The sequence below is a fragment of the Lepidochelys kempii genome, chromosome 1 (genome assembly GCF_965140265.1).
Source record: "Lepidochelys kempii isolate rLepKem1 chromosome 1, rLepKem1.hap2, whole genome shotgun sequence".
NCBI lineage: Eukaryota > Metazoa > Chordata > Testudines > Cheloniidae > Lepidochelys > Lepidochelys kempii.
Window position 1 is genome coordinate 346,120,486 of NC_133256.1, and position 70,974 is coordinate 346,191,459.

General features: G+C 47.5%; 3 protein-coding genes across 3 annotated transcripts in view; all 3 read right to left on the bottom strand.

The window, feature by feature from the left end:
* LOC140911131 (carboxypeptidase A1-like) overlaps positions 1-8,529 on the bottom strand; it is a 19,041-nt gene extending 10,512 nt beyond the window's left edge. Inside the window, exons 1-4 of the mRNA XM_073343561.1 lie at positions 8,517-8,529; positions 4,474-4,577; positions 1,263-1,397; positions 519-617 (exon numbers count right to left, since the gene is read on the bottom strand). Coding sequence (XP_073199662.1) covers positions 519-617; positions 1,263-1,397; positions 4,474-4,577; positions 8,517-8,529 — 351 coding nt within the window. The remainder of the gene's footprint in view (positions 1-518; positions 618-1,262; positions 1,398-4,473; positions 4,578-8,516) is intronic.
* Positions 8,530-20,587: 12,058 nt separating this feature from the next.
* On the bottom strand, positions 20,588-34,605 carry LOC140907023 (carboxypeptidase A1-like). The gene is made up of 11 exons (XM_073332124.1): positions 34,541-34,605; positions 31,255-31,336; positions 29,809-29,943; positions 29,032-29,130; positions 27,118-27,219; positions 26,268-26,369; positions 25,145-25,255; positions 24,450-24,540; positions 22,463-22,662; positions 21,339-21,423; positions 20,588-20,775 (listed from the first exon to the last, which is right to left on the bottom strand). Exons 1-11 carry the CDS (start codon positions 34,603-34,605, stop codon positions 20,588-20,590), a joined length of 1,260 nt encoding a protein of 419 aa, XP_073188225.1.
* A 4,916-nt stretch (positions 34,606-39,521) lies between these two features.
* LOC140907028 (carboxypeptidase A2-like) lies at positions 39,522-58,094 on the bottom strand. The gene is made up of 11 exons (XM_073332137.1): positions 58,030-58,094; positions 52,928-53,009; positions 50,310-50,444; positions 49,499-49,597; positions 48,002-48,103; positions 45,786-45,887; positions 44,228-44,338; positions 43,680-43,770; positions 42,524-42,723; positions 40,111-40,195; positions 39,522-39,706 (listed from the first exon to the last, which is right to left on the bottom strand). Exons 1-11 carry the CDS (start codon positions 58,092-58,094, stop codon positions 39,522-39,524), a joined length of 1,257 nt encoding a protein of 418 aa, XP_073188238.1.
* Between the last annotated feature and the right edge of the window lie 12,880 nt (positions 58,095-70,974).

The following is a 70,974-nucleotide window of genomic DNA, read 5'->3' on the forward strand; positions in this document are numbered from 1 at the left end:
ATACTGGCCAAATTTGACCAGGGCAGGACAGTACTGCTCTGGGGTCCCAGGCTGAGAAGCTGGTGATTAGAGAGCCTGCGTGTAACTCCAGCTGGCCGTGTTCCTACCTGTGTGAATGCTGATGAAAGTGCAAGTTTGGACGGCTTTGCAGCTTGTCACAGCAGTACAGTGTGAGAGGGAGCCCAGGCTGGTGGGTCAGGGGGCTCAGTGGTACCCCAGTTCCAGGTGGCACCCTGGGGGAACCCATCACAGCCAGTTTGGAGCCTTTAAAATCAGCCTCCAAAGTGTCCCAGCACCACAACACAGCAGAGAGAGCAATTCCAAAATGCCTCTTTGCCACAATGCAAATTGTGTGCCCACCCATGATCTTTGCTTTGTGTGGAGCCCTAAGTGGAGAGAGTGCATGTGGTCTATTCAATGGTGAAAGCCTGTCTCATATTCTCCTAACTTGGCCTTCCACAAACGCTCCTCTCAGACCCTGGTGGGTCACACGTCAATGGGTGAGCACCGGCTGTTACCTCATCCAGAGTGTGGTAAGAGGCATAGTTAAAAGTCTCCACAGATTGGGGCATGAAATGCTGACGGATCATCTGAGTCTGTTCCTCATCCACCAGCATCTGGAAGAGGCAGGGAGAAGCATCTGTTAGGAAAGACTAGACATGCGAAGGCATCACCAAGAGCAGAAGAAGACAGAGCACTGATTATACCGAGGAGAATGTGCCTTTCATTTCCTTGCACCTGCTTCCCCCTGTAAATGGCTGAGCTTTGACTATGAGATACAACTATTGGGCCAAACCCTTTCTCAGTTTCTATTCAGTCCAATTCTTTGCTCTCAGGATCAGATCATCCAATGAGGGTTTATCCTGCGAGCAGAGTTTCAACGGAATGAGCTCTCCAGTTTGCCTGGAAAATTTCAATTAGGCTCAGCTGAATTTAGCTCTTGATCAAATTCACTTGTTATTTTCCTGATTCACCACCAGGCCCTTAAAAACGATGGGCCAAAACCTTCTCTCACTTACATGCCCATACAACGCTATTGCCTTCTGTGGAATTGAAAGTATGGATCCAACAGAGGGCAGAACTTGGCTTTGCATTCTCAAACACAAAGGAGCCGAGCTGGTGTAACTTAGGAGGAGACTTTGGCCCGTCAGTTATCCAGATAGATAACTCATAGAGTCACAGTGAGTTTCATGCAATATCTCTGGTTTCCTGATCCAGCCCCCTCTGCAGAGCATCTAGTCCTCTGCACATCCAGCACTCACCTGTAGATCATCTATCAGGATGGAATAGCGAATTCCACTGGACTCTAGGAAGATTTTGACGGCTTGAAGGCTGGCAAAGGGAACTCGTACATCTGTAGGAACGTCTTGGCCTCCAGGTCCCCGCCAGAAATCCAGCTGTCAAAGAACATAAGAATGGCCATACTGGGTCAGACCAAAGGTCCATCAAGCCCAGTATCCTGTCTTCCGACAATAGCCAATGCCAGGTGCAGAACAGGGAATCATCAAGTGATCCATTCCCTGTCGCCCATTCCCAGCTTCTGGCAAACAGAGGCTAGGGACACCCTCCCTGCCCATCCTGACTAATAGCCATTGCGGGACCTGTCCTCCATGAACTTATCGAGTTCTTTTTTGAACAAAGACAAAACAAATAACCCTCAACAGTGTTAGAAATATTTGGACCCATCAGCCAGCCAGGGGCTTCAGGAATTGCCCCTTGTTGAATTACACTGGGGAAACTTCTCCGGATTCCATGCAGCCAAATACCCCTGCAGTGCACTGAAAGCACCCCTGGCTGGCTGACGGGTCCAAATATTTCTAATAGTTGTGTAAGGGTTTTAGCTCTGGAAAGGTAGGGGAAGGAATTGGTTCACTCTTGAGGTGAGATGGAGTTATCATAAGGGCTGAGCAAGCTTAATAGGTGCCTCCAGAGATGAAGAGAGGTATTAAGAGGTGAATGGCAAATATTATCCCTAAGTGAGAGACATTTTAGTTGCAAACTTTTGTCTCAGTTTTGATTAGGATTGGGATCTTGTGGCACTCTGTACCTCAAAGCAGCACCCTGGAACCCCCATCTCCACCCCAGCCATATCACTGTGACATATTTTATTCGAAGCACATCATGGAAGATATCGTATGAAGTCATGATCTGCTGAAACCCACCGTTCTGCATATGTCTAGCGGTTAGTGTGTATCCGGGTATGAGATTTTGCTGTATGGTTGCTACTGAAATATGTTGTCAGTTGGCTAGTGACATACAAGGGAGGCAAATCCCTTCCCGGAGCGTACTCAGGCACCAGTAGTCAGCAGGGGAGTTGTAATCAAGGGATTTACAATGCAATGACCGTTGTACAATGGGGACTGCTCAACTCTCTTACTCAGTTGCACAAGACCACACCAGGGAGATTGCTGTGACTCAGGGAAGTTTCCTGAGTGGCTCTGGGAGCATTCCCACAATCTCCAGGAGCTGGGTGTGAGGCTCCATATGCTGGTGTGCAGAGTGATAACAGCACCTGGAGGGGTTTGCTGCTTGGCACTAGCAAAGCATCCTGAGAGGCAGCCCAGGCTGGAGAGTTAAGGGGGCAGAGCAGTACCCCAGTTTCAAGTTGTACACCGGGGGTCCCGTCACAGATCTCAAACCTTTTTGGGGGGGCGTGTTTGAAATCTGAACCTAGTGATGGATTCCAATTTCTAACATGCCCCTCCCTTTATAATGGGCCACACCGGAGCCCCAGCTCCAAAAACCTCCACTCTATGGTTGCACGTGAGACATTTTTCTGGCTCTGATCCCATCTCTAGATTAAATCCATGTGGGGGTTGCACACCCTGAGGTTCACCCAGAAATTCAAAGCAGAGCTCAGCTGGAATGGACTAGTTTCCCTTTGCTTTGCACTGAAACCATCAACTGCCTCCAAGTTCACTCAAAGGCTTTTAAGTCTCAGCAACCCTTCCCATGAACCCAAGGGTCTGACGCTCCTCTCCCACCATGCAAACCACTGCAGTTAATGGACTTACATTGGTCTAAGTGAGCGCTGACTCAGGCCTGGGGCATTCTAGGCTAGCTAGTCATTAAGAGTTACTTGTATTGTGTCTTTAAGACCTAGGGCCCAGCTTGCCATGAGACCAGGTTTGGGTTTCTTAGCAAATGTGTGGCACAGATTTTATGTGCTGATTGGCCCGGCACCCCCACTCACCCCTCTGCCCACCCCCGATCTGTTTTCTTCTTCATCTCACCTCCCCTGAGAGTCATCCGCTGGCCCCGAATGCATCATGGTGGGATGTCAAATCTAGCATTAAGAGCCACGCTGGACCCTGAAGCGAGCTGAAGGGAGCTTGGCCCCACTGACAGTCCCTTCCTAACGGTTTAGCTTAGGCCAAGCCTCAAGGAGACCCTGTGTGGTGGCACGAGGCAGTGCGGGCTGGGTGAGTCAGGCTTGGGGCTAGAGACAGCCATCACGTCCAGCAGCATCAGGAAAGCATCCCCTTACTACTGGTGGTAACAGACTCCTGCTGCCTCTTGACCGTGAGGGACAGGGGGCAGAGGATGTTTTCCTACCTAGCACAGGCTCATGGAGTGTTTTTTAACTTTATCCTCTCTGCTCCGGCCTGGGAATCCTGGGGTTTCCCTCACCGCTGCAGCCCCCTCATAATGGAGAGGTGGAAGGGAGTGTGGGGAGGCAAAGGAGGAGCTGGGGGAATATGGGATCAGCCCCCAGTGGTGCATGAAAAGCAAACTAAACTCCTCTCTCTGCTTGGCACACAGCACAGGAGAGCCGGAGAGGCATAGCAGCATCTGTTGGGTTATGCCTGATACAGAGATCTCTCCAGGGCTGAACTGTAATGTTCCAAACTCTGGGCAGCTCCCAAGCAGGGGAAGCTGCTGAGGGCCATGGGGAGGCAGCTTTTAAGCCTTTTGGGAGGCAATTGTTCCATTTGGAAGTTAAAGGAACAAATAGTGATGGTCAGAGAGAGAAATACAGACACCTAAAGCACCCGAGTGCCTAAGCACCCAGTGAGCAGAACGGACCTACCATCTCATGGGCTTGCTGTTCACAGACAGATGGGGAGACAGGACAGGAGAGACAAGTGGAAGGAAAGAAACCTGACACCCATACAGGGTAAATCCCTACAAAGAGATGGAGGAGGTCTGTTCCCATGGTACAATTAACATCTTCAGTGTTGTTGGTGCACCCGTTGAAGAGTTAATGAAGCCGTATGGTACCAAAGCACCATCGCACGAGGCACAAATTGTTCCCCTTTCTTGGCAGTCTCAGCAGAGGTCAAGAGCTGGATGGCCCTGGAGATTGAAATCCTCTAGAGATGGTCCCACCTGGCCAGGGTTGAGCCATATTACTATGGGCCCATGTGGGACCAGTTCTAGGGATCATTAGCACCCTCCTGGCCTCAGGGCTGTTAATCTGGTGCCCTTATCAACAGAGGTCTTAGACACGGCTGATCTGTGCCTTCCCGTTACCTGCAGCTCCTGCAGCTCCTCCAGCTCCTTCACCTTCTCCACATCTGCTTCATTGGCAACGAAGATACGGAGCACCTGGTTCCTGGGCAGAAGGAGAGAAGTTACTGGGGATCGTGGAGGAGAGTCTGAAGGAAGTGAGGCTGGACAAAGCGATTGAACGCCGAGGGATTCACACACCCATTCGGTTGGGATGTTAGAATACGGTCAATGCAACGGACATCATTAGGTATCGTACTATTCGGCTCTCGTGTGTGACTTCCCATCCTCAGATCACAAAGCACTTTACAAAGGCAGGTAAGTGCCATGACTCCCATTTTACAGATGGGGACGCTGGACAGGAGAGGACTTGCCCAGGGTCAGAAAGGAATTCAGTGGCCAAGCCAGGACTAGCACCCAGGTATCTTGAATCTCAGCCCTATGCCTTATCATATGGACCATGCAGTAGCATTAGTCATTCATTGAGTGCCATGGGTGTGCTTGGTATTGGCCAAGCTATAGAAGGAAATAGAGTCACGCCCAAGCAGGAACAAGCTTTAGCAGTAAGACCCTACTGCCGGTAACTCCAGAGACAATAGAGTCATAGAGTTAAAGGCGAGGCGGGACCAGATCCTCTAGTTTGGGCTCTTAATACACCACCAGCAGCAAACTAAATGACACTGGGACGTTACACGGGAGTAGTCTCACAGGTAACCCATTGATGTCTGGTTGGCTACAAAGGGAGAGGCTCCCCTTGACTGCACCAGCAAGAGTTACACCCTCGCATAACAAACCCACATTCCTACGGATACCAAGAACACCCAGAGTTATAATTAATGACAACACAAGCTATTTAAGCATAAGCTTTCATGAGCTACAGCTCACTTCACTGGATGCATTTATGCATCCGATGAAGTGAGCTGTAGCTCACGAAAGCTTATGCTCAAATAAGAAAAGTCCTCCTTTTCTTTTTGCGAATACAGACTAACACAGCTGCTACTCTGAAACACAAGCTATGAACGGTTGGGACACCTCAAGCTTCATGGCTTAAGCCAACCCTTAATTATTAAGGTATGTCTACACAGCCCACAGCAGCAAGCTTCCTGGCCTGGGTCACCAGACTAGGGCTCGCATGATCACTCTAAAAACACAGCTGCTGTGCAAACAATGCTTTTTAGTTGTGACTCTGGTCGGAGCTCGGGCTCAAAAGCCCTCCCCCTTTCTAGGCGTCAGAGCCCAGGCTCCAGCCCAAGCTGCAACATCTCCACAGCTGTTTGTAGAGCAGACATGCGAGCCCCACAAGTCTGTCTCCTCAGCTGCCACGGGCTGTGTAGACACAGCTTTAGAGACCAGGATGAAACCTGGGGTGCAAGGGGCAGATTATCCCACGTCTGCAATTGTGGGGGTGCCTACACCTTCCTCTGAAGCATCTGCCACTGCCAGGGATGGGATTCTGGATTGGATGGACCTTGGGTCAGATCCGGACTGGTCCGTCCTCTGGTCCTGTAGCTATTGCTCACATCCCGGGATTAAAACGCACACCTGACAACAGGACATTCAGCCAGCCATGTGAAACCCAGTGAATGGGGACCGCGTCCCAGTGGGGAGTCCAGAGACCCCTTCTGAACGATATAGGGGCCTGACGCAGCAGCAGTGTGCCTTCTAATTTTCCCCCACACGTGTGCAGAATGTAACTCAGATCCCATCGCATCTAACATCCCATCACAGGCCACTGGGCATATTTACTGCTAATAGTAAAAGTTCAATTCATTGCCAAAATTAGGCTATCCCATCATACCATCCCCTCCATAAACTTATCAAGCTTAGTCTTGAAGCCAGATATGTCTTTTGCCCCTACTGCTTCCCTTAGAAGGCTGTTCCCGAACTTCACTCCTCTGTTGGTTAGAAACGTTCATCTAATTTCAAGTCTAAACTTCCTGATGGCCAGTTTATATCCATTTGTTCTTGTGTCCACATTGGTACTGAGCTTAAATAATTCCTCTCCCTCCCTGATATTTATCCCTCTGATATATTTATAGAAGAGCAATCCTATCACCCCTCAGCCTTCTCTTGGTTAGGCTAAACAAGCCAAGCTCCTTGAGTCTCCTTTCATAAGACAGGTTTTCCATTTCTCGGATCATCCTAGCAGCCCTTCTCTGCACCTGTTCCAGTTTGAATTCATCCTTCTTAAACATGGGAGACCAGAACTGCGCACAGTATTCCAGGTGAGGTCTAATCACTGTCTTGTATAACGGTACTAACACCTCTTTATCCCTACTGGAAATACCTCTCCTGATGCATCCCAAGACCGCATTGGCTTTTTTCACGGCCATATCACATTGACGGCTCATAGTCATCCTGTCATCAACCAATGCTCCAGGGTCCTTCTCCTCCTCTGTTATTCCAACTGATGAGTCCCCAGCTTTTAACAAAAATTCTTGTTACTAATTCCTAAATGCATGACCTTGCACTTGTCACTATTAAATTTTATCCTATTACTAGTACTCCAGTTTACAAGGTCAACCAGATCTTCCTGTATGATAGCCCGGTCCTTCTCTGTTCTTGCAATACCTCCCAGCTTTGCGTCATCCGCAGACTTTATTAGCACCCTCCTGCTTTTTGTGCCAAGGTCAGTAATAAGCCAAGTTTACATTCAGAAAAGAGGGAGCCCAAACCCAGGAAAGGGCTAGCAGCGGTGTAGAGACGTTCCCACTCTACCTGTGGTACGGATGTGGCCCCATCACCATAGTTTTCAGAGTAACAGCCGTGTTAGTCTGTATTCGCAAAAAGAAAAGGAGGACTTGTGGCACCTTAGAGACTAACCAATTTATCTGAGCATGAGCTTTCGTGTTTGAGCTGCCTCACAATGTCTAATCTGTTTCTCCTCCCAGCCCCTCTGAGGTAGAGCAGGGCTGTTATCCCCATTGTAAAGATGGGGCACTGAGGCACAGAGAGACTAACAGCCAGATTTTCAAAGGTATTTAGACACCTAGTGGGATTTTCAAAAGCGCCTAGAGGTTAGGTGCTTTGTAAACCCCACTAGATGCCTAGCTGCCCCTTTGGGTGCCTACAAATCTTTGAAACTCTGTCCCTAAGGCACTGGACCAGGGCCAGCCTTAGGGAAACTGGCACCCTGGGCAAACTTGTATTTGTAACCTGGCCCCCCTGGACTCCCCACCCTCCATCACCTCTGGGCCCTGCTGCCTCCCTCCAGTGCTTAATTTATATTGAAAGAGGTGCCAGAGCTCAGTCCCACACAAATGAAGCCCTGGCAGGGTGCTCTTATGGTGGGGGGCTGTTGGCCGGGCGCCCAGCTCTGAAGGACTTGCCACCGCCAGCAGCAGTGTGGGTGTCCTGGAACATGGTGTATTGGCACCCTTCGTTCTGCGCTGCTGCTGTGGCTCATGGGGCTGGGTGCTCGGCACGTGGCTCAAGGAGGGCTTTGCGCTGTCACACGGGGGCTGCAGCTTGCCAGAGCCCACGGCCCCCTGGCCGCTGCCGGCTCATCAGGGGCGCCACTTCAGATTTGGACGGGGGGCAACTTCAACCGTGATTCCAGGGGCTACTGAGGCACCTGAAAACTCTAGGTTTGGGGTGGGGAATTGTTTGGTTTTTTGCAGATAATTAAGGATTTAGCTGACATGAGCACTCTATCTAATTCCCATGTAAAGAAAGAAATTATATATACAAACACCAATTAAAGCCATATTTTAAGTTTATATGTAAATTTAGAAGAATCAGGAGATAATACAGCCAGATATTCCCAATCCCAAACCTTGAGGCATCCGTTCTGGAGCTTTAGCACAGATCTCAGAAACACACGTTTGATACTTTGTACACTCTCTTTAGGAGAGAGAAATAAAAATAAATGAAATCTGCTTAAAATCTGCTTACTTTCTCTACCAGACACACTCTGTGTTACTGCCATTGTCTACAATACTTTAGTCTGTTGTTTTCCACTCCACCAGAAATGTATTGACTTAATTTTAATATACATGATTAAGGGTTTTTTCTCTTTTATAAGAATGGGAATTTCATTTTCTAATTATTTTGGCATTTATGTTTACCGATCATAGTCATGTACGTCAGCAGACAGGGCTCCTGGGAGCAGCTTGGCCAGGAGCAGCTCCAAGGTGGGGGACCAGCGCAGCGGTGGCTGCAAAGAAAAGCAGTGAGGGGAGGAGGTGCACCCCCTTAGAACAGTGCCCTGGGTAGTCACCCAGCCTGCTCACCGCTAAGGCTGGGCCTGCACTGGCCTGAGGTCATACAGGAAGTCCATGGCAGGAGTAGAACCTAGGTCTTGAAGGACTAGCTCCCTATCCACTGGATCAGCCTCTCTCTCTGCTACATGCTGCAAACAAAGAGGACTCTGACAGATGGGAGCAACACTAAGGAGGGCAGTTCTCTGAGACTCCAGCAATCAGTCCTTGGTGACTGGGAAGGATGTCAGGAAGGATGAAGAAAGAAAGAGAATGAGAGTCAGCTGAAAGGAGATCACTTAGCCCCCAAGGAGGCCAGGTTTTGCCCCAGACTGGGTTGTAGAGCAATATACCTGCTGTGCAATTTTAACTGAAAACCATTTTGTTTTGTCATTTTTTGTTCTGAGTCCAAGAAAAGGAAGGAATGAGGAAGTCTCACATGAGTCTCAGATGTGTCTATGTCTCAAACTCTTAGGGTTTCAGCTGTATCCAGGCCAGTTCCAGAACAAAGAACAGAAATTGCATCCACAGAGTCCATAAAGTCGACAAGTATTGTCATTATTTGTATTATTCACCAACTGTTCAGAATACACCCTAAAACGTAGTCCCTGAGCCAACGCATCTAAGATGTGTAGTTCTGGGTAAGATGGCTCAGATATCTAAATTTGAAGTGTATAGTTATTGAGAACATGTTAATATCTATGGGTGGAGGTGCTGATGGCAATTTGCTTAATTAACGACTACAAGATTTGACCCTCCAGCTTTTCTTCACGAGGAAGAGCTGCCCAGAGCTCCTGTGCCTGTTTATTTTCCTTTCTTGCCTGCAGTGGGCCTGATATACCTCAGAAGTCTCCACTTTTTTTTTCTCCACTTTGAAATGTGGAACTTTCTTGGTGTTTTGGTTTTAAATAATCTCTTGTGAGAACTGCAACCCAATCACTGCAGTGTTGCGTTTAAGACGGTTCAGGGGAGTAATTAGCCTTTGCACAGAAGTGAAAGCAGTGCTGCCAATTCTCATGATTTTGTCATGGGGCTCATGATAATTATTGTTTTCCTTAAAGTTCCAGCTCCTGGAGTCACGTGAATATGTGGTGATTTCAGCCTTCAGTCTTAAAAAGAATTAAGTTTCTACCCCTCGTGGCTGTGGAGAAAGAGCTCCCAAATATGACCCCAGTGCCCCTACAGGCTCAAAGAGCAGAAGTCAAATAAAAATCTATTATTTTTACATAATGTCATGATTTTTAAAGCCAATCTAATGAATTTTGGTGAGCCTGATTCATGATTTTTGAATATTTGGGGTTGGCAATCTTGTGAAAGTGACCTGAAAATGTCAGTTTCACTCCTGTTTAAGATCAGTTTCTGGTCTATTATTTGTAGTGAGGTACCACCCCCTAGCGCCCCAGGCAGCTGCAGTATAAACTCCCGGGGCCTTGCCCTAGCACGATGTTTCCAGCAGTTAAATGATCTGTTCCAAGCTTGGTGAACTGCGAAAAGGTGATAGAAAGTCATCTAGAATTTTCTACAGTTGTTTCAATGGTTGTATTCAAGGGTTAGTAGCAAAGTAAGAATATACATTAACATTTTAAACCTAACCAGTGTCTCTTAAGTCAGTAGTTTTCAAACTTTTTTTCCTGGGGACCCAGTTGAAGGAAATTATTGATGCCCGTGACACAACGGAGCTGGGGATGAGGGGTTTGGAGTGTGGGAGGGGCTCATGGATGGGGCCGAGGGTTGGGGTGCAGGGGTGAGGGCTGTGGGGTGGGGTTGGGAATGAAGGTTCAGGGTGTGGGAGGGGGTTCTGGGCTGGGGAGGGTTGGAGTGTGGGAGGGGGTCAGGGATCTGGGCTGGGGGTGCAGGCTCTGGGGTGGGGCCAGGGATGAAGGGCTAGGGGTGCCGGGGGGGCTCCAGGTTGGGGGGAGCTCGGGGCAGGGGTTTGGGGTGCAGGAGGGGGTCAGGGCTCTTGGCTGGGGCTGGGAATGAGGGGGTTGGGGTGCAGGAGGGGCTCTGGGTTGGGGAGGCTCAGGGCTGGGGCAAGGGGTTGGGGTGAGGAAGAGGGTCAGGGCTCTGGGCTGGGGGTGCAGGCTCTGGGGTGGGGCCGGGGATGAGGGGTCTGGGGTGCAGGAAGGGGCTCTGGGTTTGGTGGGGCTCAGGGCTGGGGCAGGGGGTTGGGGTGCGGGAGGAGGTCAGGGCTCTGTGCTGGGGCTGGGGATGAGGGGTCTGGGGTGCAGGAAGGGGCTCTGGGTTTGGTGGGGTTCAGGGCTGGGGCAGTGGGTTGGGGTGTGGGAGGAGGTCAGGGCTCTGTGCTGGGGCTTGGGATGAGGGGTTTGGGGTACAGGAAGGGGTTCCAGGTTTGGGGGGGCTCAGGGCTGGGGCAGGGGTTTGGGGTGAAGGAGGGGGTCAGGGGCTCTGGGGTGGGGCTGGGGATGAGGGGTTTGGGGTGCAGGAGGGGCTCTGGCTTGGGGGGGACTCAGGGCTGGGGCAGGGGGTTGGGGTGTGGGAGGGGGTCAGGGCTCTTGGCTGGGGCTGGGAATGAGGGAGTTGGGGTGCAGGAAGGGGCTCTGGGTTTGGTGGGGCTCAGGGCTGGAGCATGGGGTTGGGGTGTGGGAGGGGGTCAGGGCTCTGGGCTGGGGGGTGCAGGCTCTGGGGTGGGGCTGGGGATGAGGGGTTGGGGTGCAGGAAGGGGTTCCACGTTTGGGGGGGGCTCAGGGCTGGGGCAGGGGATTGGGGCACGGACACGGATTTACCACCGGTGGCTCCCGGTCAGCAGCGCAGCCGGGGTGCACCACAGATCGTGCTGCGCCCCGGAAGCAGCCAGCAGCAGGTCTGGCTCCTAGGCAGACACCGCTCCCCTCCATCCCCCCCAGTTCCCATTGTCTGGGAGTTCAGAGCCGGTGCTTGGGGCAAGGGCAGCGCCCGGAGCCCCATGGCCCCCTGCCTAGAAGCTGGGCCCGCGGCTGGCCGCTTCCAGGGCACAGCGCGGTGTCGGAACAGGTAGACACTAGCCTGCATTAGCCGGGCAGCACCGCCGACGGGACGATTAACGTTCCAGTCAACGGGGCTGACCAGAGCAAGGCGACCCAGCACCTTACGTGCCACGACCCAGTAGTGGGTCGCGCCCCACGGATTGAAAAGCACCACCTTAAGTGACTTGACACAAGCTGTCAGAACATTTTAGTAATAGAGCTGAGTGGGTCTAATATTTATTTAATTTTCTTTCTTTATATAGGAATTAGATACAGTGTTCCAGTCAGCTAATTTCTAGCTGCAAAAAAACTAGAGTTTTCAGATGCCCATAGCCTCTGGAATCATGGTTGAAGTTGCCCCTCTCCACCAAAATCTGAAATGGTGCCTCTGCCCTTCAGACAAGCTCCCTCTCTCCTGCGCTCTGGGCTACATGGCATCATCAGGCCTGCCCTTGGAGGAGCTGAGCGTCCACAGCTCCTATTCCCTTCAGACCCCCCGCCTGCCTGGGATGCAGGGGTGGAGACTTTGACCCTGCGGCACCAACCCCAGCTCCCTCATCCCTGTTGGCCTCCCTCCTCTGGGGCTCCATGTGGAGGGGGTTTCCATCAGGGGTTGAGGGAAGGGCACCATGCTCTACGGCACCAGGCCCTCCTTAGCCAGCAGGAGTTAGTGCTGCTTGAAAGAGAGTTAGCCCCAGCACCAGAAGGGTAACTTTTCTCTGCAGGGAAGCAAAGAAATCTGCAGGGAACATGGATTCTGTGCGTGCACAGTGGCACAGAATTCCCCCAGGAGTAGGCCCAGTCAATGCCAGCCTGGTTCTCACTGCATTCCCGTTGCCAGGGAGGAGGAAGATTAGGGTTGGAAGAGACCTCAGGAGGTCATCTAGTCCACCCCCCTGCTCAAAGCAGGATCAACCCAACTAAATCATCCCAGCCAGGGCTTTGTCAAGCCGGGACTTAAAAATCTCTAAGGATGGAAATTCCACCACCTCCCTAGGGAAACCATTCCAGTGCTTCACCACCCTCCTAGTCATAGAATCATAGAATCATAGAATATCAGGGTTGGAAGGGACCTCAGGAGGTCATCTAGTCCAACCCCCTGCTCAAAGCAGGACCAAGCCCCAACTAAATCATCCCAGCCAGGGCTTTGTCAAGCCTGACCTTAAAAACTTCTAAGGAAGGAGATTCCACCACCTCCCTAGGTAACGCATTCCAGTGTTTCACCAGCCTCCTAGTGAAAAAGTTTTTCCTAATATCCAACCTAAACCTCCCCCACTGCAACTTGAGACCATTACTCCTTGTTCTGTCATCTGCTACCACTGAGAACAGTCTAGAGCCATCCTCTTTGGAACCCCCTTTCAGGTAGTTGAAAGCAGCTATCAAATCCCCCCTCATTCTTCTCTTCTGCAGGCTAAACAATCCCAGTTCCCTCAGCCTCTCCTCATAAGTCATGTGTTCCAGTCCCCTAATCATTTTTGTTGCCCTCTGCTGGACTCTCTCCAATTTTCCTACATCCTTCTTGTAGTGGGGGGCCCAAAACTGGACACAGTACTCCAGATGAGGCCTCACCAATGTCGAATAGAGGGGAACGATCACGTCCCTCGATCTGCTGGCAATGCCCCTACTTATACACCCCAAAATGCCATTGGCCTTCTTGGCAACAACGGCACACTGCTGACTCATATCCAACTTCTCGTCCACTGTAACCCCTAGGTCCTTTTCTGCAGAACGGCTGCTGAGCCATTCGGTCCCTAGTCTGTCGCGGTGCATGGGATTCTTCCGTCCTAAGTGCAGGACCCTGCACTTGTCCTTGTTGAACCTCATCAGATTTCTTTTTGCCCAATCCTCCAATTTGTCTAGGGTCCTCTGTATCCTATCCCTTCCCTCCAGCGTATCTACCACTCCTCCCAGTTTAGTGTCATCTGCAAACTTGCTGAGGGTGCAATCCACACCATCCTCCAGATCATTTATGAAGATATTGAACAAAACCGGCCCAGGACCGACCCTTGGGGCACTCCACTTGATACCGGCTGCCAACTAGACATGGAGCCATTGATCACTACCAGTTGAGCCCGAGAATCTAGCCAGCTTTCTATCTACCTTATAGTCCATTCATCCAGCCCATACTTCTTTAACTTGCTGGCAAGAATACTGTGGGAGACCATGTCAAAAGCTTTGCTAAATTCAAGGAACAACCTGTCCACTGCTTTACCCTCATCCACAGAGCCAGTGAAATAGTGTTTCCTAATATCCAACCTAGACCTCCCCGACTGCAACTTGAGACCATTGCTCCTTGTTCTGTCATCTGCCACCACTCCATCCTCCATCCTGGAGGAGCTGAGCTCCATCCTCTTTGGAACCCCCATTCAGGTAGCTGAAGGCTGCTATCAAATCCCCCCTCACTCTTCTCAGACTAAACAAGCCCATGCACACTAAACAAGCCCATGTCTATGTCTATAGACACCAAGTCGGTGTCTATGGTGTAAGCAGAGTCAGGATGTGCTCCACCCTGACATCTGGTGGTGAGGTGTGGCAAGTTGTGGAAAAGAACTTCAGGGGCCGATCTCATTTGCATAGGCACACCCACCCCGCCTAGAATGAGGCCATAGCTGCCCAAATGCTCACTTTGGCTGCTGTGGGATCCCCAGTGTCTCTGTTATTGGGGCAGGAAGAATAAATTGTTATTACCCTGATTATGGGAATCAAGGACAGTGGAACTGCACTTGGCCTTTTGTTATGATGGAGGGACTCGCCATCAACTAAGTAGCACTCGCTAGGCAAGGGACATGGGTTCCAAAACTCTGTGAATGGAGAGAGGCTGGGGACAAGTATTAATACTTGGTGGCATGGGCCCCCTGGGGAGGGCCTTACATGCTAATTGCACTTCCTCCTCTCTCCACTGTGGAATATCAGAGCTAATTTTGATTCCATTAGGAGTCTAGTTACAGGCTGCTGAGCGGAATTCACTTTGGGCTAATGGTGCCCCAGCACTGAGGCTCCCCTACTGCAAGCTGAATTCACCAAAGAGCTGAACTGACTAAGAGCTGAAATCACTGAGCGTTGTGTTAAGTGGTGGGGGAGCCTGCAGATCTATGGTGGAGCAGTTTGCGGGACGGCGAGCGGAGTGGCCGGTGGAGCAGAGCAGTTTGCGGGACGGCGAGCAGAACAGAGCGGCTGGTGGAGCAGAGTAATTTGTTGGAGGCCTAGAGCAGCCCATGGGGCAGCTGGCGGAGCGGAGCCCCATGGAGAGGTGGGGCCATCAGCTTTGGACCACGTAAGGTGCCCCTTAAAGCCCCCGCCCCAATCTCCACCCAGGTTGGGAGGTAAAACTCTGCAGATAAACTTTTGAACTCTGGAGCTGCCCTGACCAGGGACAGAGACTTTTGGGTCGTTGGACTTTTGGGACTTTGGGTGATTTTGGGTTGCTGGACTCAAGAACTAAAGGGAAAGGACATGGGTTGTGTTATGACTCCTGTCGGTGGTGTTTCCCCAACATAATGCCACATTGTTTCTCTCTGTTATTAAAAGGCTTTTTGTTACACTCAAACTATGTTGCTTGCCAGAGGGGAAGTATTGCCTCTTGGAGGCGCCCAGCGGGGGTGGTATATATTTGTCCCAGGTCACTGGGTGGGGGCTCGAGCCGGTTTTGCATTGTGTTATTGGAATGGAACCCCTAGGTACTGAACCCGGCCCTTGTTGCTGCCAACTCTGACAGGCAGAAGGGTTGCATGGGCATTTATCATAGTGGCATGTAGCCTCGTGGATAAAGTGGTGAACTGAGACTCAGGAGACTTGGTCTCTAGTCCTGGCTCTGGGCTGCTGTTTAACCTGGGGCAACTCCCTGTGCTTCACTTGCCCAATCACTAACATGGGGATAATGCTGCTGACTTCCTCTGTAGAGCCCTGTGATGATGAAAGGTGCTGCGTAAGAGCTAGGTAGGGCTGTTATTTGATGTTTCTATACTTGTAACGTCTTCCATTCCAAACATTTCTTGGGACAGAATGCTCGTCTCCTTTCATTCATATGTCGCCAGCCATTCCCTGAGATGAGGATCTACTGAAAGTATCAGTTGCCCTCAGTATAATCTAGTTCATTCATTAGTATCTGTATTAAAGGGTCTGTCCCAGGCATTTACAAGACACCCCTCACCCCAATATCTGGGCATACGGTGGTGCTTGGACTGAAGCTAGCAGGCACCCGCCTGCAATATCCCTCCACAGCACTACTCAATACATCTGATGAAGTGAGCTGTAGCTCACGAAAGCTCATGCTCAAATAAATTGGTTAGTCTCTAAGGTGCCACAAGTCCTCCTTTTCTTTTTGCGAATACAGACTAACACGGCTGTTCCTCTGAAACCTGTCAATACAGCTGTAGTTCATAAAATTACAGCAAAGTGGGGCAGGAAGGGCGCTCATGAGGACGCCTAGTCCAGCCCCCTGAGCTGAGGCAGGACCAGATACCCCTAGACCATCCCGCAGTGGCAGGAGCACTGTGAGTTGCTTCTTCATAACAGCTACTGACGAGGTTAAACGGGATTCCCTCTTAAAGCAAAAACTTGATTTTTCTCCTCACCTACTGTCCCTTCTTCTCCAGCTGCCTCCTGCGCTCCCTCTAGGGAGCTCACATGCACATTGCAGATGCTCACCCCTACTCTCTTCCATTAGCATCTGATCCATCTTTCACTTTCCACAGCTCAGGTTACAAGCAGCACAGTCTCTGCTAAAAGAAGCAAATCTCCTTCCAGCTGCAGCTCACCGAACAGGTGGGGTGGGGTTTGAAACCTCCAAGACCTGACACTACCCCTTTAACTAACTTCTCTGTCACATCAACTTGCAAGGCCGCATGTTAACTTCAAACCCATCCAAGGAGGAAGATCCCTGCAGGTTAAATGTCCATCTACCTACCCGACAAAGGTCTCCTTGCTGAAGGCAGCAGCCAGGAGAGCAGCAAACAACAACAGCCCCTTCATTTTCAGCAGAGTAGGATGCACCCTGGGAGATGGAGGCATTTTAAATACTGCTCCTGTAACCTTGTGCCGCAGCTCGGCTCTCAGGATGTGTCAACAGAGCCCTGCCTCCCCAGCCGGCCTCTTTCCCATGGCTCAGCGCCCTGCCCTGTCAGGAAAGCGCCGACACCTTCTGTTCCTGCCTAATTGATGCCTAGGGAATGTGCCACCTGGAAAAGTGGCAATATTTGTCAAAGCTGTGGTGGACCTCAGGGTGATAGGATGGAATGACAGATCCACTCCTCCCCCTCCACGCACCCCCCCTGCCCCTCGCTTTGCAACCCCAGCACTTGCTTGCAGCAGGCAGACAGGAGGAAACACGGCTGCCCCCCATTCCTGCACCATGCCGGCTCGGAGGCACAGGGTGTTCAGACAATTGGGCGGGCAGAGGGGGCCGTGTGTGGAAGGGGTTAGTCGGAGTAGCGGATGGAGGTTCCCTGTTAAACTGGAGGAGGGGAAGAACCTGTGATCTGCCCCGACCATGAAGGGGTAAAGGGGGAGTCAACACGATCCCCCTGGGGAAGAGGCGGCCTTACCATGTAATGTTCTGGCTTTGTGTATGTTGTGTTGTTTTACTCTTTACTTGAGGGCTTCACAGTGGGGCTCAGAGACTTACTACTGCTACCAGCTAAAGGAGCACTCCATTAGTCCGAGTAGCTGACTTACTAGGGACTCAACAAAGCCCAGCAGTGTGTCATTGGCCCCATACTGTTCGGGTTATAGGAGATCTGCTTTTTGCTCTTTGCTGTACAGTGACGAGGGTGAAGTCCTGGGTGGCCAGAGATCTGTCGCACACGTATGGGCCAGGCCTGGCCCTGCTCAGCTTAGTGACATGGATCTCGGGTGCTGAAGTTGCATTTTATTTGCAGCATGTGCCATGATGGTGCAAGCGCAGCTTCATATGGGATCCAGCCACTGTCACCGAGGCTGGCCCCAGGTGTTTTGCCCCCCAAACATTTTTGGCATCGCCCAAAATCCCACCCCAGTTTGGTGCTCCCCATCCCCCACACCCCAGAAAGTGATTTGGCACCCCCAGAAACTGATGGCGTAACTTCCCTGATTGCCCTCCCCTGAGGCCGGCCCTGACTTTCAATCCACGGCCACATACAGACAGGCCCTATGGGCAGCAGCTAAATTGCCTCTGCGTGGCATTCAGTAACACAAATCGCAGCCTTCAGCTTCAAACCCTGGACTAGTTCTGCCAGCTCCTTGAAAAGCCCTGGTCAGCTCTGATACTGTGTTTCTCCCAGTAGAGGGCAGCAGCTCTCGGACACAAACACACATACAGTACACACCCAGCCCATTGCAAGTTGCATGTGTACACACACACACGTCCCGTTGCAACTTGCATGTCCACACACACACACACGCACACACACACAGAGGCTTGGGGGGCCCTGTAGGGAAGTGTGTGGTCTGGGTCTGGCTCTTCAGAAGAGCCAGACTGGAGCAAAGTGGGTTGAGCTGTGACTCGCAGCCTTGGGAAGCAGCCTGCTTTGTCTCTCTCTGCATTTGGTTGTTGTGTGTTAGAGTGCTAGCCTCTTAGAAATAGTGTCACATTGCAACCTTTTGGGGAAAGTATGTATGGTTTGTTTCTAGCTTTCTATGTGGGTGCTGCAATCATAACACAGGGGTTTTTTGCACTTTCCCTTGAAGCGTCTGGTACTGGTCACTGTTTGAGACAGGGTCTGGGCTAAATGGCCCTTGGGTCTGATCAAGTCTGGCAGGTCCTGAGTTCTGTGGCTGTGATCAATGGCTTGATGTCTAGTTGGCAGCCAGTATCAAGCAGAGTGCCCCAGGGGTCGGTCCTGGGGCCGGTTTTGTTCAACGTCTTTATTAATGATCTGGAGGATGGGGTGGATTGCACCCTCAGCAAGTTCGCACATGACACTAAGCTGTGGGGGAGAGGCAGATACACTGGAAGATAGGGACAGGGTCCAGAGTGACCTAGACGGATTGGGCCAAAGAAATCTGATGAGGTTCAACAAGGACAAGTGCAGAGTCCTGCACTTAGGACGGAAGAATCCCATGCACTGCTACAGGCTGGGGACCAACTGGCTAAGCGGCAGTTCTGCAGGAAAGGACCTGGGGATTACAGTGGATGAAAAGTTGGATATGAGTCAGCAGTGTGCCCTTGTTGCCAAGAAGGCTAACGGCATATTGGGCTGCATTAGTAGGAGCACTGCCAGCAGATCGAGGGAAGTGATTATTCCCCTCTATTCAGCACTGGTGAGCCACATCTGGAGTATTGTGTCCAGTTTGGGGCTCCCCACTACAGAAAGGCTGTGGACAAATTGGAGAGAGTCCAGCGGAGGGCAACAAAAATGATTAGGGGACTGGAACACATGACTTATGAGGAGAGGCTGAGGGAACTGGGATTGTTTAGTCTGCAGAAGAGACGAGTGAGGGGGGATTTGATTGCGGCCTTCAACTACCTGAAGGGGGGGTTCCAAAGAGGATGGAGCTTGGCTGTTCTCAGTGGTAGCAGACGATAGAACAAGGAGCAATGGTCTCAAGCTGCAGTGGGGGTGGTCTAGGTTAGATCTTAGGAAACACTATTTCACTAGGAGGGTGGTGAACCACTGGAATGGGTTCCCTAGGGAGGTGGTGGAATTTCCATCCTTAGAGGTTTTTAAGGCCCAGCTTGACAAAGCCCTGGCTGGGATGATTTAGTTGGGGTTGGTCCTGCTTTGAGCAGGAGGTTGGACCAGATGACCTCCTGAGGTCTCTTCCAACCCTAATCTTCTATGATTCTATGATTCTTCTGATGACGGTCAGCTCCAGAAGGCCTTACTAGATTCAGTTAACAAAGACTTCCTGGTGCTTATTCAGTGATCACCCTGAGATCAGGGGAACACAACAGAATCTTTTGTGTCCAGACATATCCTATAGCAGAGCCCAAGTGGAAGGTGAGTGCCCAGTAGCAGATGTGTTTTGGAGTGATTCGTCTCCTCCCCTGTGAGAGGCCCACATTAGGGGAACCCCTGAGCTCTAGCCACCTACCTCCTGCATGCTTACCAGAGTTCCGGCGGGGTTGCTTCCATGGCATTACTCCATATTTACATCAGTGTAAATGAAATTAGATGCTGGTGGACACAGACAGACCTTAGGGCTCCCTTTGGCTCTCTAGCTCCCAGATTTAATAGCAGCCTGTGCTTCCTACTGTCACCACATGAGGTCTCCCTAAGTCCTGACCTGGTCTCAGCCATTATGGAAGTAGGGTCGCCAACTGTCCAGTCGCACAAACCCAAACACCCTTGCCCCACTCCCTGCTGCCCCATCCCTTCCCTGAGGCCCCGCCCCTTCTCCAAGGCCCCACCCTATGCATCCCCCCTCCCTCCGTCGCTCGCTGTCCCCCACCCTCACTCACTTTCGCCAGGCTGGGCCAGGGGGTTGGGGTACAGGCTCTGGGCTGGGGCTGAGGGGTTCGGAGTGTGGCAGGAAGCTCTGGGCTCTGCGCTGGGGTTGGGGTGCAGGAGGGGGTTCAGGGTGCAGGCTCCAGCCGGCAGGTGCTTACCTCAGGTGGCTCCTGGTTGGCGGTGCAGTGGGGCTGAGGCAGGCTCTCTGCCTGCCCTGGCCCCACACTGCTCCCGGAAGCGGCTGCCATGTCCGACCCCTTGGGGAGGGGCGGGGGCTCCTCATGCTGGCCACGCCTGCAAGCGCCACGCCCACAGCTCCCTTTAGCCACAGTTCCCAGCCAATGGGAGCTGCGGAGTCGGTGCTTGGGGCGCAAGGAGCCTGTCTTAGCCCCGCTTCACCACCAGAGTTTTAGTGCCTAAAATCTCCTGGTTTGGCTTCAGTAGCCTTTGGGAGATAGAGCCTGATTCTGGGAGACTCCCAGCTTCCTAATGGAAAAAAAGGTGTGTAAATATCTAATGCAAGGCCGAATCCTTTATTTAATGTGACACTGACCCCCATCCATTGGCTTAACCACCTGCCCCGGGCCGCTGTTGTTCATGATGTGTTAGATTAATAGGGATTGTCCCGGACGTGCTCCATGATCTTCATTAGAGCCAGCCATGTTTCTTCAGCGGTGGGGATGATCTGGCTGGCTGGCAGGAGGAAGCCGTAGCGGCCGGTGTCTCGCAGCTCAAAGGTGTAGGAGTACTTGATCCCGTTGTCGTAGCTCCAGTCGACAGTGATGCCATCAGCACGGTCTGGAAAAAACAGAACCCAGGACATAGCGTTGGAACCAAGATTGCCATGTGAACAAAGCGGGAAAATTTCAGGCTCTGCTTACACAAGGTGTAAAGGGATTGCAAGAAATCATTGCTCTGAGCCTTCAGTGCTGTGTGCAATGCTTTGCATTCATCTGCTCACAACAGACATCACAGGCCTGGCACAAATATCCACGGTACTTGCGGGTTGCAGGTCTTGGTCTTCATCTCGGGTCCCCCTGAATATGTGCAATCTACAAACATTCAGTCCCCGTGTGAACAGAAAGCCACATGCCTTGGAACTGCCCTGGTTCATCCCCGCAATGCGGGGCTTTGCAATTGGAAGTCACCCAGATGCACATGGTCCCAGCACAAATTCTGAGCCCTGGTGCTTCACGGGTACAACTATAGTGAAGGCATGTGTGGTGGGCAGACAGTTCACAATAGTGCCGTCTGAGATAATATTGCTGGGAACCGTGCATCATTAGTTATTTGGAGAGGGAAAGTGAAGAAGAACATGGGTCTTCTTCAGCCCATCCCTGCCTGAAAGACAAACCACTTACAGATGGTGTCGATCGTGCTCCCATAGGTGTATTTAGTCCCATGTAATCCAGCTAAGGCAGCCACTGCCTCTCTGGCTAGATCATTCTGCAAACAAGAGAGTAAGAGGTGAATGGCTGAGAGGTTCTTGAATTCTTCCCTCCCTTCATGGAATAGCAGCATTCACACACATTTAGTGAATGGGAATAGTCTATTTAAATCCTGGGATGGGGGGGCGGAGCTCATCAAAGCAATGAAAGGCCCCACCCCCAAGATGCGGGCGGGGCCACAGAACCCAAAATTGAACAGAATATGGGGACAAAACATGAACACACAGGGATGAACAAGCAGAGAACCCTGGACGATGCCCACTGCTCCCAGAAGCAGTCCAAGGAGTCAGTGGATTCCCCCCAGAGGAAATCTAGCCCTGAAGACCAAAGTTCTCTATCTGTCCTTAGAAGAGGTGCATCATAGACAGCTTCTCCCACCCTGCCCTGTCCAAGTGGCTCAGACCCAGCTCCACAAAGGTATTTAGGCTCCTAATTTCCATTAAATTAGGAGCCTAAAAACCTTTGTGGATCTGGGCCTGAGCGCTGAGCTGGAGCGGGGAGGGCACCCCTCTGGCAGAGAGGTAAGCTCAGCCTCCAGACCCGTTTGTTCTGTTGCCAGGCTGATGAGAGTGCAACCAGGCTGGTGCTTTTGACGACAGGGATTCCTGTCCATTAGGAAGAGGCTGAAAGTGCCAACCCGTTTCAGAATCAGTTCCCAGATGGCCATGAGTTTCACTCACCCCCAGGGTCCAGCTTTGAAGCTAGGCTCGATGGGTATGTCTGCACTGCAGCTGGGAGGTGCAATTCCCAGCTTGGGTAGACATACGAGTTCTAGCTCCGCTGAGGCCTCGCACCCTAAAAATAGCACCCCTGAGTAGATACCTAGGATCTCAGACAGGGCTGTGCTTGGGCGGTCACCACCCAGGCCACTGTGGCCACACCGCTATTTTAACATGCTAGCTTAATCAAAGTTCACACCTACACCTCCCAACTGCAGCGTAGCTGTACCTTGTATCCAGCTAATCCCCAGAACCACCAGTCCCTAGCACACAGCTGGTTTAGCCCTCTCACTATTTGCTCATGAGAGCTGTTCTCACCAGTTCCTGATGGTCAGGAGCAGGCTCTGTCTTGTAGCCATAGGGGAACAACAGCATCTGGGAATAGCTGTGGATGGAGAGCAAGGCTTTCACATTGCCATGGCTCAGGACAAAGTCCACAATGGATTTCACTTCACTCTCAGAGTGAGGGTAAGGTCCGTGGTACGTTTCTACACAGGGATTGCTACTGGAACCAGGGCCTGTGATGAAATACATGTGGTGGCAAATGAAAAGACAGCAGATTTGTGAAAAGCGTGCATTTGCATGGGTGAGTAAAACATTTGTTTTTCTAAGGGGAAAAAAGCCCAAAGTAACTGAAGATTATTTCCTCAGTAATAAATGGGACAAGTCTCAGGTTTCTAATTGATATTTGCAAACACTCCGGAATCTGAGTCACTTCATCAGACAATGTTCCAGCATTTTAACAAGACTGTGCAGTGATGATTCACCTCTAATGTAACTCCACTAAACTCCCTTCATTAAACAGTAATTAATAAGATTATGTGAGTCCTGCAAAATAAAGCAATATTGCATTAGTCACCAACAGTGGCAGAATTGTGTGTTATTGTAGTACTAAGGTAGTGATCTAGGTCAGTGGTTCTCAAAGCCGGTCCGCCGCTTGTTCAGGGAAAGCCCCTGGCCCGCCGGGCCGCTTTGTTTACCTGCCGCGTCCGCAGGTTCAGCCGATCGCGGCTCCCACTGGCCGCAGTTCGCTGCTCCAGGCCAATGGGGGCTGCGGGAAGGGCGGCCAGCACGTCCCTTGGCCTGCTCCGCTTCCTGCAGCCCCCATTGGCCAGCAGCGGTGAACCGCGGCCAGTGGCAGCCGCGATCGGCCGAACCAGCGGACGCGGCAGGTAAACAAACTGGTCCGGCGTGCCAGGGGCTTTCCCTGAATAAGTGGCGGACCGGCTTTGAGAACCACTGATCTAGGTAACTCATATGTAGCATATACTAGTACGTGGTTTTAAGAACAAATTGAGTAGAGAATCCATATTCTAGGGTTGCCAGGTGTCTGGGTTTCTACCAGAAAGTTCGGTTGAAAGGGGACCTGTGCAGTGTCCGGTCAGTACTGCTGACTGGACACCAAAAATCCGGTTACCGCAGTAACCTGCCTCCACCGCCAGGAGGGCAGGAAGAGTACCTGCAGCTGGAGGAGCTCAGCTAATGGAGAGAAGCTTAATCTGAGGAACTGGCTCCCAGCTCCGGCAGAGGGATAGGTACAGGTGCTGCCAAGGGGAGAGATCCTGACAGCGCACAGTGTTTGAGGAGCAGGACTGGCAGCCAGGCTCGCTGCCCATAATGGCGCAGTGGGGCTTCTCAGCCTCCCAGAGCCCCAGCTCTTTCCGGCCCCTTGCTCTGGGGACTGACACCCCCCTCCACTCCTCTGTACCCCAATTAGGCGGGCAGGCTCCTTGTCAGCTCCTCCCAGCCAGGTCTGCAGGTGGCAGGTGAGTCCCGGAGAAGTGGAGAGAAAGAGAGTGACGGGGGAGTGACCGGAGGGGCCTGCAGTGTCCAGTTTTGAAAAATTGGAAAGTTGGCAACACTAATGATCAGAGGTGCCATCTTTCTGAGTTGCTGGGGGGCAGAGGAGCTGATCGGGGGGGCTGCCGGTGGGAGCTGAGCACCCACTATTATTTTTCCATGGGTGCGTCAGCCCCCCAGCACCCACAGAGTCGGTGCCTATGTAATAATGACTTCCTGTCAGACAGACAGCTGAGCAGATGATTCCATTTCCTGGACACAGCAGAACTTGCTACTCCAGTGTAACAGAGAATAATAAATACATATTTCATGTCTCTAATATAAGGAGCCTTGTGAGCTCTACTGATAATCCCAAAGCACGTCCTGTACCGAGTGCAGGGGACTGGACTGCAGGACCTCTCGAGGTCCCTTCCAGTCCTATGATTCTCTGACTCTATGTTTTCACAGTAAAAAGACAGACATTAGGAATGAATAACTATCTGACATGTCCATGGCCATTCTGTACCTCCGAAGCCAGCATCCCAGTTCCTGTTGGGGTCCACGCCACGGCAGGAAGATCCTGCATTGATGGACCGGGTCTTCCGCCACATGCGGTTCTAAGAGCAAGCACAAGGGGGAACCATGTGGTTTGATTAATGGAAAGATGCTAACAGTTGGGTCTCAAGTCATTTGCATCATTGCTCAGTTATTACACCACAGAGGCAGAAGGGTGTAAAGTTTGCAGTTGAACCAATGTGATGCGGTTTGGACTGTAAAAGTCGTTACCGCACTTGGGGACTCTAGCCAGTATGCCTCAGAGAGGCTGCAGCCAGAGCTTTTTCTGGAGCAGCCCCAAATATTTTGGTCCTGACATCCCAAATGAACCTGGGATCACCCCTTGTTTAAAGCAGGGGTGGGCAAAACATAGCCCACAGACCTAATTCGGCTCAGTTGCTCTTCTGCACAGCTTTCACCTCAACAGGCAGAAACCAAAGAGAAGGCTTGATGCGGTGGGAAGGAGATACACAGGGCTTGCAGATGGGTCATTGGCTCAGCGCAGTACCACAAAGATGCCCACCCCGCCCAAAAAAACCACGATGCCCCAAGAAGGGCCTGAGATGGCTGGTCCCTGAAGGCAGCCCTGCGTGTACTCATCATGCAGCCAAGCAGTGAGAACTCCTCTTCTCTCCGCTCTTTCCTCCTTCCCCCAGAGGCACTTACTGTGCTGTGTGTATAGGCAAACCCATCGGGATTGGTGACTATCTCAAAGAAGATGTCTACGGTGTCCAGGATGGCAGTCAGTGAGGCATCCTTGCCATATTCAGTGGCTATCTACATGGAGAGAAGGTCTGAATTACCCTGAATTCTCATTTTTCACAGGGTGAGGTCCTAACAACTAACTGGAGCTGATCTATTAAGGGTAACAGTGCAAAACAGAGTGATTATATGAGATTAGGCATAACATTAGGAGAATGGCAGAATCGTTGTCTGGAACTGTTGTCTGGAAGCTGAAGCCAGACATAAGAACATAAGAATGGCCCTACTGAGTCAGACAAAAGGTCCATCTAACCCAATACCCTTCCAACAGGTGCCCCAGAGGGAATGAACAGAACAGGTAATCGCCAAGTGATCCATCCCCTGTCGCTCATTCCCAGCTTCTGACAAATTCACATTAGAAATTAGTCCCACATTTTTAACAGTGATGGGGACTAACCATTGGGACTAGCTACCAAGGGAAGTGGTGGATTCTCCATCTCTTGATATCTTCAGATCAAGACTGGTTGCCTTTGTGGAAGAGATGATTTATCTAAACGCAAGTTATGCTTTAGTCCAGCACAAGCTTTTGGACTCAATACAGGGGCAACTTGGTGCAATTTAACAGCCTGTGATATACAGAAGGCCAGATGAGCTGATCTAATGGTCTCTTCTGGCATTATTCTCTATTAATCTATGAATCAGCTGGTGGGTCTCAGTCCAGTTTCTAGTGGACAAAGGTCCACATCGCCAAATCACCAGCAGGTGCTAATTTACCCATTTGTCTGCCATCTCTGCAAAGAGATCAAGTGGGATATGGAGAGTGAACGAGATTGCAGGTCAGTTATGTCCTCTCACCGCTAGAGATTGGTCCCATCCAGCGCTGTAATTGTGAAAAGTTTATTAATCTGCCCTGTTCTCAGTGACCCTCAGACTGAACCTGCCATATCTCAGCTCATTGGGCATTAAATATATTTAGTATTACTAAATCCCACCGGGTATAAATAATCCTGCCACAGTGCCAGAGGGCTGTTCTACATGACCTCTTGAGGTCCCTTTCAGCCCTACATGTCTATGGTTCTATGATTACCTTGTTGGCAGTCCACACTCCGGTCGCCTGGGTGATCCACTCTCGAGAGTGAATGCCAGTATCAATCCAGATTGCAGGACGGTTAACTCCTCCTGTGCTGAACTGCAGGAGAAGTCAGCAAACAGAACATGCCTATATTAACTGCAGTCTAGGCATCGGCTGGTACGTGCACTTATGCACATGTTTTACTGACAGAGTCAGGTGTTTGCTCTGATAGTGTAAATGCCTATAATTTAATATCTGGCTGGCGAGATTTTATGGAACCAGGTATCAGATAATCCCTCCCTCTCTGGATCGCTGGTGCAGTTTCTTCTGAGCTCGACTGAATTAATTTCTCAGTAAAAGTCAGCTGTAATTTTAGTAACTCTTCCCTAGTCTCTTGATGATTATAAAACCCAGAGATTCTTTTATCAATTCAGGGTCTTAAATCACATCTGACACATATCTGACATATCCGCCAAAGTGATTTTAAGAAAAAGGGCTTCAGCAGCCTGTTATGTCTCTCCATTGCTCCTCATTACATACCATCCATTGCTGCTCCCCCTCCCCCTAGTAAAGCTTTAGCCTGTGGACAGACTGCTCCAGAATCTATGTAATGTTAACTCTCTGCCTTTGCTAGAAATTCTTAAATTGTGCTAGTGAGCTATCTGAGTGAGGGAAAGGATGGATGTACCATCCACTGTGTGGTATGAATACATTTCCCTGCAGCTGTTGGTGCCAATGCCGCAGAGCACTAAAGTTCATGCTTAACTTGAAGCATGTGTGTAGGTTCTGTTGATTCCCATGGGATTACTCGTTCTGAGGCGCTTTGTTGTCATACTGAATGATTAACATTACGTGCACTACCTACCTTTAGCACATAAAGAGGTCGCTTTTCATAGCTCTGCCCGATCTGAATTTTGCTAACCAGGTCTGGATTTTCAGCCACAAGATTGTCCATCCAGCTGTAGATCTAAAAGGAAGAGTTGTCAGCGCATGCACGTTAAACTGGCCTTGTGGGTTTCTGTGACAGAATACATCCCTGCATTCACACCTTACACACCCTTGTAATCATCTTTGTATACGGTATGCCTTGTAAGATATAGTTGGAAAACTCGTAATTTGCTGGCCAGTATCGTCCTGATAAAATACATGTGGCAACATTGTGTGTGAAGTTATAAGATTTCCCTGTATGATGTTCAAAACTCACAGAGCATCAAACTGGTCAAACAGGCCTATCTTGACCAAATGAGTGTATGTTTGCCTTAATTTGCATTTAAACAGTAAACAGAATCATCACGTAGGAAGGAAAAACAAAGGAAGCTCAAACAAGTGGGAAAAAACAGCAGGGAACATCCTTCCACACAGACTTATTGTTTCCTAGTGCCAGCTGAAAATGTTTTTCAAGTGGGGGACTGAAACTATAAAAGGAGAGACAAACACCCTAACACACACACCCTCTCTGCCCGTCGCATTCTCTGCCCTTGAGAAGACAAAAGGAAACAGCCTTTGGACTTTGGGGTGGGGACCCTGACCTGATGAGTTTGGACACTAACCTTGCTGGAAGCATGTGGCGAGAATTTTTGCTTGAATCTAATATAATTTGTTAAGTTAGGCACTAGCTAGCATTTTATCTTTATTTTTCTTGTAACCATTTCTGCCTGTTACACCTCATTACTTGTACTCACTTAAAATCTATCTCTTTGTAGTTAATAAATCTTTGTAGTTTTACTGTTTTATCTAATGCAATATGTTTAAGATGAAGTGTCTGGGTAACTCCATTTAAGACAATACACTGGCATACTATGCCTTTAAAGGAATAATGGGCTTAAAATTTTCTACTGTCCAGGAGCGGGCTGGGACACACAGGACATACATTTATGGGCAAAAATCTGGGACTGGGGGTATGTCGGGGTCATCCTGCAGTATAACCCAGGCTGGTGAGGGCCAGAGTATGGCTGGCAAGCTGCAGTTACACATAGACACTCAGGGGTTGACTTGCATGTTGGAAGGCTGTTTGTGAGCAGCCCAGGTGAGAGCTACTTCAGCAAGGCATTGTAAGGCATGCAAGGCTGCAGGGCAGGGGTGACACAGCCCCACACTGCATTGAATTGTACCCCAGTATGTCACAGTTTTCATCCTTTGTTCTCAGGTAACACGGGGTTCTCAGCCCCTGTGTGGTGAGCAGCAGTTGCCTACAGACATTGAGCCCCTGGTATTTTACACATCAAGGGTCTTCCACTAGACTAGATTTGCTTTGCCTCTTATTCCTGGATGCCAGAAGGCCCCCTACACCATGGAATTAATTCCCCTGGGTCCTCCCACACAACAACAATGGGAGCCAGTTTGAAGGATTCCAGGAGGCCTCTGTGGACCACTGTATGACAATTGTTGAGAACACCTGATATCACACAAAGTTCCATCATCCACCATGAAGCCGGTGCTCTGATTACATCTGAACTTTGGATCCACAAATGAGGTGAAATGGGTCTCTCAGCAGAGAAGGTAACTGCTGGGAGAATAATTAGCTAGCTACAAAGGCAGAAAGGAATGATTGTTGGGTCTCCTGGCTGGAAGTTTTGCTTCCAGTCTGGGGAGAAGGGACCTAGAAGAAAAAGATCTCTTCAGCATAACCCTCTCTGAGAGGATCTCCCAACCACATTCTCCACTAAATGCCTACAGCATGATTCCGTATTTAGAGCCACAGAACCGGCCACAATATGGCCTTACCATCCGAGCACATTCCCCAAAGGAAACGAAGAGAACACACTGCAAAGGAAAGTACCTCTTCAATGGTGTGGTAGGAAGAGAAGTTGAAGCTGTTGCTGCTTCTCTCGAACTTCCTGGACACCATCATGGCCTCTTTTTCCTCATCCAGTAATTCCTTTGGAAAAAAAAACCACACAACCATATACAGGGAAGAGGGGAGCATTTGTATATTTTTTCACATGGAACGTATTATGGCCCCACATATACAAACACCAGAGGGAACTGAACCTGAGCCCTTTAGTATTAGAGGCACAAGCCCCTAGCAGTTAAGCTCAGGGATCACCTCCTTCAGGCCTATCTAGTAAGCTGTTATAGTCAGTGAGGTCAACCACTAGTGGGCGTTATCACATTCACTAAACTAGTACATGTATATACAAAGAACATCTTTAAACATTCAGTTTAAAACTCAGTGTTCAATTGCCCCTCAGATCAAATCTCCTCTCTACAAAAAGGTGTTAAAGAATTTAATGCTCATGAAAAGTGCTGGAGAATGAAGGCCTTCACATATCAACAGAGCAAGAACAGCAAGGGCAGCAGCTTCCCTCCCAATATCCTGGGGATGTACTCTAGACCCTGGACCTGGAGGGGCTAGTTTCAGGGATGAGATGGTAGTTCCATCTCATTCACTCCCTTGTCCTCTTTGCTGAACCTCCCCCAAAAACTCATCATCCAACTCATCATTTTTCTTATTCTGTCTGTCTTTCCTCACCTAACTCACATCCAGTTCAGACCACATCCAGGGTGGTGATGTTCCTTTCTTGCACATGGCCATATACGCTGCAGGAGTCCTTACCTGCACATCATCTACTGTGATTGTATACGGAATGGTGTTAGACTCCAGCAAGACTTTGACTGCTTGGAGGCTATGGAAGGGGACTCTCACATCCACTGGGAGACTAGGCTTGGTGGGGCTAAGCCAATAGTCAATCTGATTTAGAAAAGAGAAGTAAGGTTAGCATCATCCAAGGCTCTGTATTGCTCTACCTAGAGCTCTCCAGACACTGCAGAACAAGTGAATTTGGTTAACACAATCAGTGATGTTAGTTAATAATATTATAATAATATCTTGTATTTATATAGTGCCTTTTATCCTTAAGGATCCCCAAGTGGGGTGTATGTGTGTGTCTGTGTGTGTGTGTGTATACCACTTGGGGATCCTTAAGGATAAAAGGCACTATATAAATATATATATACACACACAAATATATATATATACACAAGAATGACTTCAGCTGCCACTGAAATGCAGCCACCTCTAAGGTGGAACATGGCAGCTGTTTAACAGAACACAGCAACACTACCAGAGCTGGGTGAATTATTCATTGCAAATAATTTATTCATTTACTTTAGCCCTTTTTTTCCAATTGCAAATTGCTCATGAACAGATCAAGATTTTTACAAATTTGTTCCTCATTCACTATTATTCGATGGATGTTTTATATAAGCATATCTTGGCCTATGAGTCACTTCTCAGTCATTTGCTGTGAAGGTTGCTTTGAATAGTCACTATTTGTGACTTGAGTTGTTTTAAATGGACATACAGGCCACTCGGTGTTGTTTCTGTTCCCCGATTGGATTAATTTAACTCTTCAAATCAGGTTTTCAGTGCAAATGCTCATAATTCCAAATTTAAAATCTGCTTTGTATGAATATTCTGCAATATTTGCTCACACATTGCTGCTCCAGCCCGTAAACTTGTCTGCTAGAATAGTCTGAGGAAGTCAACATGAAAAAGGGTCAACACAGAAGAAGCAAATTGATTCTGAGATTCAAAATCATTTGGGCAGCATTAGTCCAGCTCTAAACACTGCGCAACTGAGATTTTAAAGTGCTGAAGAATAAATAATACCTCAGTTAGGAGGGGGAATTCGAGACTGCGGAATTGAATTACCTGGTAAAATGCTGGTATGTGTTCCCCAGCTCTTGAGAAAAGTGACAACAGGTCTTTAGTAACCACAAGTGGCCAGGATCTCCTCTTTAAATCTGTTAAGACAGCACTTGCTACATCATGTTGCCCTTAAGTGCATGCTCAGGCATTGGATCGGGACATTGATAGAGGGGGCAAGGCTGCTGTCGACAGAATCACCAACTTCCTGCAGTGCTCTGGCTTTTCTAGGGATGCCTCTTAGTCAAGCATGAGCAAGTTCTGACCCTCCTACCACCTGACAGTAGAGGAGATCACAGCCCAAGGCCCTGTGGCTTTAGCTCAGTTACAGAGAGTGTCTACCTCAGTTCTTACCTGAAGGTCTTCCAGCTCTTCTAGGTCCCTGAGTAATACAATCTGCTCTTCATTGCTGGCCCTGATGCGGAGAACCTGATCTCTGGAGAAGACAAAGCCACAAGAACAGACAGAAGGTATTTGCGACTGATGACAACAAGCCAGCAACAGATCAGATGGGCTAATAGCCAGGATATCAGAGTGGTGTGCTGAAGTTTACAGTGGAATTTGATGTGAGGAGGTCTGGAGGTTTAGGAGTTAAGGCATGTACAGAAGTTTTAAAATGTTACAAGCCGATTAGAGGTCTGGCATGGGGACCAAGAGGGCTGTGATGGGAGAGAAAACAGTTGCTGGGGACACCTGCTGTATTAATGTAGATGGAATAAATGGGCCAAAGGTGTTAAGATAACCTCGTCACTGTCCAACATTAACAGTGTTAAACAAAGTTTGGAGTTTGGTATACAGAGACAGCAATTCTGGGCCCCAGGGCCGTTCCTGGAGGGGCTGGGCCCGGGTGGAAGTGACGAATCCATCACTTCTGGGACCGACCGTGCTGGCCAATCGCGCTGGCCCAGAAGGCCCCACAAAGCGCAGGGCCCAGAGCAGTCCCATGCACCTAGGAGCCTTGCGGCCTGCCTGGGCCCTTTTAAATTGGCCGGGCCCCTGGGCAATTGCCCCCTTTCTTCCCCTCCCCCCTGTCTGTGGGCCTGTTACTGGGCAATAGGGGTGAAAGTAACTTAAAGGGTGTAGGGTGGCCGGGCTCCTGGACAAGGGGGTGGGGCGGCTCTGGGCCCACCAAAGAGGCGTGGCCTCTGTCAGAAGGGGTGGGGCTGCGGGCAGACCCCCCCAGCCAGTCCTTCAGCACTGCCTGGCCCGTGCCATCCGGGGCTCCGGCCTCTACCGTGCCAGCGGCCGGAGCCTTAGGCCCTTTAAATCGCTGCCAGAGCCACAGGCCCTTTAAATCACCAGGCCCCGGGGCAGCTGCCCCTTTTGCACCCCTGTCAGAGGCCCTGTTGGTTTAAGGTCAGCTGTGTACCGGCCCATACCAGTGGCCACTTTCTTACTGGTACGCCATACCAGCCTGTACCAGCTTACTTTCACCTCTGCGGTGGGCAAACACATAATTAAAAATCCTTTTCACTGTAATAAAGATACAGAATAAATATAATAAAGATACAGAAAAGATAAAGATACAGAAAAGAAGGAAAAAGAGTTAAAGCCTTCGACATGTAAAGTATTAAGTAAGGCTTTCATTTTAACAACATCCCTTGTTCCCTTTCCAGTTAGCTGGAGAGCATTTTTAGAAAGAAAAGTCCCCTTGTTTGACCGTCTCTCAGATGGTATCAAAGATGGTGATAACTGTCCTTTTGGGGAAAGAAGAAGTTAGTGGAGATGGGCTGCAGTTGAGATATTGTTGCTCTTGTTAAAGTCCAGTCCCGTTTCATCCCAGGTGGTGTTTGGAATTCAACTAGTAGAGGTGGTGATGTCATCTGGGTCCTCTCTCTGGCCCCGGCCGGTCAGGACGTCCCTCAGGATTAGGATGACGAAGGCCCAGGGTCCCAGAGGTGGAAGCCATGATGGTGAAGCTCGCTCCAATAGCCAATTCTTCTCTCTAAGTCTTTCTTTAAGGCCCCACAAAGGGTGTGGTGTCCATCCCCTTCATTTTGTCCACCAACGAGGCCTAGTTTCCAACACAACAATTTTGGTCCGTTGGGATCTGGTTCTACACTTTTCTTGTTTACCAAGCAAGATCTTCACACAGTCCTTGAGTTATATCAGGAGTCCTGTTGGTTTGGACTAATTCAGTCTGTCTCCCTTCTATACCTTTTCCCATCAACATTCTTTGTTACCCGTTATTGTGACATCTTATGAACTTACATTCAGTTTTTACAGTCGAACTCACAGTTTGGCTAAATTTCTAAGAAAAGTGATCACAACATACCCTCATGGCCCAGGACTGATACAGTTCAAATGGACATTGAAATCCTTGCTTTTGTCATGAGACCTTCCCAGAAAGCTAGAAAGTATCTATCAGGAGGCTGACATCTACTAGGACTTGGACAACAAGGTTAATCACAAATCAGCCATCGTAACTTTGCTTGCCTAGAATATTTTGGGAGTTATTTCAGATTAATTTTAAAGGGCACGTAGAAAAAACCAGGCTGATTCAAAACAGCCAATGAGATCTCATGACACACAGATGTCATGATAAATTAAATCATGTCTTCTTAATAATCTCCCAGGGGAAAGTGGTGGAAACCTCATTGTTCCAGATATTTAAAACTGGACTTTGTGAAACACTGGAGATTACACTGAAGGGAATAATTATGCTTCTGCCAGGAGATGGACTAGATTATCTAAGGGTGTTTTCCATACATCTTTTTCATTTCTAATTTCTATTATCCTAAAAGAAGATATTAGTTCCAAATCGTTCTTAGAGGATCTCAGTTCCAAATTAAATCTGAATGACATGGCCAGGAAAAAGGTATTTTAGAAAACACCTTGCCCACTCCAGCATTGCATGTGCAAAACACATAAGAAGAGCCTTTGAGTATATAAACTTTTATTTACCTGAAAAAGCAAACCTAGGTATTGCCATCAGAAGAACCATTAGAAGGGTCCTTCAGGCTTCAGAGGCCATGTGGACAGATCTTTGTTTCTTCAGTTTCCCAGAAGTCTCTATTCAGTCCTTACTCAGAGAATGCTCCCACTGAAGTCCTGAGGTAGGTCTGCCATACTAGGCCAGAAAAATTAGAGGTGGAAAAAACCTAATGGGTCATCTAATCTATTGGCTATTCCATCTGTAGCAAGTACAAAATTGTTCCCTACATTCAGAGTCAGAAACATTGTTTGATAATCCTCCACCCAAAGCCTTTTACTAGCTCAAAACCATCAGAGGGAGGTGTGGGGGAAGCTCATGTCATTGTCCTTTTTTAGTGCTGGGGCAAGCTGACCAATATATATCCCTGGAGATTTCAATTGTCTGTTTACCTCAAGGAAAAATACAGCACAGGCCAGGGGAGTGCAAACATCCATACATCGTTCTGCCAGTGTGCTTCAGACAGGATCTGGAGGTTCCACTTCTATGGGGAGAGGATAGTGGGTTCTCCATGGTGCCTTCAGATCTTGGCTTTTTTGATGAGACCGACAGGGCAGTGTGGACACCTGCCCACTAGGAAATGGAGTGAGACCACAAAGACCACCAAGTAGTGATCAGGAAATAAACACTTCCTACACAGGCTGGTTCAGGCATATGGGTAAATGCTTCCAAGCTCATAACCAGTCCCCTGAGTCCCTCTGTACTCACCCCACAAAGAGCTTTTGGCTGAAGGCAGCAGCCAAAAGAACACCAAAAACCAGAAGCCCCTTCATGATCAGCAATGAGAGATTGTCACTCAGCCCCACTTCCTATATATTGTGGTTTTCCAGCTATACTTTCTCAAGGACCCTTCCTTTCAGGGGCTGTTATTCATGTCCATTCTGAGCACAGAGGCAGAGATAATGCTGCAAATAAATTAATCAAAACCATTTCCCAGGGACAGATATGTTTGTTTGTTTGTTTGGAGAAGAAAATAAAGCGTGTGATTTGCACACCTGAGCCAACAAACATTTTCCTTAGACTTTGTGACAAGCTCTCCTAAAACGAGCTTTGCATGATGTCACTGTTGCATGTTCTCTAACCAATAATCGCCAGGGGTATTTGCAATGGTATTTTTGAGATAGCACCTCAGGGAATGGGCTGACCTTGCACTCTTTCCCCTAATTCCCATCAGTAGGGGCAGGGCTGCAGGCTGATTGCCACAGACAGTGCTTCATCCTCAAGAACAGAAGTCTGGTGACTTGAAATTGATGTGATAACAAATCCCTCGTCACCTGAGACTTCACGGCTGGCATTGTGCTGCGCGCACCCACCTAGAAGTTCATCATTGTCACTGTGGCCACTTGGACCTCCATGGCCAGGGCAGGGATAGAACTCACTTCAAGACTATCCTGCTCCAAAAAGCTTGGGTTGCTCCTACCCAAGCTACGGAAGGCCCATTGTTGACAGTAGAAGGTTTGTGACGCACAGCTGGACAGTGCTGATTACGTTCTCAGAGCAGTGTTTCTCAACAACCGGTCTGTGGACGGGCGCCAGTCCCCGAGATCTCCCCGAAGGCAGCAAGCCGGGCCTTGGTCAGCGCTTAATTTGTAATGAAAGAGATGCTGGGGCTCCAGCACTTTGTTTACATTCAGAACTGACACAGCAGGCCCAGAAGTGCCAGGCCTAGTGATGTCAGCGCTCAGCCCTGGCACAAATTAAGTACTGTCCCTGGTATCAAAAAGGCTGCGAAACACTTCCCACGAGGGCGGTGGCCCACTCACGCTCACCAGCCCTTTACACTACTTGTTCGCAAGAGTTCGTTGGAAGGTTTAAAAGTGAAGCTCTGTTGTGACAAGTGACAGTGTAAAAACGGCACCTTCTTATCACTTGTAGTGCTGCAGCACCTGGGCGCCCTAGACGTGGACAAGACCCTCACTGCGCTAGGTGCTGTACAAGCACAGAATACACAAGTGGGAGAGGGACAGGTACACCTTAAGAACGCAACCAGGCTTGGAGATTGCAGTACTAGCCAAGCAGAGAGATGAGCCTAATGTAGCCACGGCTCGATGGGCAAAAAATCCTTTACCAATCCAGTAGTGAATCCCTTTATCTAGCTATGTGTCTAGCGATCTGTCTATCTAATGTGCCACCTGATTAATGTCCAGGCACTGGTCTTATGTCCCTTAAGTCTGAATAAATATTACATTCTTCCACAAAATATGAATTTGTCTTCCAGTCCAACATGGGAAGGGAGTGAGTAACCCACCAGCTGCTGGGAATGCAAGAGGACACACAGATAAGCCTGTTACATGTTGATTGACAAATTGTTACCCCAGAGGAAGAAAACACTAATCTCTGGTCCTTATGTGGCTTGGATCCATGACCATGAGCTGCCCTCAGATTGTTCTCAAGCTAGGATAAATCGGCTTGCTGAGTAATTAAACAGGGCCACCACCAAGCAGCTGCTCCAAATGAGTCTGAGGTGGGAGCAGAGCGATCAGTGTGTCAGTCATATGGCTTAGTTATACAACTGGTGTCCAGCACAAATTCAGCTCTTGTGAAAAGGGTTGCAACTCCACTGAAGTCAATGTGGTTGCATGAGCCAAGATTTGGCCCTACATTTTCAGTCCTCCCATTCAGGTTGAAGGGGACGCTGTCATAGAATAAACACATTTCCTTACCTGCACTACTAATAACACCTGAGACCAATAAAACTGAACAAATGTTTAAAAGCTAACTTACTTTTTATCGTTTATGCGCTTTGTTTAGTTGTTACATTTCACTCAAAAACCGATGGCTAGGTCTCCCTCTCAGACTCTCATGCACTAGCATGATGCTCCCATGTAGATAGACACTTACAGTGCCACTAAGGCGATCAGCAAGTGGAAGACACTGGAACCTCAACACAAAATGCCACCTGAGTTGAAGGAGAAACTCCATCAGTGGTGAAGTAGGAAGCTCTTATTCTTGACGTGTGTTAGCCACTCATGCGTCTCACACCCCCCCCCCAGTTCAGTGTATTGCACAGGAGTATATATTTATTTTAAAAGAAAACTACTTCAGCTGGGTTTTATTTTAAATTTCATTGAAACATCGCTACTGGCCTTAGGTTTTGTAAAAGCTTGATTTAATATAATCTAAATGCTAAGTCGCATTCGGGGAATGTGGCATTTTATACCCAGTTCTCACCAGAGAGGATAAATTTAGGGCATAAGGCCATAAACTGAAGATTTCTCATTTGTCTTTCTGATAGGACATAAATCCACCCTCCAACCACATGAAATAGTTAAAGGGCCTTTTGTGTGTTCCATAAGAGAACAAATGTTAGCAGCAGTGTCTCGTCGTATCCCTCTAGAGGATATTTACATTCCGGCCTCTTGCAATTTCGGCTGGAGAAGAGTTTGTTTTCCCACCTCAGCTGTTCTGCAGTGTCATTGGAGCTGAGAAATGTGTCTGTTGCTTCAACCCCCAAACAGCCGTATTTCTTCTTTATATGCACTCTGTAAAGTCTCTTGGGGCCCATGTCTTCTAGGTAAGGGGTTATAGAAATATAAGGGATGGTTATGCAAAAAGGTTTGGTTTAACTCTAAATGTCTGTAATCACATGGAGGGATCCACAAGTCTGGGAGCTTGTATAAGTGTTTATTTTTTCAGTAGTGAGTACGGTGGTTTCTGTGTACAGATCTGGGCTGCATTCTGGCCCTTTTAAAATTCTGTAGAGATTTGGGGATTTTTGTTTTCTTTGCTGCGTTTATGATCACAGAAGGCTGGGAGAGCTAGCGCCATATTCCTGTCATGATTATAGATGCGAAGGGCTAGATTCTAGGCTGTGCTTCTCGAAAGGTGTTGCTCATGGAGAGGGTGTATATATACCACCTTTGTGCCCTCCGGATTCTGAGCTGCTGACGAGACTAGATTGTAAGTGAAAGCAAACGTCTCTGCTTCTGTACAGCAGCTTCCCCAGGGCTGCCTATGGTCTGCACAGCAATCCGGAATCCCCAGTAGCACTCCCCCTCTCATCCCTGACACCATCCCCTTGTGCCCCTAACCTGCCCCTGCCCTGGGGTTTATGAGGGGGAGTAGCATTGGGCAATGTAGGTCAGGCATACACTGAGCCCTCTACACATGCTTCTGTGCCCAGGGAATTCTTCCCCAGACCCTTGTGCCTTTGTATGGCCCCTAGACACTGCCAGACTGTCTGTCATGCTCCACCTTAGATGCAGCTGCATTTCACCGATGGATAAGTGATATTACCCAGACCACATTTTCAAACCTGGGTGCCTAAAGTTAGGCCCCTAAATTTAAATGTAGGCCCCTGAATAAGTTGAAGTCAATTGTAAGTGCACATCAGCACTGAAAATCAAGCTGTGTTTATAATTGGGACCCCAAATATAGAAGATACTTTTGAAAATGTGGCCTTTAATCTTTCCGAGCCTCAATTTCCCAAGTGTAACAAGGGTGTTGTGAGCATTGATTAGCTGGTTGCAAAGAATAAGTGCTAATCACTGCTGTCATTCAGTTCAAATATAAGGCCCTTGTCAGACCCGTCTGGGATACGAGCCGCGGTGCTTGTCGCTGTCCCATAGACAGGATACCAGCAGGAGAGATGGTGCCAGGTCTGTGGAATCGCAGTTCTGAACGCAGGTGAAGGAAGTTTGTTTTATTTTCATTGCAAAAGAAGAAACTTTGAGGAAACCTAAGAAGGGTCAGGTGAAAAGTAAAAACCGGATTGTTAACACGGATAGGGAGGCAGTTTAATACTGGTGCTGGGGACTGAGCAATTGGGGGACATGAGCTAAAAATTCAGCTGCTGGGAGTAACTGATAGAGGCTTGGATTGAAGTTGTTTCATGCAGAGACAGATTTGCTGGAACCCGGACCAGGATGCTGTGTCACATGTACAGCCCATAGGACTTATGTTTCCTCCACTCCAAGGCAAATAATTCCCGTCTTCTCTGAACCCACAAGCAGCCTCCTCCTGCCACATTGTAATTGTTCCACCACATTCCTATCGCCACCCCAGTGCAGGTCCCCCCACTGGCCTCTTCGCCTATCTGGTAAGTGGCCTGTATTTTTGCCTGACTGGGCACAATTACCAATAATAATGGCAGTCAAATTTTCCACCCTAGTCTGATGGAACCCTGGGGTAGATTTCACCTTCCTCCACAGCATGGGGCATGGGTCACTTGCAGGGTTAAACTAGTGTAAATGGTGGATTCTCTGTAACTTTAAGTCTTTAAACCATGATTTGAGGACTTCAGTAACTCAGCCAGAGGTTAGGGGTCTGTTACAAGAGTGGGTGGGTGAGGTTCTGTGGCCTGTGATGTGCAGGAGGTCAGAAAAGATGATCCTGATGGTCCCTTCTGACCTTGAAGTCTACAAGTCTACTCTTGCTTTACTCACAGGCTGCTACCTGTGTTTCTTTCTGAAGACCCACAAAAGGGTCTGTTACAGAATATTGGCCTGGTCCTAACATTTTGACGCTGTGTAAGAATTCCACAGATGGAAAAGCAAAGGCAGGGACAAGAGATGTACAGCAAGGAATCTTTACAGACAGACGCATCACTAAGTAGTTTGAACATACACAGGGCTTTTCATCGGCTGAATATACTACTACATTAGTACAAAGGAATCAGATTTGGGGTTTGTTTTCTAAATGACTGTTGGCTTCGTCCTTTTTATACTGTTGATTTGCCTCCCCACTTCTGTTAGTGATTGTCTCGCACATGCTCCATGATCTTCAGCAGACCGAGCCAGGTCTCTTCTGCAGTAGGGATGATTTGACTGGCTGGCAGAAGGAAGCCGTAGCGACCTGTGTCTCGCAACTCAAAGGCAAAGGAGTATTTGATGCCATAATCATAGGACCAGTCAATGCTTCCTCCACTGGCTTGGTCTGAAAGAGAGAGAAAGAGAAACCACACTGGGTGAGATGGAGACTGTACTGAGCTGGCTTGTGTCCAGGTGCACCAGTGCTGGCTAGTGGATGGAGTCCACTGGAGATGAGCATGCTTGGTACCTTTCAGGGTCAGGTCCTATATGAGGAAGTAAAGGGGCTTATTAGGGCTGGGTGTGCACTACTCAGACTGCACTGAATTTCTGGGAGTGGGCTCTATAAAGGTAACACTGGTGTGGGTCAGACATTAGGTCAGCCTGTGGGGGATCAGTTGGCAATTAGTGAGGGATCCCATTGACCCATCATTGACCCCTTCTAGTGGGATGAAGTCCCCACCTTGAGGAGGGAGGAGTGGACCCTTCCCCCACTACAACCGATCAAACTCAGAACTGCTCAATACTTACAGATAGTTGAGCAAATGGGCCCCACTTTATATGTCGTGTCATACAGTGAAGCCAGAGCACTGGCAGCAGCTTTCCCCACGGCGTTCTAGAGGGATCATGGAAGAACCAGGAAGAAGTCAGATTAGGAAGATTAAACATTCAAACTAAAACAGGGGAGAGTTTCTACCCCAAACCTCATTTAAAAAAATATCCAAATTGGTTTAGAGCCAACCCTCACCCACCAAAAATTAGTTGTACTGAATCTATTAATGTCTGAATTGCTGTATAGCTAGACACTAGCTACAGCATCCACCAAGTGTACAATATTTTGGGAGGTATCCTGGCTGGCAGTGGCCCATACTATGTGCTTTAGAGGAAAGTGCAAGAAAGTCCCATGGATAATTATAGTATAATCTCCCCATTGGGAAAGTTTCTTCCAAATTCCCATGAGTTAGTGGTTGGTGTATGGTTTGATGCATATGTGGTGTGTAGTTCTTAAAAATATTAATATTCGTATTATGTTATCCTATCCAATGTAACTGTGGATGTTCTCATACTTAAAGAGAACCAGGAAGTTGGGACTAGATCCAATGTGTGTGAGTATACTGTGTTGGGAACAGGGTGGTGAGACACCACCTGTTTACACAAGTAGGGATTTCTACTTTAAAGATACTGTCTTCTTCTTTTTTGCATTAATCCCATCAAATGGAGTCCACTCTATGAGTCCTCTCCCTCCAAAATGATCAATTCAATGTCTTATCTTTGTCACAGCACCTGCTAACAAGTCTTCATTTATAACATCCCATCACTTCTTTGGTTTCCCTCTCTGTCTTTCTTCTTCAGTCTTGATCTTGATCTTTCTTACCCAGATTGCTGTCAGGACTGTGTGCTTTACATAGAATCATAGAATATCAGGGTTGGAAGGGACCTCAGGAGGTCATCTAGTCCAACCCCCTGCTCAAAGCAGGACCGATCCCCAATTAAATCATCCCAGCCAGGGCTTTGTCAAGCCTGACCTTAAAAACTTCTAAGGAAGGAGATTCCACTACCTCCCTAGGTAACGCAATCCAGTGTGTCACCACCCTCCTAGTGAAAAAGTTTTTCCTAATATTCAACCTAAATCTCCCCCACTGCAACTTGAGACCATTACTCCTTGTCCTGTCATCCGCTACCACTGAGAATAGTCTAGATCCATCCTCTTTGGAACCCCCTTTCAGGTAGTTGAAAGCAGCTATCAAATCTCCCCTCATTCTTCTCTTCTGTAGACTAAACAATCCCAGTTCCCTCAGCCTCTCCTCATAAGTCATGTGTTCCAGTCCCCTAATCATTTTTGTTGCCCTTCTCTGGACTCTCTCCAATTTTTCCACATCCTTCTTGTAGTGTGGAGCCCAAAACTGGACACAGTACTCCAGATGAGGCCTCACCAATGTCAAATAGAGGGGAATGATCACGTCCCTTGATCTGCTGGCAATGCCCCTACTTATACATCCCAAAATGCCATTGGCCTTCTTGGCTACAAGGGCACACTGTTGACTCATATCCAGCTTCTCGTCCACGGTAACCCCTAGGTCCTTTTCTGCAGAACTGCTGCTGAGCCATTCGGTCCCTAGTCCGTAGCGGTGCATTGGATTCTTCCGTCCTAAGTGTAGGACTCTGCACTTGTCCTTGTTGAACCTCATCAGATTTCTTTTGGCCCAATCCTCCAATTTGTCTAGGTCCCTCTGTATACTATCCCTACCCTCCAGCGTATCTACCTCTCCTCCCAGTTTAGTGTCGTCTGCAAACTTGCTGAGGGTGCAATCCACACCATCTTCCAGATCATTAATGAAGATATTGAACAATACCGACCCCAGGGCCGATGACCAAATCATCTGAGCCCTCACTCCCTCATAGCAAGGCATGGGCTCAAAATAAGCAGAGGAAAACCAGAGTATATGGCACTGAATTTCAATCAGGTGAACACTGTAGAATTATCCTTGAAACTAGATGGTCAGACAATATCAACAATACAAAGTTTCAAGTATCTCGGTTCCAGTCCATCCAGTTTTAACATATGGCACAGAGTGTTGGGCAACAAAGATGAAACATGAGCAAATGATCTGTTCCACAGAACTACTAATGTTGAGATGGACGAGTGGTGTAAGCAAGAAAAACCACCTGAAGAATATGTAGGTTAGAGACATGTTCAAAGTAACAACCATAAGCAAAACAATGAGGGAGGGAAGATAGTGTATGGGGCAGATTCTCATTTCAGTCACACTTGAGGAGCCAAATTGATTTTAATGAAGTTGCTCCAGTACATGTGAGGGGAGAATTTAGCCCATGGTTATTGTCTTAAAAATGTCATTTTAATACGTGGCTAACACTCAAAATATGAAACGCAACTCAGTCAGGACAGAGAAAGGCTTAGGGTTAAGAAGCTGCTGTATCTCACCAGCTCTTTGTAGTCAGCAGGCTTGGTGCACTTATACCCAAAGGGGAACAACAGAAGCTGAGAGTAGCTGTGAAGGGTGAGGAATGCCTTGATCTTCCCATGGCTCTTGATAAAGTTTACAACATTTTTTACTTCCACTTCTGAGTTGGCGCTGGGTCCATGGTAAGAATCAGAGCAGGGGTTGGTACTGGCTCCAGGGCCTGTTGGTGCAAGTGAGGATCAAAGGCAAATCTGTAAAACTATAACTCAAGGGAATTCAAGATTGACACAAAGATGAAGTTGCCTAATACTGTACAGTGAAAAGTCTAGCAAGAGGTCTTTTCTCAGGGACAAGGCCTGACATACTGATAGATGATAGAAAAGTATTTAGAGAGAGTGAAAATTAGACAAAGGCATATTGCTACTACTGATAGATAACTCATGCCTTCTTTTGCTCCCTGGCAATCTATCAAGAAATTACTCTGATGAAATACGATTACTATCAGCTTTTACCATTTTATTTCTGAATCTCTTATGATATGGGCTTCTGCATCCATTGGGCCAGATTCTGATCTCAGTAACACCATTGTAAACCTGGAGTACTTCCACTGGCTTCAGTAGAGTTACCCTGGATTTACACTAGTATAATAGAGATCAAATCTGATCCATTAACTTTTGAATATACAACAGGTGAGCTGATAGACATTTTTCTTCTAAGCTGATGCAGAAATGTAAGTCAATAATAACAGGGGGAAGCTGAAAATAGTTGATCTCATCCATCTTATTTTATAAAAAAACCCAAAACCACATAGAAATCCTTCCAGGCCTCCAGGTAAATAATGTATTTACCTGACAGTCTAGAGGCCAATAGTAGAGAGAGTGATATGACAGCCTCAGCAGAGTGCATGCTGGGAGGGATGTCACATTGATGAAGGAGACATTGACCCAAGCAGAGCTAGACCATAATGAAACCTAAGCAAAAAATCCTTTGAATGAGTAAATGTGTTAGATGCCCTGTTTAGCCTGACATACTCTAGGCATTCAGCTCTATAATGGTAGAGATGCCTATATTTTGCATGTCACTTTTAAAAACTCCTAGATTGTCCCCCTGTGACTAGGTACATGGAAGGGAAACAGCTTTGGTAGTGACAACTGTAGCTGAAAACTCTTCTTCTACCTCCAAAGCCTGCATCCCAGTTCCTGTTTGGATCAACTCCAAAGCACAGGCTCCCAGAATTCTTAGAACGTGTCTTCCGCCACATACGATTCTGAAATAAAGAACCATAATGGGCTCAAAAGGAGCAAAGCTTGGTGATTTCATTAAAGCATCCAGTCAGAAATAGCTACCATTCATCTATAAGGGAAGCTCAGCCTAGATTATCACAATTGTCCTTTCTGACCGTGGAATCTATGAATCTATAAGTGCAAGAGAGAAGCCTAACATGACTTCTGCTAGACTGGCAAGGGGGATGGACAAAGGGAAGCTGTGGAAGCACTGGTGAATACCCAGAAGGGAACAATGATGGATTAGATGGCTCAGTAGGTCTCTGTGGTGACCCTACCCTACTGTGATTTACCTTTACAAGGCTAAATATGGATCTGCTGAACATGTTTTTCTAAAACAAAACTTTCAATTTTTTGATGGCATGGCAGATCACTGCCCAGCTTCCAGAAGTGCCTGATTCGGTTTGGAAATGGGGGTGTAATCACACCATGGTTACTCACTTTGGTATGAGTGAATGCATATCCATCAGGGTTTGTAACAACCAGCAGGAAAATGTCCATTCTGTTTAACAGGGAGGTGACAGATGTATTGTTCCCATACTCAGACGCAATCTAAGCAGAGACAAAATACATTCTAACATGCTTATCACAGTCGCTTCTTCCCGAAATGTTCATACTGTAATCGTTATGTAGTGGGATTGGGTTAAGCAGGGTTGGAGTGTACAGTACAGCTGCATTTCTCTGGTGGCTTAGTCATTTTCAGCAGAATTTATGCTCACATTTTAAAATAATTTAATTTTTTGGCCCTTCTGTTGGCAAAGATAATCTTCCCAGTGCAACTCTTTCTCTCTGAGACCGCAGACTGAAACAATTGCTCTGAGGGGTGTGAACCACCCTTATTCATTTCAGTGGAACGTGAGCCCTGAAACTTGATGACAAATAAGAGACACTTTAAAAGTTACTGTCTTGTTGGTACGTCATCTGTGGTATTGGTGTGACTGTCTCTAAACAATATGTAATTGTACAGATGTAGGGTAGTGGTGAAAGTGCAGCATTGGGAGTCATGACTCCTGGACACTCTTCTCAGCTCTGTCAGTGATTCACTGTGAGACCTTGGGCAAGTCATTTAACCTCTCTGTGCCTCAGTTTTCCATTAGTTATGAGGCTAGTAAGACTGACATACCGCAAAGAGGAGCTATGAGACTGAAATAAATGGCTGTAAAGCCATCTGAGATCTTTAGATAAAAAGTGCTACAGACAAGTAAAGCATTATTTACTGCATAAAAATCAATACAGTTGATTCTGGGTTATGTTAGATCATTATAGAATACTTGCCATGCTAATACTGCACCAAATTCTGGTTGGGTACAGTACAAGTTCAAAGTAGAAAGGAAATAAAAATGTATCTACAAAAGAACATCTAGGGCCTGACTCTCTTCTGCCTTGCATGCTGTGTAACCATTTATTCCTCTGCAAAATGAGAGCAAAATGGGTGTAAAACACTAAGTCAGAATGGAGAATCAAGCCCTTGATCTGTGTAAAACATACTACAGATTTATGAATAAGCTGTTTTCTCACAGTAGGTGTTGTTTTTTCTCTCAGAGGCAATAATGAATTAATGTCTCCATGTAGTGATAGGAGTCAGTGTGTTGCTGGAAGTGCAGATGAGACATAAAACTGAATTACTGACATTTGCTGTTGAAGATCCCATGTGACTTTTCGCAAGAGTAGGGCTATTAAATTTGATGTCCTGACCAAATTGCTTTTTTCTGACCTAAAATTCCCCTTACAGTTTCAATTGTATACAGCATTTTTCACTACCTGTTTTAAATTTCTGTGCAGTGTTAAGCAACTGCCATGTTCCACCCCAGAAGCAGGTGTATTTCATGGGTGGGTGAAGCAATCCCTATAAACCTTGGTTGGTAAAGGATATGCAGCAGACCATTCTGGTATCTTTTCATGAAAGGTGCTGTATATGGGCAATGTATTCTTTTAAATGTTTTATCAATCAATAATAGTCAGTAGCCATCCCAGGAGAAAAGAAAGTCAATCCACTAACCTTTTTAGCTGTCCACAGTGCAGTTGCCTGGGTGATCCATTCTCGGGAGTGGATACCGGCATCGAGCCAAATGGCAGGACGGTTGGTTCCTCCAGTGCTGAACTGCAAAATGAAACATAAACTTTAAAAACCCTCACTAGCGCGAGTCCTCTCATTTCCTATCCCACTCGTTTTTCCATCTGAAATATCGAAAATGATTGAAAAGCAACGGAGTTGCATGGCATAAAACTGGTGTAATAGAGTGGAGAATCAGACCCTGTGATGGGATATTTGCCTTAATGCTGCTGGTAATCTTGCCAGATTTACCAGTTCATTGACTTAATATTGTCATTTGCAGTTTTTGCCACAGCTTCACCAAGGGCAAGTCATGCCGGACTAATCTAATTGCCTTCTGTGATGAGATAACTGGCTCTCTGGATAAGGGGAAAGCAGTGGATGTGGTGTTCCTTGACTTTAGCAAAGCTTTTGACACAGTCTCCCACAGTATTCTTGCCAGCAAGTTAAAGAGGTATGGGCTGGATGAATGGACTATAAGGTGGATAGAAAGCTGGCTAGATTGTCAGGCTCAGCGGGTAGTGATCAATGGCTCCATGTCTAGTTGGCAGCCAGTATCAAGTGGAGTGCCCCAAGGGTCGGTCCTGGGGCCGGTTTTGTTCAATATCTTCATAAATGATCTGGAGGATGGTGTGGATTGCACCCTCAGCAAGTTTGCAGACGACACTAAACTGGGAGGAGAGGTAGATATGCTGGAGGGTAGGGATAGGATACAGAGGGCCCTAGACAAATTAGAGGATTGGGCCAAAGGAAATCTGATGAGGTTCAACAAGGACAAGTGCAGAGACCTGCACTTAGGACGGAAGAATCCAGTGCACTGCTACAGATTAGGGATCGAATGGCTCAGCAGCAGTTCTGCAGAAAAGGACCTAGGGGTTACAGTGGACGAGAAGTTGGATATGAGTCAACAGTGTGCCATTGTTGCCAAGAAGGCTAATGGCATTTTGGGATGTATATGTAGGGGCATTGCCAGCAGATCGAGGGACGTGATTGTTCCCCTCTATTTGACATTGGTGAGGCTTCATCTGGAGTACTGTGTCCAGTTTTGGGCCCCACACTACAGGAAGGATGTAGAAAAATTGGAAAACGTCCAGCAGAGGGCAACAAAAATGATTAGGGGACTGGAACACATGACTTATGAGGAGAGGCTGAGGGAACTGGGATTGTTTAGTCTGCGGAAGAGAAGAATGAGGGGAGATTTGATAGCTGCTTTCAACTACCTGAAAGGGGGTGCCAAAGAGGATTGATCTAGACTGTTCTCCGTGGTACCAGATGACAGAACAAGGAGTAATGGTCTCAAGTTGCTGTGGGGGAGGTTTAGGTTGGATATTAGGAAAAACTTTTTCACTAGGGTGGTGGAACCTCCTTCCTTAGAAGTTTTTAAGGTCAGGCTTGACAAAGCCCTGGCTGGAATGATTTAGTTGGGGATTGGTCCTGCTTTGAGCAGGGGGTTGGACTAGATGACCTCCTGAGGTCCCTTCCAACCCTGATAGTCTATGATTCTAGGATTCTGCTCCCTGTTCTCCTCTATTTCTGATGAGGAAGCCGCTGTGTACACACATAATATCTTCACCAGCCCCATATGGGCCCCTTATTCATATCTGTTGTTAAGGCAGCCAGGATCCAACAAAAATTAAGGGTATGTATCATTATTCTAAATGAGCATCTTTGGCACAGTGTCACCTAAGAGCTAAGTAAGCGACTCAATCTCACGCATGACAATGGCTTTCCTATTTGGACCAACATAAATTGAACAAAGCCAATATTTGGAATGAGTTGGGTTTTTTCCTATTTTTGCAAACCAAGGTTCCAGTTTTTCAAGGATACTGAAGACCCTGAGGCATAAACACAAAGTTCTGATTATTTGCAGTGATTAAAGATCCCATAATACTTTTTTGCAAGAGTCAGGGTGTTGGCCCAGGGTCCTGGCCAAATTCACATGTGGATAATTCCATAAAGCTGCCTTCTGCAGTATCTTCTTGGCAAAGTTATTTTTAAAAAGTGTTACTCGGTTCTGCTGAACAGCTGTTGCATTAATGACTAGCGGTGGCTGCAGTTTAGTGGTGGGTGGACTGATTTCTCTCTCTAGATGCTTTGGGATGTTTTGGATGGACAGGTGTTAGAGAAATGTAAAGTTGTTGTTATATGCACAGGAACAATACCTTGAGAATGTACATGGGCCGCTTTTCATAAGACTCTCCAATCTTTTGCTTGCTCACAAGGCTGGGGTAGTCAGCTGCAAGATCATCCAGTGCTGCATAAATCTAAAATTTAAAATAATGACAGAGTTTATATTCTATCAAATATTTTTATGCTAATCCTTGCGTTGATGTGAGAGCTTTCTCCTTTGTAGTGCTTGCTACCTGCAGCCTGCCTGTATTTCTCCGCTTCACTTTCCATTTACTTTCCACCCTCACAAAACACCTCTCTTCTCTCTTGCCTGTACAGCTTCATTTTTCTCTCTTTCAGCTATTATCTAGTAGCTCTGATGTGGAATTATCTAATTCTGAAAAGCATTTTGGGGTGCAGTTTATAAAAAAGATCCTACACAAAAGCAATTTGGACCACATATTTCTGAGAAGGGGATCCCCTCATTCTTTACCCCCTTACTTCCCAATTGTTGCCCTCAAAAGCTCTGCATCACAGCAGACCTTTCTTGGCTGAGAAGGGCTAGAATTGGCTTCCTCTAAAGCCCCCCAACATTGCTCTGTGTGTAGGCCAGAGAAGGGGGTTCCCTGGAGGGTATTGTTTGATGCCATTCTCCCAAAGGAGGGACCTGAGCTCTCTCTCCTTGGTATGGGCTAACACTCTATCTCCAGACTGATCATTAGAGCAACATGGAAGGTGGTCTGTCGTCTCTGACACTGAACTCACACACTGCCAGTCACAACCAATGTCACATGGAAGAAAGTTGTATAAAATCAGTTTTCTGGTGCACTTAGTAGGCCTGTCTCTGATCTCAGTCATTCCAAGGTAAATCTGCAGTTACTCCACAGAAGTCAATAGAGTTACACTGGTAAAAAAAACAAACCCAGCATGAGATCCAAATCAGACACATTTTATTTTGATGAGACAATACACCTAGCATTTTTATTATCTAAAATAAGTGTGACATTCAATAGCTGTTCATCAAGACACAGGAGGCCACATAATGCAGCAAGATAGGACCTGCAACACATGAATAAATCATTGCTCCATCTAGTTTGGTACCCTGGTTCCTGTAGCAACAAAAGAGACCATGCATGCAACTAAACCTAGCCTAACAATATGGGAGCCCAGCACTGGGATGGAGATGCTGCAGGCCTGGATTAAAGTGAATTGATAGAGCTATGTTTGGGCCCCAGACTGGAATAACAGGGAAATGAGAAATATTGGCAGAGCTGTATGGAGAGGTTTGTTGAGCACTTGCTTGTAATATTCCTACCTTTTAGCAACTGAGAGTAATCCCTCAATGTGATGAGTCCAAAATAAGCTCATTATAAAACACAGCAGACCTACTTGTAATGGTGTGAGATATTAAAACCACTGTGGAGAATGCAGAAAGGAAGACAAGAAGGAATTCAACATACTTACAAAGAATGTTTGAGTGGCGGTGACATGCAAAAGCAGGACAGAATTAAATAATCTCTCCCCCAAAGAGCTGAACTTGAAATACTTACAGATTCTAAGGGGTGATAAGCTCCATAGTTGAAATTACTGGTGCCACGTTCCCTTTGTTGATTGTTAACCATCTCTTGCTTTTCTTCCTCTATTATGACCTAAACCAAGCAATTCAAATCTGTGAGGAAGGCCAACTTCTTCGGCAGGATTTTAATCAAGTGTCAGAATTGGGAAATGAAGTTGCAGCACTCCCCACAAGCTCTGCCCTGGTGTCAGACTCCAGACACAACTGCAGAACAGCTGGATGTTTCACTAAACTCATAGGCAGTGAAATAGGTAACACTGTTGGCATTTAAATGGTCAACATTAAGTTTCATTAAGCTGAATGGGGATAGTGTCAGAATTCCTGAAAAAGGAGCAAGGTTGGTACTGCAAAGAGTTAACCGTGATTTAGCTGGTGTGTTGGAAATACTGCTTTTCAAGAGTCTTGCAGTTCAGTGCCAAACAGAGATGTTTTTCTCACACTGTGATGTAGGGTTCTAGTAACTTGAGGGAAGCCAACATCATTCTTGGAAAATGTTGTCAGACTCTTAATAGCTAAATACATGGTCTACAAAGAATAGTAGAAGGATGCCTATCCATGTGGAAAGAGGAACTTAAAACAGACCCTGCATCACTGATCTGGTACCCTGTTGTGAGATCTGTAGTTGGTTTTCACAAGATTTAGGGAAATCTGCATTGGTACAGGTAGGCTTATGAGACGCAAGAATCTTTAGCACTGTGTATTGCTTCTACTACAAATAACATCAATGAGCATAAATGCAGGGATTAGGGAAATAAATCACGCATCAGTGAAGTACTTTTGTCTACCTGCAGGTCTTTCAGCAGAATAGAGTACTCGATGTGGTGGGACTCCAGGAAGACTTTGACTGCTTGGAGACTGGGAAAGGGGACTCGAATATCCACAGGAAGTGCTGGATTTGAGGGGCGTAGCCAGAAATCAAGCTGAAGAGAAGACAAACAATACAGATCAAGGAATCATTTCAGAAAAATGGACTTTAGGGAACATCTCTCAAGAAGCCCCGAAAATGTCTGACTCCCCCAAGTTGGGATAACGCCTTTGGTTTTGCACCACTTCACACTTTAGCATATTCCATTATCTGAGACTCTCGAATCACTATATAAACAATCATTACTGGGCTTCACAACACCCTTGCAACATATCAGTATGACTGTCCTCACTTCCCAAATAGGGAAATGAGGCCCTGGGAAAGACAAAAGCTGGCATTTTCATTGACTTCAATAGCACTTCAGCAGCATAAGTGAAAGGAGATTTTGTACCATATCTATTATGACTCTTGTATTTTCCCCTCACCAGCTATAGTTCCAAGAAATGCTCAATATGTAGATGATTATCTGATACTATATACGTTGCTTTTGCTTCTTTTATAGTGTTGCACATTTTATCTTGCATGTATATAAATACAAATAAATAAAATAGATTAATTTTAAGAGAAGTTCTCATCAGTGGTCATAAAATCTATACTGCCTAGTGTTTTACATCATGCTTATCTTCCTCATAACACAATACATACATTAATTAATTACCATACTGTCAATAGAAGACCAGTATATACATATGATCATCCCTGTTTTAAAAGGAGGAAACTGAAACACAGAGGTTTAAAGTAGGGTGACCAGATAGCAAGTGTGAAAAATCAGGACTGGGGATGGGGGGTAATAGGCGCCTATATAAGAAAAAGCCCCAAATATCAGGACTGTCCCTATAAAATCAGGACATCTGGTCACCCTAGTTTAAAGTGACTTTGTCAAGGTTCCTTCCCCACTCTGAACTCTAGGGTACAGATGGGGGGACCTGCATGAAAGATCCCCTAAGCTTATTCTTACTAGCTTAGGTTAAAAACTTCCCCAAGGTACAAACTTTGCCTTGTCCTTGAACCCTATGCTGCCACCACCAAGTGTTTTAAACAAAGAACAGGGAAAGAGACCACTTGGAGACGTCTTTCCCCAAAATATCCCCCCAAGCCCTACACCTCCTTTCCTGGGGAAGGCTTGATAATAATCCTCACCAATTGGTACAGGTGAACACAGACCCAAACCCTTGGTTTTAAGAACAATGAAAAATCTATCAGGTTCTTAAAAGAATAATTTTATTTAAAGAAAAGGTAAAAGAATCGCCTCTGTAAAATCAGGATGGTAAATACTTTACAGGGTAATCAGATTCAAAACATAGAGACTCCATCTAGTCAAAACCTTAAGTTACAAAAAGACACAAAAACAGGAATATACATTGGTAAGAATAAGCTTAGGGGGGTCTTTCATGTGGGTCCCCACATCTGTACCCTAGAGTGCAGGAGTTGTAAGGCTTGCATTCCTGATCTGTTCCCAGCAAAAGCATCACACAGACAGGCCAAACCCTTTGTTCCCCCCCCCCCCCGCCTCCAGATTTGAAAGAATCTTGTCCCCTCATTCGCCATTTTGGGTCAGGTGCCAGCGGGGTTATCTTAGCTTCTTAACCCTTTACAAGTGAAAGGATTTTGCCTCTGGCCAGGAGGGATTTTATAGCACTGTATACAGAAAGGTAGTTACCCTTCCCTTTATATTTATGACAGACTTTCGTTAGGTCAGGCGCAATTAGGTACAGGATTCAAACTCAGGAGTTCCTGTTTCCAGGATGGGGCTAAGACTACTAGATCATGCCTCTTATATTGAGCATGAACCAGCAACGTGACACCGTTGTGAAAAAAACTAAATATCATGCTGGGATAAATTAACAGAAGTATCATATGTAACAATTGGAGGTTATTGTTCCACTCTGCTTGGCATTGGTGAGGTCTCAGCTAGAGTACTGTGTTCAGTTTTGGGCCCCACACTTTAAGAAAGATGTGGACAAATTGAAGAGAGTCCAGAGGGGAGTGACAAAAAAACAATAAAACCTCACCTATGAAGAAAGGTAAAAAAACCCTGGGCTTTTATTTAGTCTGGAGAAAAGAAGACCCGGGGGGGGGGGCTGATAACAGTCTTTAAATATGTTAAGAGCTGTTGCAAAGAGGACGGTGATTAATTATTCTCCATGTCCATGGAAGGTAGGATAGGAAGTAATCAGATTAATTTGCGGGAAGGGAGATTTAGGTTAGATATTAGGAAAAACTTTCTAACTATAAGAGTAATTAACACTGGACCAAGGACAGTTGTGAAATCCTGATCATTGGAACTTTTGAAGAATAAGTTAGACAAACATTTGTCAGGGATGTTGGTCCTGCCTCAGTGCAGAGAGCAGGACTAGACCTCCCAAGGTCCTCTCCAGCCCTACATTTTTATTATTCTATACTATTATTATTTATTTATGGCAGCTCCCACGTTGTGATAAGCAATTTCCAAACAAAAAAAGGGAGGCACAATCCCTGCCCTGAAGAACTCACAGTCTGAAAGATTAACAAATGCCTGTAGAAAGTGTAATGACACACCTGAAGATGCTCCAGTGTTTCTAACAGCTGTAGTTTGTTAATCTCTTCTTCACTGTTTGCCTTCACCCTAAGAACCTGGTCACTACAAAAAATGAAATAAATCTTATAAAATGGGCTTATGGAAAATAGATCTTGTCAGATTAACTTGCTATTATTTTTTGATGAGATTACAAACGTGGCTGATAATGGTAATATTGTGTTGATGTTAGATTTCTGTAAGGCATTTGACTTGGCACTGCATGATATTTTGATTAAAAAACTAGCATGATACAAAATCACCATGGCACATATTAAATGGATTAAAAACTGGCTAGCTAATAGGTTTCAAAGTGTAAATGTAAATGGGAAATCAACATTGAGTTGGTGTGTTTCTAATGGGGTCCAGCAGGGATCAGTTCTTGGCTCTATGTTGACCTGGAAGAAAATATTTGTTACTGATAAAGTTTGCAGATGACACAAAGATGTGGGGAGTGGTAAGGTATGAAAAGTATAGGTCACTGATACAAAGCAATCTGTTATGCTTGGTGAGCTGAGGGCAATCAAACAATATATGTTGTGTTACAACCAAATGTAGGTCAGATGACTAAGAACAAAAGAATGCAGGCCATACTTACAGGATGTGGGACTCTATCCTGGGAAGCAGTGACTCCATAATTGATTTGGGGGCCATGATCAGCTAAACATGAGCTCTCAGTGTGATGCTAAAAGGGCTGTGGGTCTTGAATATATAAACAGGGAAATACTGAGTGGGAATAGGGAGGTTATATTACCTCTGTGTTTGGCACTGGAACGACCACTACTGGATACTGTGTCCAATTCTGGCGTTCACAATTCAAGAAGGAGTTTGAAAAATTGGAGAGGCTTCAGAGACGAATCATGAGAATGATTAAGGAGTTGGAAAACATACCTTATAGTGAGAGACTCAAGGAGCTTAATCTACTTATCTTATCAAATAAAAGATCAAGGGGGATTTGATCACAGTTTATAAGAACCGACGTGGAGAAGAGACAGTTGATAACAGAGGGCTCTTCAGTCTAGTATACAAGTCTAGTTTAGTATACAAAGGTATAACAAGATTGTATTGCTGGAAGTTGAAGCTAGACAAATTCAGACTAGAAACAAGGTGTAATTGTTTCACAGTGAGAGTAATTAACCATTGGAGCAATTTACTAAGGGTTGTGGTAGATTCTTCATCAATGGACATTTTTGAATCAAGACTGGACCTTTTCCTAAAATATATGCTGTACTACAATCACAGCTATTGGATTTGAAGCATGAATTAATTCAGGGAAGTCCAATGGCCTGTGTTATGCAGGAGGAGAGACTAGATTATCACAGTGGTCCCTTCTGGCCTTGGAATCCATGAATCTATTAAATCAGCTCTACAGTTTGATGTTATATATAATGCACTTCTCCATTCTTGTCTCCAGCTTCAAAAGACAGGCATCCCAAAGGCCAATAAACTCATGAAAACTCAGTGCTGACAAGGTTCCAGGATGGACCAAAAGAGAGTCATTTTGCATTTATTTTATTCTATCTATCTTTTATTCTATCTTGAAAACTCATGGCGATTGGGGGAAGTCCCGGACGACTGGAAAAAGGCTAATGTAGTGCCCATCTTTAAAAAAGGGAAGAAGGAGGATCCTGGGAACTACAGGCCAGTCAGCCTCACCTCAGTCCCTGGAAAAATCATGGAGCAGGTCCTCAAGGAATCAATTCTGAAGCACTTCGAGGAGAGGCAAGTGATCGGGAACAGTCAGCATGGATTCACCAAGGGCAAGTCATGCCTGACTAATCTAATTGCCTTCTGTGACGAGATAACGGGCTCTGTGGATGAAGGGAAAGCAGTGGATGTGTTGTTCCTTGACTATAGCAAAGCTTTTGATGCGGTCTCCCACAGTATTCTTGCCAGCAAGTTAAAGAAGTATGGGCTGGATGAATGGACTATAAGGTGGATAGAAAGCTGGCTAGATTGTCGGGCTCAACGGGTAGTGATCAATGGCTCCATGTCTAGTTGGCAGCCGGTATCAAGTGGAGTGCCCCAAGGGTCAGTCCTGGGGCTGCTTTTGTTCAATATCATAGAATCATAGAATCATAGAATATCAGGGTTGGAAGGGACCCCAGAAGGTCATCTAGTCCAACCCCCTGCTCGAAGCAGGACCAATTCCCAGTTAAATCATCCCAGCCAGGGCTTTGTCAAGTCTGACCTTAAAAACCTCTAAGGAATTGAGATTCTACCACCTCCCTAGGTAACACATTCCAGTGTTTCACCACCCTCTTAGTGAAAAAGTTTTTCCTAATATCCAATCTAAACCTCCCCCACTGCAACTTGAGACCATTACTCCTCGTTCTGTCATCTGCTACCATTGAGAACAGTCTAGAGCCATCCTCTTTGGAACCCCCTTTCAGGTAGTTGAAAGCAGCTATCAAATCCCCCCTCATATCTTCGTAAATGATCTGAAGGATGGTGTGGATTGCACCCTCAGCAAGTTTGCAGATGACACTAAACTGGGAGGAGAGGTAGATATGCTGGAGGGTAGGGATAGGATACAGAGGGCCCTAGACAAATTGGAGGATTGGGCCAAAAGAAACCTGATGAGGTTCAACAAGGACAAGTGCAGAGTCCTGCACTTAGGACGGAAGAATCCAATGCACCGCTACAGACGAGGGACTGAATGGCTCGGCAGCAGTTCTGCAGAAAAGGTCCTAGGGGTTACAGTGGACGAGAAGCTGGATATGAGTCAACAGTGTGCCCTTGTTGCCAAGAAGGCCAATGGCATTTTGGGATGTATATGTAGGGGCATTGCCAGCAGATCGAGGGACGTGATCGTTCCCCTCTATTCGACATTGGTGAGGCCTCATCTGGAGTACTGTGTCCAGTTTTGGGCCCCACACTACAAGAAGGATGTGGAAAAATTGGAAAGAGTCCAGCGGAGGGCAACAAAAATGATTAGGGGACTGGAACACATGACTTATGAGGAGAGGCTGAGGAAACTGGGATTGTTTAGTCTGCTGAAGAGAAGAATGAGGGGGGATTTGATAGCTGCTTTCAACTACCTGAAAGGGGGTTCCAAAGAGGATGGATCTAGACTATTCTCAGTGGTAGCAGATGACAGAACAAGGAGTAATGGTCTCAAGTTGCAGTGGGGGAGGTTTAGGTTGGATATTAGGAAAAACTTTTTCACTAGGAGGGTGGTGAAACACTGGAATGTGTTACCTAGGGAGGTGGTAGAATCTCCTTCCTTAGAGGTTTTTAAGGTCAGGCTTGACAAAGCCCTGGCTGGGATGATTTAATTGGGGATCGGTCCTGCTTTGAGCAGGGGGTTGGACTAGATGACCTTCTGAGGTCCCTTCCAACCCTGATATTCTATGATTCTATGATCTTTCTTTCTCACCCTTCTCCTGTTTGTATGTAATCTGCCTTCTTAGATTGTAAGCTTTTCTGGGGCAGGGACTGAATCTTTGAATGTGTTTTGTAACACCTAGAACAATGGAGCTCTGACTGGAGCCACTAGAAGCTACTGTAATATAAATATTAAATCATAATAATAATCATAGAGCCCAGAACATGTCCCTGTGTAGCTCTGCTGTTACACCTTGGAGCTCTGCATCTCTGGGGGTGCAAACCTGCCAGCTGACTTGTGCTCTTATTTTAGCTAGTAATTACTTTTTTTCTATTGTCCATTGGCTTCCACTCACACAGTAGAAACTTACACAGAACAGATACAGCAGGGAAAACAGCAGTGCAAGTTTCCCTTGCTAATATACTTCATTTTAAATCTGGTGGGACCACCCTTAACGTGAGAGAGAAGTATCCAGGCTCCTAGCAATCCTTGGCCACTCCACTTAGACTGTCAAGAAAGTTGCAAATTAAGTGCTAAGTAAACAGGCTTTTGTGATGTATGGATGTTTGTTCACTGGGATCTGGTGTCTATTTCCCACATTCTAGCAGACATCCATCAGATTTTGTATTATATTTTAGTCAAGTTCTTATACACTTAATGAGATTAAAAGGCTTAAAGCACATATTTTAATGCAATGTGTGAATAAACCTGTGTAACCTCATGCTGTAAGATATTATAATACAAATTACTTAGTAAGGTTCTGAAAGAGATTAGACATTTATACCCAAAGAGAGAGAGAGAGAGAGAGAGGAATCTGCAGGGACACTACCTCGGATAAAAATGAACAGAGGCTATCAATCTTTATGCTTGAGGAACACAGTTGAAGCTGAGCTGTGCAAAACTTTGGGACTGAAAGGAACAACTCTTGCCCAGGATTGGGGTTAAACTCAGATTATTTTGCAAGATTCATGAACGTTTTGAGCTACTCTTGGTCCACTTTTGAGTGAACTTGGGGCCAGATAATGGTTCTGAATCAAAACCGTGTGAAACTGGGCAGTTTCAACTCAGTTTCATTTTTCATTTTTGGGCTTCCTTAAAATTCAAAGCAAACCTCAAGGGACTGTAAACAAGAAATCAGAACCCTGAATCTCAGCACCCCTGTGCTCTGGGCAAGTTTGGATCTGGAACCTGATTCTAATTTTCCTTATGGGACCCTATTTCTATAATGAGCCAAACCAAATTCGTGGGTCCAAACATTCTCAAACTTTGTGGTGAGATTCAGATCCACTTCCAGATCCGTACCTTTGAGGCTGATCCCTAGCTCTATAATAAGCTGAAGCAAAATCCCAGGTAAACCTGAACTTTGGGGAAATTTAAATCAATCCCTACCCCAGACTCTGTAGCATGAACCCAACTCTCTTGTGAACTCAGATCAATCAAAAGAAATTGTTTCCTCAGACCCCTGAGAACCAAACTGCTGTGCCTTCTACAGCTCTAGATGTACTACATAATTAAGTGCATTATACGGACTTTAGTCCTTCCTCTGGATCACTGACTGTCAAAACAGCATCATGATCCCTCTCAATAAAAGATCTGAGATGCACAGAAAAAGCCAAGATGATATTTTGTGAAAACTAATTAGCTAATGAAAAGCAAAGTATGTGCACCCAACCTTTTCAATTAAGGTACTCAAAGATGAAAAAGTTTTAGAATAACATGGCCTTTGAATCAGAGATCTTCTGTTAAAATATAACTCACCCAGCAAATGTTTCTAGGCACCAGGCAGCCCCAGTGAGGGTGCTGAAGAACAAAATCAGCCTCATGTTTGAAGGGTTAGCCAGAGACAGAAGACCAATGATCTAGCAAGCAAGGCCATATTTATATAAAGGGCCTGATATGTCCTCCCTCTTCAACTAAAGTGGAATCTGAATCCCATATGATTGAATTCCCACATATGTCAAAACTTTCAAGGTAGCTGGGCAGACAAGGATGTAATTTCTCCTCTCAGGGTACTTTCCACTCTGATGTTGTGATAATTGGCAGCTGGCTGGGCCAAATTCAGCAAAGCTGGCACAGGAAGGTGTCAAGTTCAAAGCTTTGCCGGCAAAGCTCTATATGCTCCAGAGGAGCTTCAGCCCTCAAGGAGACGGTGTTTCCCCCAGTGGAGTTGGAGGCAGCTTTAATGCCTTTTGGAAATACACAGGAGCTCCACTGCCAGATGCTCTGCCCAGCGTGGCCATACCCCGTTTCCGGGGTGAAAGTAACGTAAAGAACTTACCGGTACACCGGAGTCCTGAGCAGGGCCAGGGCCTCGACTAGAAGGGGTGGGGCCTAAACCAGAAGAGGTGGAGCCTTTAGAGCCCCAGGCCCTTTAAATCAAGATTTAAAGGGCCCGGGGCTCCGGCTACTGTAGAGGCAGCTGGGAGCCCCAGGCCCTTTAAATCACCACCGGAGCTACCAGCTACGGAGGCGGCTGGGAGCCTGTGGCTTGGGGACCATTTAAAGGGCCTGGGGCTCCCAGACGCCACTACCCGCAGTGGTGCCCCAGGCCCTTTAATTCGCCAACGGAGCCCCAGGGCTCCCTGCTGCCTCCGCTATCCAGAAGCTCCGGCAGCGGGGCTCCGGAAGCAATTTAAAGGGCCCAGGGCTCCAGCTGCTGCTGGGAGCCCCAGCCCCTTTAAATTGCTGCTGGGGGAAGCCGGTCCGGTATGGCGCACCGGCTCTTGCCGGTACGCCATATTGGACCGGCTTACTTTCACCTCTGCCCCTTTCACAAGCATGGCTCACTTCTGGCATTGCAGTGGCTCTGTCCCTGTTACTACGGTTGTTGCCATTTTGCCCTGTCGCACGCTGGTACTCAGCAGAAGTTCAGCTTAATTCCTCAATGAATTTGTCCCACTATACGTAAAATGGAGGAACTCCTGTGGTACACCTGCTGTGGAAAGAGATGTCTTCACTAGGCCCTGCCAAGGCAATGATATTTATATTTTTAAATAAACACACTCTTATGCATACATTAACCAGCACATTGTGCTGGGTACATTTATTGTCTGTAGCCAAGTTTTATTGAAATGAGTCATTTCCTTGAACCTTCCCATGCTGTGTTTTTACACAGGTTCTGTCTACCTAGTGCAATGGCTTCAAGCAAACAAAAACCCAGGTATAGCTCAAATGGAGGCAAGTCACGTGGTGATACCCCTGGAGGAATTGTCTTCTAATGAACAGTTCTTCCCATGAGGAGGTGGCATGGGATTAAAGAAATGCTGGGACAGCCATTTTCTTGTCCTCTTGGCTTTGCAGCGAAGACAGGGCTGTTCCCTGATCCACTGGCTCCCCATATTCCTTTGCTTCAGTAGTTCTATCTTTCGCTGTCTAAGGCTAGCTGAGGTGGGGATATATTCTGTTTCACTTTCCTTCCCCAAGGATGCCCCCAAATCCAAGTCCTCGCTACTTATGTCTGAGGAGTCGCTATCACAGACAGTCTGCTGGCTGAGCTTTGAGACGAACCTTGCTTTCTTCATTTCTAAGTAGGCCCAGGCTGTGGCCACCTCTGAATAGAGGGTGGGGTCAGTGGACCGGCAGGTGTGCTTTTTGTTTTTCCCATTGAAAAACTTGCTGAGGAAATCCCAGACGTTGAAGCCGCTGTGACGAATGCAGACAGGGTCCCTGGGAACTAACAGAAGAAAAACAGCTTAGCAGCACTGTAATCCATAGTGACCCTTACTCCATGGTGGTTGTGCCTTCAGGTTCTCCTTCCTCTGAAAGGCTAGGAAGGCGGATAGAGAGTAGGCAAACCTGGCATAAAAATATATCCTCACAGACAGGAGTGGGTAAAGCTTACATCAGTGGATAAAGACCACATCCATATATCTAAAAAAACCCAAACATGGTAGGCCATGCCTCCCTTGAGGAACCTCCCTTATGTCTAATCCTAACCTGCCCTGCTTCAGTTTAAGGCCACTGCTTCTTATAATATGTCCTTAGTCGACTTAGAAAGTAGGTCTCCCCTTCATGAGGCTCCCCTTCACTTTCTGAGACAAAGGGGAGCCTAAGGCAGAGATCCTGTCTGTATTCATGTACACTAGCTGCTCCAGATGCTATACAATCACCTCTACACCTACAAACAGAAGCTTGTAGGACAGCAGCAGTCAAGGACACATAGCAGCATGGCAAGGAGGCATTGTGCAAACACGTGGCCAAAACATGGACACGTGGCCTTGGCTTCCAATGGATCATGGGTTTTTGGGGCTGAACCCAGTCTGTTCCAGGAGGAGCAAACCCTCCTTCTCTCCCTCCAAAGGATAGGTAAGCAGCATGCTCTTCCACTAGAGCCTGGAACTCACCAATAGTGAATTTCCTGTTTCCAAAAGGAGAATAACCTGGGTAGGAGGTAATTTGACCCTTAGGTCATATCCTTTAAGTATTTGTACAGAATTAATAGATTTCAGAGTAGCAGCTGTGTTAGTCTGTATCTGCAAAAAGAACAGGAGGACTTGTGGCATCTTAGAGACTAACAAATTTATTAGAGCATAAGCTTTCGTGGGCTACAGCCCACTTCATCAGATGCACAGAATGGAATGATCCTACCTCCTCTTCTCACTTTATTCCTTTAAAACAGAGCAAGAGAACCTGTGGCTCCTTAGAGCAATACTACAGCTCCCTTCATTGTCCATGTTATACACCGCATGGATTCAGAGCCTGCTAATCTGTGCTGCCAGACATTAACTAGTCTCACATTGGTGGCAGGCCAGCAACCACTCTCATTTTGTAGTAATGAATATGCTGTGCATGAACTGAGGAGAAGGCAGGATGTTGGATCATATTAAAGAAGTTCTGTATTAAAATCTCAAATGAGTTTGATTCCCCATCGTTTAAATTCCAGGGTATTACTAATTAAGAGGTCTCTTGGGTTTTGGTCTCTTGGTTTTACTGTTTCTCTCCCTCTCTGTGTGAAACTTGCAAGCTGCTAATTGTGTTAGTACATCCTAAGACAGAGTCTGTTCTCAAAGCAATACTTTGTAACAACAACTACTCACAGAGAGAGAGAGAGAGAGAGAGAGAGAGACTCAAAGCGATACTTTGTAACAACAGAAACAGCACACAGAGACGCCCCGCCCTTTTGTTGTATTTATCTCGCTTTTTTAACAATTGTGATTAAAATAGAGATAGAGCATGTGTGTGGATGGATGCTTGGTGTGGATAATAACTGAATGACCAGGGAGGTGCCAGCCTAAGAATCCAGTGTCGATTGGCCGAAGAAGGCATCAAGTGGAAAGAACCAGAGGACCCCCGGAGGGCAGACTGGAATCCACCCAACAGCCTCAAGGATGGGAGAACCGAAGAACAAGATAACATCTAGCAGCACGGAGCCGTCAGGAATGTGCCATCTGCTGATTGATTCAGCAACAGCATGATGAAGCAATTCCCATCGACTGGCATAGGAAGAAATTCCTATAAAAATGGACTCTAGAAACTGAGAACTTTGGGGTCTGATTCTGCAAACCAACTTCCAGGAGCATCAGATGTGCATCTGACAAGGCCCTGCTCCCTCCTCGTGTCCAGGCCACCTGGCCAGTGGCTTGGCACGAGCAACTCTAAGGCTGGTAACTATGATAACAACCTTGCAGAACCTGTGTGTGTGTGTATATGAATGAATGTGTGAATAAATATGAAATTGAATGGAATGTTATAGCTATAACTCACTGCTTACTAGGATTCTTTCAGTATTCACAATAAATGTGGCATTTTGCCTTATGCCCTTTAATAAGATCCTGCTGGTTTTTCTTTTATTGGTATAACAAGGATACCTAATCATTGCATAACACTGGCAGTGGCAAAGCAGAGATACAGGGGGGATCTTGAAGAGGATCAGGGATAGGAGAAAGTAAAGGCTTAGATGCATCTTGTATACCAAATTTGATTAGATTTGTCTCATTCCTCATTTCTTACTTGCACGCAGCCTGGCTGCATGTACTCAGGTGGCGCAGACTGTGGTAGCTGGCTACATGTAAACTTGGCACTTCCTGCATCAGGGAATCATTGTTTAGCGTGGAGGGTGCTGTATCATGTAAGTTGAGCAACAGCCTGTCTGTAATAAAACAATGAATCCTGCCTCCCTTTTTCCCAGGAGTTAGACTGCCACATTCACACTATCCCTGAGTTACAATTACTTAAGTCCTTTAACCATGATTCCTTTTACATCAGACCTTCCAAATCTGTTGATCATCATTTTTGCATTTATTTGTATTCTTTCTATTGTATCACTATCCTTTTAACGGTGAGATACCCAAATCTGTACTCACTGGATCAAATTCAGCTCTGTTCATGCTGGAGTTCATGTGAAGTTCATACTGCTTAGTGGAGATATTCTGGATTTACACGTATATAAATGAGAGAATTTTTCCCATTATTCTATGTGGGGCCTCACTGATACTTCATACAGAAGAATTATGACCCCCCCCCTTACAACTCAAAACACTTCTCTTTAGAGATCACATTTCCTTTTTAATCATCAGTCCACTCTCTCTCTTTTTAAAACCCTTTTGACAGCCTAATAGAACTCAAATTTACCTTCTGAACTGCTAGTCCCTTTGCCAGAAGGTAGTCCTTTATCTCGGCATTTCCGGAGAATCTGTGTTTCAGGAAAACATGAATAAATGGTATAGAGTTTGCTATTTAGAAGGATTTTTAATAATTTCTAGTCAGTGGATACTGCCCAATGTACAACACTGTTTCTTAAGTGGGCTAGTGAAAGGTGTCATCCTGACTGTCCTGAAGAATAGAGTTGATAATTCATATAGAACACAGATAGCAATGATGAAGTGAGCTGTAGCTCACAAAAGCTTATGCTCAAATAAATTGGTTAGTCTCTAAGGTGCCACAAGTACTCCTTTTCTTTTTGTGAATACAGACTAACACGGCTGCTACTCTGAAACAGATAGCAATGGCAGCCGCAAAGCAAGCTTCTCCACATTGCCCTGCTGCTGAGCCTCAGCACTGGCCTGGAGGAAACCTTCCCGTGATGGGAGCAATGTCTTTGGCTTTTGTGCCGAGCCTGCCAATCAGGGCAAGGGACAATAAGTGATCATGAGCTTTGTGGTGAGAACATTTGTCCACTGGAAACTGGACTGAGACCCCACATTTATTTCACTTGGGCTGCCAGATAGTCTTTGGGTGGCAACACCTTTCAGTACAAACTTGAGTTGGACTTGTACCATTGATGTGGAGGTGAAGGACTCTATCTATTACCACTCCTCTGAGCCATCCAGTTCAGCCCCTCATAGCACAATTTATTATTAATAACTGATTATTAACAATTAATTATTATAAATAACACACTGGTTTTAAAAAAGATAGGGCATTCCACTGTCCCCAATGCAGCTTTTATTCACATGCATCTTCTTCGCACAACCTCTTTGAAAAGTCCTGAGTAAGAAATGAGTAGGAACTTCAGGATTTGGCCCATTATATGTAAAGAGTCATCAGCAGCACTGGGAGAATCCTCATTCTGATCTCATTTGCACCATTTGCTGGGTGCTCATTTTACACCATTGTAACAACACTGACTTCCAAGGAGATACTTTTGATTTTTACACAGGGGTAAGCAAAATTAGCATCAGGATCTTCAACTTCCTAGTGGTCCCCCAATTTATTGTGTGTCTGAACTGTGCTGTCAGTTTATAATAGATTATAAGCTCCTTGGAGCAAAGACCATGACTTCTCTTTGCATTGTAGGATTCCAAGCGCACTGATGGAGCATAGTAATTAATAATAATAAAATATCTTTTTACATTGTAAACTCTATGGACAGGGATAGTTTTTTTTGTTATTTATGCATACAGAGCCTAGCATAATAGGGTCCTGATCCCTGACTGGGGCTTCAAAACACTGCCACAGTAAAATCAATTAAAAAAATAATACTCTTACCCAAGTATAAGCATGGTTGATGAGAGTTATAGCCAAAATGCCAATACAGTATGAAAGCAGGATTTGCCCCACAACCCCACAAAAGTCTTCATCATCCCCGTCACACTCTCTGTAATCTGGTTCTTGGCTGGCAATGGCCGCTACAGGGCCATTATGTAAATAAAGCCACCAAAAATAGAGAAAAGGGAATCCCATTGAGTTTAGTTGATTAAGACACAGCATAATGTTGTTTCTCTCTTAGGAAATGGGATAAAAGAGGACAGAGTGGATTCTAATGCACCATGTGGTACCTTGGTAACCTATTGTTGACATTTATTTGTCTTAAGAGCTATCACAAGAAGTGGTCAGAACATGCTGATGACATCATTCTTGGAACCATAGTAACATGGAGGTGTAATCTAAGCACAAGGAAGACCTATTGTATTATGTTGTGAAGTTGCATTTGCTCCAAACTTTATGTGTTTAGGTTTTTAGACCTGTTCCTGTGAAGTGCTGGGTGCCTTCAACTCCATCTGAAGTCCATGGGAGCTCAGGAAAATCAGTGCCTCCTAGGATTGGGCCCTTAATGCTGCATGAAAATTCTGTTTCTATTTTATGTTTCTGTTGCTTTTGTTCTGATGTTTGGAAAATGGATCAAAGATTGAAGGGCTTCCAGAACAACTGAAACCCTTTGATCACACAGTGGCCCAATGGGCTGGCTCTATATAGTTCCATCCTTCACCCCCTTCTTCTTCTCTTTCCTCCCTTCCCCAGGGCAACAGTCTCTTCTTACTTTGTGCCTATGGTAGGGAGCCACTGCTCCTGTCTTTGGATGTGTTTGATGGCCGGCTGCAGTTCTGGGTCTCCCCTACACTGTTCCCCTCTGTTGCTGATCCCCTTATTGTCCCAGTCTTCCACTCCCACCCAGTCTTCTCACCTCAGAATGTTGTTGTGACAGGATCTCCAGAGTGCAACCTGGGACTGTGGGACCGCTGTGGCCCCTTAACTCACTAATCTGGGTTGTCTCTCACAACACCTTACTGGTGACAAGCAGCAAACCCCTCCACATGCTGTTACACTCAGTACTACCACATATGCAGCCCCATGCCTAGCCAAATTGTATGAATGCTCCTAGAGCCACTCACGAATCACACAGAGAAAGACACCAGCCAAATCCCCCCCACCTCCCAGCCTTGTACCACTGGAATATATTGTCTTGCACTGCTCAAGACCCTTTCTTGAGCAATGCAAGTTTATGAATTCATTCAACACTTCATCAATGGAAAGTGGGCATGCACCAGTCTTTGTAACCTGAGCAGATTTACCAAGCACTTCAGTCAAACCCACTGGTAAGGATAAACACTAGAATAAGTTTATTGATTACAGAAGATGGATTTAAGTGATTATGAGTGATAGACAAAAGTCAGAGTAGTTACCAAATGAAAATAAAAGACAAGCACACAGTCTAAATTCTCAACCTTATTAGACTAGGCAATATCTGGACTAAGCAGGTTTTCTCACTCCACTAGATACTGCAAGTTGGTTACAGTCTTTCATAAGCAGGCTCTCTCTGTTAGCCTGGAGACCAGTCTCCTCAGCTCCAGCATTCTCGTTACCTTCAGCATAGGTGGGAGAGGAGAAGGGATAAACCAAGCGGCCTCTGTCCCCTATTTTATATCCTCATTCCATGTGCTTGGAGAACATAAATCCAAGGATATCTGGGCATTCCTGAGCCACCAGGCAAGGTTGGGCAATTCATCTGTTGTGGCCTTGCACAAGTAAGTCATTGAATTGTAACTCCCTTGCTGGTCAATGGCTGTTGATGGTTGTTTGACACATGCCCAGGTGTTGGTTACTTCCTTGCTGTTGTCTCTGAGGAGCTAATATCTGGGCAATTTCGCAACTCACAGCATATTTTAGTGACTACTATACAACACAATCTCATAACTTCATATACATTAATGATATACATATTTAGATAGAACAATGGCTTTCAGCAGATCATAACCTTTCCCATGATACCTTACATGGCATACTTTATATGAAATATCACAATTATATACAAATGATGAATATGGGGGTTCATACTCCATCATGTTGTGTCAACATATTATGTTGCTGCAAAATAGTACAGGTTTCAGAGTAACAGCCGTGTTAGTCTGTATTCGCAAAAAGAAAAGAAGTACTTGTGGCACCTTAGAGACTAACCAATTTATTTGAGCATAAGCTTTCGTGAGCTACAGCTCACTTCATCGGATGCATCCGATGATTAGTCTCTAAGGTGCCACAAGTACTCCTTTTCTTTTTGCAAAATATTACAGTTTGTGTCAATATATCATCAGTTCCCATTAGTGCATTACTGTGTTGAGGTGATAGTCATGTTGCAATAATATCATCATGCTGTATATCATCAACACATCACCCAACTCATCATCCCATCATATGGAAACATCCTTACTTAGTGAGGAAATATCTTTAGGATGCACTAGTTCAACCTTGTGTTAACACTTCAAATCAAAACACAAAGTTGCACCAATGCATAAAAGCATCACATTGAAACTCTGTGGTGCTGTAACTTTGTGGAGTTGCACTAACGTACAGTAACTCCTCACTTAACGCTGTAGTTATGTTCCTGAAAAATGCGACTTTAAGTGAAACAACGTTAAGCGAATCCAATTTCCCCATAGGAACAAATGTAAATGGGGGGGAGTTAGGTTCCAGGGACATTTTTTTGGGCATACAGTACAGTACTATAGTTGGGAGGCGTCCCCGCCTTACCCCACACAGGCACAGCCCACTGGCACTGGAGACAATGAGGCAGGAAAGGCATCTGAAGGTGTTTGTAGGCTAAGAGAAGCACATTGTGCAGCGGCAGCTTCCCCTACTCTGCAGCACTGGGAGCGGAGGGCTCAACTCTTGGCCCGCCCACTCCACCCCTTCCCCCAAGCCCCCACCCTTAACCCGCCTCTTCTTCCCCTCCTCCCCCTTTACTCGGCACGCCCTGTCCTCACTCCTCCCCCGTCCCTCCCTGTAGCAAGGCAGTCTGGCTCCCCGCCGCCCTGGAGACGGACGAGCCTCTCTCGACACCAAAGTGGGCAGAGCCGGTGAACCCTGCGCCCACCCCTCCGAGGTCAAGGCACAGGACAGGAAGTATAAAAGCCCGACCCCAGAGCTGACTTGAAACACAGCCACCAGAGAGGCCAGATGCCTGTGGAGGAGCTTCTAGCTGGGAGACCACGGCAATGGGCAGCCGACCCGGGGACTGGCCAGACCAGCCAATGCCTGAGGCTAGCCCGAGCCCAGAGACGCTGCCAAGCCAACCGTGCGCCAGTTACCCCGAGGAGCCCATGGCATGTGACCCCTGGGAGGACGTTGTCCGGACCCAGGTACCTCTAGATGGGGAGGTAGCCTGGGGGCAGCCGACCCTAGTCAGGCTGCAACACCGCCAGAGCCTACGTCAGTGTGTTGCGGCCAGGATCCCCACTGACACAGCAGCGGGTCTTCTGCCGCTGCTAGGGCCCCGGGCTGGGATGCAGTGGAGTGGGTGGGCCTGCGTCCCCCCTGCCACCCAACTCGCGGGTGGCAGTCTCCCCCTCTCCCAGGCCGCTCTGATCCAGGGCCTGGGCCTTGTTAATAGTGAACCCCTGCCTGAGGGCCTGCGCCACCGACTGGTTGTTGCCCCGCCCTGATCCAGGGCCGGGGCCTGGCCAATAGTGAACTGTTTGCTCAGCCGCTGCCTGAGGGCCTGAGCCACCGACTGTTTGTTGCCCTGCCCTGATCCAGGGCCTGAGCTGGCTAATACTGACGGCTTGAGCTACTGACTGTTGGCCCCGCAGGCAGGCTAGTTCCCCGACACACCTGACAGAAGTAGCGAGGCGGTCTGGCTCCCCGCCACCCCAGAGAGGGACGGGCCGGCCGAACCCCCCTACGCGTGGTGGAGAATGTGGGCATTGATCCCCCGATGCTTGTGAGAAGGGATGTGCGGAGGAGTGTGCCCAAGCAACCACGGATATGGATAAGCTTATTAAGTTCTTAGCCGAAAGCCAACAACAGCAGCAGACGGCCCAGCTCCAGCTCCAGCAGCAGCAACAGGCAGCCACCCAGCTCCAGCAGCAGGTGGTCCAACAGCTGATTTTGGAGCTGGGATGCCAGCACTGGGGCCACCAGCAGCAATGCCTACAGCAGTTGGTGACCTTGTAGCCCCATCCTGCTGGACCACCCAGCCTAGCCCCTCCCATCCGGTGGACAAAGATGGGACCCAACGATGACCCAGAAGCCTTTCTTGTGACTTTTGAAAGGGTGGCATTGGTCGCAGGCTGGGCCCAAGACCAGTGGGCAACCATCTTGGCCCCGTACCTGACCGGGACCGCCCAAACCGTATATCGGGGCCTGTCCATGGACGCGGCATGGGACTACACCTGGGTAAAGGCGGCAATCTTAGATGCCTTGGACGTTAGTCCAGAGACCTTCTGACAACAGTCCTGGAGCTTGGTCTATCCTACAGGGGCCCGACCCTGGATGGTAACCCAAGACTTGAGGGAAGCGTGCAAGCGGTGGCTACAGCCCGAAAGGCAGACCCTGGATGAGCTCGTTGAACAAATTATTCTGGAGCAATTCGTCCATATGCTCCCATCGCGGGGGGGGCCTGGGTCCTCCGCCACCAGCCTACGACGTTAACGGCTGCCTAATGGAGGACTTCCTTGCTGCCGAAGCACCGGTGGGGCCAATCATTAGAGCTGCCCCGCCGGGACCAGAGCGCCCTAACCCAGAGAAAAGGGGGGGCCACCCGGATCGAACCACGAAACCCGTCATGGGGCCCGAAGCCCCGACCCCGGCCTGCCGAGTCCCCAGTTCGACAAGCCCTGGCACCTCGACCAGATACCCGAGGGACCAACCAAAGCCCTCCCAGGGGCCAGGCGGGAACACTGTCCCAGCCGGGATGCGCAGACCTCGGACCCTGTTTTTCCTGTGGGAAATATGGCCATTTACAGTGCGACTGCACTGGAATGGATTGCAGTTTCGGCCAGGTCTGCACGGGAGAAACCCATGCCTGACGTCCACAGGCCACCAAGATTACAGTGCCAGTGGTTGTTGGGGATTGCCCAACCTTAGCCCTAATTGATTCAGGCTGCGGTCAGACGCTTGTTCGTCAAAGCCTAGGCCTCCAGGCTGATCCACGCCTGGGGACGATCCCTCTACAGTGCATTCATGGTGACGTACGACCCTACCCCAGTGCCCAAGTCCGGCTGACCGTGGATGGGGTCATGTGATCAATGGTGATTGGCCTGGCTTCTCAGCTCACCTACCCGGTAATCCTGGGGTGGGACTGGCCAGACTTCCTGGAAGTCCTCCACTTAAATGCCGACGAAAGTCCCGCAGTTACGCCAGCACCGGAAGGGGGCCTTCCTGAGACCCAGTCGGAGGGGGAGGAGGCACCAGACCCCAACGGACTGGAAGAAGAACCCGCGGATGCCCCGCCAGACACTGCTGCTGAACCCCTGCTTCACACTGACTTTTGTCGTGACCAAAGGGCAGATACCACCCTCAGTCACGCTTACGAACAACTAGTCATGGTTGATGGAGCCGTAATTGACCCACACTGGGCGAAGCAGTGGCCACACTTCAAACTGCATCAGGATTGGCTCTATCAAGTAGAATGGGACCCGCGCATGGGAGAACCCCAGAGCCAACTACTCGTGCCTCAATGTCACCGGCAGGCTCTAATGAAACTCACCCACGACATCCCTGCTGCTGGGCACTTGGGCCATGAGAAGACTCTAGCCTGGATACTGACATGCTTCTTCTGGCCCGGCATGCATCAGGAAGTAAGGAACTATTGTAGCTCCTGTCCCGAGTGCCAGAGCCTATGTCAGTGTGTTACGGCCAGGAACCCCATTGACACAGCAGCGGGTCTTCTGCCACTGCTAGGGCCCCGGGCTGGGATGCAGTGGAGTGGATGGGCCTGTGTACCCCCTGCCACCCAACTCGCGGGTGGCAGTCTCCCCCTCTCCCAGGCCACTCTGATACAGGGCCTGGGCTTTGTTAATAGTGAACTGTTTGCCCAGCCCCTGCCTGAGGGCCTGAGCTACTGACTGTTTGTTGCCCTGCCCTGATCCAGGGCCTGGGCCTGCTAATAGTGAACAGTTTACTCAGCCTTGCCTGAGGGCCTGCACCACTGTTTGTTGCCCACCCCGATCCAGGGCCTAGGCTGGCTAATACTGAGCTGTGTGCTCAGCCCCACCTGACAGCCTGAGCTACTGACTGTTGGCCCCGCAGCCAGGCTAGTTCTCCGACACACCTGACAGAAGTAGCGAGGCGGTCTGGCTCCTCGCCGCCCCAGAGAGGGATGAGCCGGCTGAACCACCCTACACTCCCTTGCCTCCTGCCCGTGGCAATCAGCTGGCTTGCAGCGTTCAGGAGGCAGGGGAGGGAGGGGGAGCCTGCCAGCTGGCTTGCGGCGTTCAGGAGGCAGAAGGGAGTGGGGAGGAGTGAGGACATGGCGCGCAGGCTCCCCCTCCCTCCCGAACGCCACAAGTCAGCTGATTGCCGCGGGCAGGAAGCAGGGGAGGAAGGGGTGAGGCACGCCATGTCCTCGCTCCTCCTCCCTCCCTCCTGCCCATGTCACTGGTTTGCGGCGTTCAGGAGGCAGGGGAGGGACGGGGAGCCTGCGCGCTGAGTTCTTGCTCCTCCCCCCTCCCTTCTGAACTCCGCAAACCAGCTGATTGTCGTGGGCAGAAGGAAGGGGGAGGAAGTAGAAGGCACTGATCTGCGGGGTCTGCTGGCGGGCGGGAGGCGCTG

Excerpts from the sequence above, each read along its gene's own strand:
- LOC140907023 (XM_073332124.1), bottom strand. The coding sequence starts at position 34,605 with ATGAAGGGGCTTCTGGTTTTTGGTGTTCTTTTGGCTGCTGCCTTCAGC. Across the intron at positions 29,944-31,254 it reads AAGAGCTGGAAGACCTTCAG|ATTGACTATTGGCTTAGCCC; the intron begins GTAAGAACTGAG and ends TTTCTAAATCAG. Across the intron at positions 22,663-24,449 it reads CTGGGATGCTGGCTTCGGAG|GCCCTGGTTCCAGTAGCAAT; the intron begins GTACAGAATGGC and ends ATTTCATCACAG.
- LOC140907028 (XM_073332137.1), bottom strand. The coding sequence starts at position 58,094 with ATGAGGCTGATTTTGTTCTTCAGCACCCTCACTGGGGCTGCCTGGTGC. Across the intron at positions 48,104-49,498 it reads CTTATCACCCCTTAGAATCT|ATTTATGCAGCACTGGATGA; the intron begins GTAAGTATTTCA and ends TTTAAATTTTAG. Across the intron at positions 45,888-48,001 it reads GGCCCATGTACATTCTCAAG|TTCAGCACTGGAGGAACCAA; the intron begins GTATTGTTCCTG and ends TTCATTTTGCAG.